Source organism: Pristiophorus japonicus, chromosome 6 (assembly GCF_044704955.1).
Source record: "Pristiophorus japonicus isolate sPriJap1 chromosome 6, sPriJap1.hap1, whole genome shotgun sequence".
Classification (NCBI taxonomy): Eukaryota; Metazoa; Chordata; class Chondrichthyes; family Pristiophoridae; genus Pristiophorus; species Pristiophorus japonicus.
The window spans coordinates 229,108,431-229,180,519 of NC_091982.1; positions in this window are offsets into that span (position 1 = coordinate 229,108,431).

Sequence of the window (72,089 nt, forward strand, 5' to 3'; positions counted from 1 at the left end):
TCGCCTGCTCCAGCACGTGCTGCTCCCTGGAGTGATATGCCGCCATGCTGCTCCTTCCACTCCCTGGCCTGCTCCGATGGTGCTCGCAGGCCGGGGCCGCTCAGCCTGCTGGGCCAGGCCTCCACGCCATTCCCTCCGCCTCCACACCTGCTCCGATGGTGCTCGCAGGCCAGGGGCCGCACGGACTGCTGGGCCAGGCCTCCACGCTGCTCCTTCCACTCTTTGTATACTGTCTTGTTCAAACATCGCATGTGGTTCTCCTAAAAATCCTTCCAAGCTGTGATGTTTTTCTCTTTCCGGCTTGTGAATGCTTTATTTGGGCATGTTTTCCATTCTAACAGTCGAAGAACTTGATTATCAGTTCTTCCAACCTTGTCTCTTAGAACATAAGAACATAAGAACATAAGAATTAGGAACAGGAGTATCTGTGTAACAGTCAGCATGTTTACCTGGTCCTGGCCTTACAGCCTGCTAATGGCTCCAATCAGTCTTGCTGACATTGCATTCTCTCCCAAGCATCCTGGACACTCAGAAAAGACCATCAGGCACTCTGATTTTTGGCCAAGCTGACAGTTCTGTGATCTTCCTTTTATTGTTCATACCATTAACTAAATCCATTCTTTCCTTCCTTAAAAGAAAATCCATATTGAAAAGTTCAAAATCTTTCGATCTAGTGACCAAGCTTTCAGTTACTGCTCCTTATCGCGCTCTTCCAGTTTATGCCTGTTCTTCTTACACTTATTTGTGAAGTATCTTGGGATATTTTCTTACATTATAGAATTACACATTGAATTAACAGCACAGAAACAGACCATTCGGCCCAACTGGTCAATGCCAGTGGTGTTTATTTTCTACACGAGCCTCCTCCTGCCCCTCTTCATTTAGCTCTTTCAGCATAACCCTTTATTCCTTTCTCTCTCATGTGTTTATCCAGCTTCCCCTTAAATGCATCGATACCATTCACCTCAACTATTCCATGTGGCAGCGAGTTCCACATTCTATCCACTCTCTGGGTAAAGGAGGTTTTCCTGAATTCCCGATCGGATTTATTAGTGACTATCTTCTATTTCTGAGCCTTAGTTTTGGACTACCCCGCAAGTGGAAACATCTTCTCTCTGTCATTAAGCATTTGTTATTATCACCAATGATAGCTATATAAATGAAAGTTGTTGTTAAGAATTCAGAATAGCTATCCTCCCTGGGTTAATGCCCTTTATGGTGCACTACTCAGCCTGGAAGGTGTAAGGTGCAATGTCTGATCTGTTGTGTGTTAGTTCTCAGTTGGGGTGGCATTGATGGTGCTGCAATTGATCTCAGTAGCCCTGGACTAGCAGCCAGGGTTCCTGCACCTGAGCACTAACTGTTGACCCTTGAGGGAAACTGCATGCTGGTGGACAAAAGGTCAGGACAAAGCTGGACTTCGCTGCGATGCCCCTCATGGTGAATTTGCCTGCCAATACACACTGTCTAGGCTCAAATATGAAGAATAATCTCCCAGGCAGGGTTGCTGGCACCCAGTGAGCTAAACTCTGGCTTGAGTCACCGCATTCGGGAAAGGAGGTTAAGACAAACGTGTAAGAGAATTTTTGTGATAATCAGACGAGAGGGTGTGGGGAACTTTAAAAAAATACATCATATTTAAATAAAAGTACCTCAGCCATTAAATCTATGTTGTACATCCATGGAATTGGGATCGACTGAAAGTGCTTAACAAGTCATAAACATTTTTTTTCATTAATTTGGAAAAATGTCAGTTTCACAGGAAAACTGGTTGAAAAAAAAATTAGGAGTGGAAAAATAGAAAAAATAAAAATATTTAAAGTAATAAAGGTGAAGTAATTTTAATTTTATCGAGCAAAATTCAGAAGACTGGATCCCTTCCAGATATTATTACGCAATGTCCAAAAAAACTCTTGTTTCTTGCATCACTGAAGCTCAAAATGAATTCCCCAGACGCACGCAGTGTTGAAAAATATATATTTTTTCAAGCAGCTTGCATTTCTAGCTGTGTAGCATCAGCCTCTTGTACCTAACTGCACAACATATTTCTTTTCCACAGGAGGTAGTTATGACAAATTAGAAGTCCAACATTTTTCCGATGGTGCAAAGCCTCCAGCTGTCACTAGGGAGATACCGATCAGATTTCCTAGCTCCATGGTCCCGAGGCACCACAATGAGTTCCATATGGTCATCCAAATGCTTCACCTGTATCTGGTCACACTTTCAGTAAGAAAGTTTGTGAGATTTATTTGATTAAATCCTCAACTTATTTCGGGGGTGGGAGGTTGGGAGGGGGCAATGGTTGCTCAATGAGTTATTTTTCTATGTAGTCTGATTAGTAATGTGAAGGACACCTCTCTCCATACTGAAACACTGAGGCTGCTTTCGATATTACAAAATGAAGGTGCTTCTAATATGATTTTTGTGAGCTTATTTTCTTCCCCCACCATTTTTAAGCTCTTTTACTCCACTGCTCAATTGTACAGTGCATCATTTGCCCAGGCAGAGAGGCTAACCCTGCTGCTAGGCCTCGGTCAAAGCTGTGGCTCAGTGGGTAGCACACTCGCCTCTGAGTCAGAAGGTTGTGGGTTCAAGTCCCACTCCAGGAACTTCATATAAATCTAGACTGACACTCCAGTGCTGCACTGTCAGAGGTGCCATCTTTCAGATGAGACATTAAACCGAGACCCCGTCTGCTCTCTCAGGTGAATGTAAAAGATCCCATGGTACTATTTCGAAGAAGAACAGGGGAGTTACCCCTGGTGTCCTGGCCAATATTTATCCCTCAATCAACATGACAAAAACAGATTATCTGGTCATAATCACATTGATGTTTGTGGGAGTTTGCTGTGCACAAGTTGGCTGCCGTGTTTCCCACATTATAACAGTGACTACACTCCAAAAGCACTTCAATGGTTGTAAAGTGCTTTGAGACGTCCGTGATCGTGAAAGGTGCTCTATAAATGCAAGTTGTTCTTTCTTTCTGTCAAAGCTGTTGCTAAACAGGTGGCTACAAATGCACAAAGTTTGGTCTTCAGCATGTCCGCTTCCTCTAGTGAAAGCACTATGTCTTTCACTCACTGACCTCCCTTAAAGGGGATCCTCAAGATTCAAGAGCTTATAATGTGCAGGGGAATCACTGACATGAACCTCGATCCTGCTGATCCATGGCCCAATGCATTGGAGCATCACCCTGCCACATTGCACCTGATCAGCATTGTTGTTTCCCTAATGTTCCCCTCTCCTCTTCCGACCTCTGCTGGGATATGGCTCTACAGATACCAACAGCCACCCGTACCTTGATCAAGTGGCCGCTCGTCATGTACAGGTGTAATCAGTGATCACGAGCAGGCTAGCCAACCCCGAGGGCCTTGGAACTGAGCCTGATCTCTGCTCGCAGCCGATGCTCCCCCACACACATACCCATGCATTTAAAATCAGATGTCGTTAGATATCTACCAGGAGCGGGAAGCCGAGGTGCTTTTTCACCTCCGTCGCCTGGGGGTGGGGCGGGGTTGAGGCCAACAGTAACATTTCAACATCTCTTCAGCCGCTATCAGCTCACTCAGCTCAAACTGAACTTGTTGCCCTCATGTTCTACACCAGGTAGTACACTTACCCAGTAGGCCTTAAGGAGAGTGCTAATCATCATTTAGAACAAATAAATGATTCCATGATCTCAAGTCAAGAATCTTATACCATGATGTATTATAATAATGATGGGTGAAAGCTTTGCAGTTATATTCTATTTTACTTACAAGCCTTTCAGATTATTATATTTGGCCGAGATAAATCCCGTTCAAGAAATCTATCAACAGTTCAATTCAATATTACTGAGGACATTGCCTTTTCCAAGAGATGGTGCTGGTGCTGTGCTGAATAAATCTTAATGTCAGATGCACATTTACTAGATGAAATGGCTGACACTGGTCTAAGACACAGTCCTTCAACTCTGGAGATCTATGTCTAAAGGTAGTTTAGGAATGAATGATGAAGGTTATTTCTCATTAATCGCTGTTAAGGTCACAAATGAATGTCTTCTAAAAGTCTTATTCTAAACCTTCCAAGGGTATGCATTGCAAAACTATTCTAATTTCTACGGTCTCGTAACCTCTTCTCCCTCACTGAGTGTTTAAAAAATCACAGAGAATGGGAAAAATACAAAGTTATACACGGCGAGGCTGCATATTTACTGCTTTATGATATATTTAGTGATGAAAAATCCAACATTCTTGAGGTTTCAGATGCTCTTTCTGCAACAAGTTATTTTAATAAAAGGCAGATACGGCTGTAAAGTGTTTGTTCTGCTTAGAATTTTTAAACCAAGCTTTCACCCTATTTCTATGAGAGTCTGACCCATTAAGAGGAAACAGCCAAGGACATTTGTCAGTAAGTGTGCAGTTTTGAATTCAGTTCCCCTCCCCCATTTTCAACACAGTGTTAATCCTTAGCTGTTCATAACTCTATTAAAGACCATGCTGAGTAGGTATCACACCCTAAACACTTTAAAGAGGAAGTCTATCAGGATAGATGTAAAAAATCATTATAGAATCATAGAATAATACAGCCCAGAAGGAGGGCATTTGGCCCATGGTTCCTGTGCTGGCTCTTTGAACGCGCTGTCCAATTAGTCCCACTCCTCACCCTTTCCCCATAGTGCTGCAATTTTTCCCCTTCACGTGTTTTATCCAATCCCCTTTTTAAAGTTATTATTGAATCTGATTCCACCGCCCTTTCAGGCAGCGCATTCCAGGTCATAACAACTCGTTGTGTAGAAAAAAACTTCCTCATCTTGTCACTGGTTCTTCTGCGATTATTGTAAATCTGAGTCCTCTGCTTAAAAACCCTTCTGCCACAGGAAACAGATCCACCTCAATTTTTCTATCAAAATCCTTCATGATTTTGAACACTTCTAATAAATCTCCCCTTAACCTTCTCTGCTCTGAGGAAAAAACCCTGTTCTCTAGTCTCTCCATGTAACTGAAGTTCCTCATCCCTGGTACCATTCTAGTAAATCTATGTGGCACCCTCTCCAAGGCCTTGACATCCTTTCTAAAGTGGTGCCCAGAATTGGACACAATACTCTAACTAGAGGCTAATCAGTGATTTATAAAGGTTTAGCACAACAGCCATGTGTTTGTTAAGCCAAGGATCCTATATGCTTTTTTAACTGGTCCTGCCACTTTCAGAGATTTGTGTACGTACATCCCCAGGTCACGTTGTTCCTGTACCTCCTTTAAAATTGTACCATTACATTGATAATTAATTTAGTTGATGAATTATTATTAACTTTAATACCAGCTTTAGAACTTTTTAATTTTTCTGCTAGTGGTTTGATGTGATTTAAGTAGTAAACATTGATGGCATGATTAGTAGAATTGACAATGAGACATTAGCTGCTAGTGACAGTGTGAGGGAGGTGGTCCTATCATTAATTGAGCTTTGCTTCATTTCAATTGTATACTTAAAAAAAATGTTCTGAGGATATGGGCAACATTGACATGGCTGCATTTATTTGCCAATCTAAATACCCTGAGAACGTGTGCCTCCTCCTTGAACTGCTGCAGTCCTTGTGATGACAGTACTCTGATGATAGTGCTAGGTATGGAATTATAGGATTTTGACCCAACAATCATATCATCATCATAGGCGGTCCCTCAAACGAGGATGACTTGCTTCCACATGAGTTCACAGATGTTTCAATGAAGGACCCGACATTCCAGTCCTGAACTCCAGTTGAAAGGGTGGAAGATGCCTGTACGTGGATTTTTTTTAACATGTGGTGACCGTTGCACACCAGCCAACACACGGGCTTGACAGAGCTAGGCCTTTATCCAGTGGCAAGGGTTAACCAGGTCAACTGGAGACCTGCTCTACTGCACGGACCTAGTGCGCACACATATTGCAGTGTGGGCTGGCCCATGCTGCCCCTGGGTCCTCGGCTCTTCTGGGCCCCTTACCCTCATTTGCCGTACCTCCACCACAAACTCTCGCTGCTCCTCTACCACAAACATTCACCGTACCTCCGCCACGATCTCTCAGCGCTCATCCACCACAAAACACTCGCTGCTCCTCCGCCACAAAATACTCGCCACTCCTCCGCCACGATCTCCCAACGCACCTCCGCACCAAACATTCACCGAACCTCCACCACAATCACCCCCAAATCTCAGCCACGATCCCTCAACGCTCCTCCGCCTCGATCACTCGCCGTACCTCCGCCACGACCTTCCCGCTCCTCTATTGTGTCCACCCAACAATGGTGAAGGAATGGCGATATATGTCCAAGTCAGGATAGTGTATGACTTGGTCGGCAACGTGTAGTGATGGTGTTCCTATCAGATTGATGCTCTTGTCCTTACCTTAGTGAGTTGCTGCAATGAAGATGGTACATACTGCAGCTAGAGTGTACTGGTGATGGCGTGAGTAGATATTGAGTTCAGTGGAAGGGTCACCAATAAAGAGAGCCGCTTTGTTCTGGGTGGTGTTGGGCATCTTAGTGTTGTTGAGGTTACATCCATCCAGACGACTGCTGAGTATTCCATCAGGCTCCTGACATTATGCAGATTGAAACAATAAAGAAAGCCAGACGCCTACTGTAAATGTAGAAAATGTTGCACATTAACCATATTCCACATGGTATTGAACCAATACTACAAAATACTCTATTGGGAATAAATGGAGGATTTGATTTGAGCATTTTTTTGAACTTTTTCTTATTATTTTAGATTTTGGGAGAGAATTTTGTGTTCTATATTTTCATCTCTGTGAACAGTGCTTAAATCCAGATTGATGGGAAGAACAGCTTCTTTCTAACATACGCAAGATGCTAAAAGCCCATATGAAATAAAATGTGGGCATTCTCAAATCAATTCCTGGAGAATGTAAATACAAACGATGGCCCCCATAATTGTAAACTAATTGGCAGTGTCTTTCAGAGATGCCATGAAGATGGCTGTGGTGGCAAATGGCAATGTCACTCTGATTGCAGTTCAGGATGTGTTTCAGGTGTTTTCACGGAAGATTTCTTCTGTCCTATGTATTGCAAAATCATGAATGCATTTATAAAGAACAAGTTTACAATTTAACCCCATTATTGAAGTAAAATAAAATAAATTTTTATCCTGCACATAACCCATAATATAGCTAACATGGTACCAAAGTGAAAAAGACGTTCCATTCTCCAGCACTGTCATCTCTCTATGTCGTGAGCATAAATGAGCCATATTTTCACATATATGCACGTAAGGCATATATAAATAACAAATAAAAAATATATAGAAATCCCGTGGTACCATTGCGTGGCTGGAAGTGCAGCAAGGTGGAAATTCAGCCTGCTGCTTTCACCTGTCAATGACCCCGTTCCAGAAATAAAAACTGGGAAAATACTGGGAAACACTCCCCAGGTCAGGCAGCATCTGTGGAGAGAGAAACAGAGTTAACGTTTCAGGTCGATGACCCTTCATCACCTCAGGGTCATTTAAATAATGGAAGCAGGCATCCACACTACTAGCGGCACAGCAGAGGCATCTGCCCCGTGGTCACATTAGAATCTTGGTGTGGTATCCTGCCACTTCACGAAGGGAAGCCAGAGGCTCAGATAATGCTGAAGAAACATGTTAATATGGGCCATGTAGTAATGACCATTGATTCCGCTGGGACTGATTACCATTGTATCGTGCACTGTTGGGGATTTCGCTAAGCCCAGAATGCCACCTATGCCTGCTCTTAGAATATATACGTCCCGCTGGCCTAGCAGAGGTGGGGCAGCCCAGAAATGCACCCAAGGTGTTGGCTCAACATAGGGGCAGCTGGGCAAAAGGACTGCCCATTTTACACAGATTCGAATTCGCTAGGGAGTTTAAATAGGACAGAAATTTGGAGGGAAGGGGTTTTAGGATCCCCCCCCACCACCCCGCAAAATCCCACTACAACTCTCGTCCGTCCTATCTAAGGTTTGGAATTTCTATTCTATAAAGTATTTTTTACCATGGATTTCCAAACCTGAAATCAGGAGACTTTGGTACTGTAAACAGATTTTTGTATTTTTTTCTTTTATTTAAAAAAAACATTGATAGGTTGAGGACCAATATCCAGCATATGTTTTTGTCATTATGTGAAATTAGCAATGATTTGGCAATATTCTACTTGCTAAGCATTGAAAATATGAACACTTGGGAGGATGTTAGGCTTGGATCAGAATTACGTGTTTGAGTGTTGTGCCTTGATCAAATGTTCCATCTAACAACAGTGACTTGGAATTGATGCTGTTCATTGGAGGCGCTGCTTGGATCAGAAGTATATTTATCACATCCAAACTATGTTATAAAATGGACGTGTAAAGATTCAGCAAGTGTAAATATTTAAACTGAATGCTGTAACAAACACCTAAGGATTTATAGCAAGTGGGAAGTGATTTTAGTTCTCAATGTCCAACAATGTACCACAATTAAAGAATTTCTGATTTAATACTGAACCCCGGCCAGAAAAATCCATGGGGGAAAACTGTGACTCATTCTTCCTGCCCAACTCACACCCCCTGCCAGGGATGAATCTTGGCCTTCTTGTCTATGATGGATTGTTTATGGGCAGTTTGGCAAACAGCAATGAGGACGGTAAAAGACATAGGGGCCTGAACTTGGTCAAAACCAAGGCCCGCCCAAATGCCGCCCAAAGGACCGCCGAGAGACCGGGCGTACTTTGCAAGGAAGATTCCTCTAAAAGATATGCCAGTACCACCCGGCAGCAACAAAACGACTTACGGCGTGAATCTGGGCGACAGCGGGTGGGGGCTCCCAATCTCGGCGGCAAATATAATCCTTGCCAAAGTGCCGCCGAGGATTGAGCCAGGCCCAGGGAGGGGGGAGCACATAGTAATAAACATTTTCACCAAAAAAAAACACTGGAAGACCTGCAGGGGACCCCTCATACATAAATCACTGAAAAAAATGAATAAAAGAAGTTCATTAACCGTTTTTTGCAGGTCTTCTTACTTACCGCTGGGGTTAGACCTATCTCCACGCAACGGTTCTTCCCCCTGCTGCCGCCGATTCCCACCCGCACCAAACTGGCAGCTCGGCGGGCGGGAGGACACTTACGCAACTTATGCGTCAGTGGCCGTCAGCGGGCGGTTCCCGTCGGTGGGAAGCCTCCACGAAAATGGCACCAAGGGTAAGGCCACCAAGTTCGGGCCCCGAGACAGGTTAGCAGAATTGGCAAACAGATGGAAGATGTAATTTAATATGGATAAGTGTAAGGTAATATATTTTGGGAGTAAAACAAGGTATGAGAGTGTACACAATGGAAAAATGATGAAAGGTATGGATGAACACATAGATCTAGAGGTTTGAATACATAATTCTTTTAAAGTATAACCAGGTAGAAAAATCTATATAAAAGGCCAACAGCATTGTGGATTTTATAAATAGGGGCATAAACTACAAGAATAACAAAGTCATGATACAAAATATTGGTTGGAGCACAGTTACAGTACTGTGCGCAGTTTTGGATGCCCTGTTAAAGAAAGGAAATTAAAACCACAGAAGGTTTTCACTGTAGATTCATCAGAATGAATGCCAGTGATGGAAATCTGCAGTTGCGAGGAGCAATTTGAAATACTAAGTGGTGCAGCAGGGAGGGATTCAAATTCCTGGGGCATTGGAACCGGTTCTGGGGGAGGTGGGACCAGTACAAACCGGACGGTCTGCACCTGGGCAGGACCGGAACCAATGTCCTCGGGGGAGTGTTTGCTAGTGCTGTTGGGGAGGATTTAAACTAATATGGCAGGGGGATGGGAACCAATGCAGGGAGACAGAGGGAAACAAAAAGGAGGCAAAAGCAAAAGACAGAAAGGAGATGAGGAAAAGTGGAGGGCAGAGAAACCCAAGGCAAAGAACAAAAAGGGCCACTGTACAGCAAAATTCTAAAAGGACAAAGGGTGTTAAAAAAACAAGCCTGAACGCTTTGTGTCTTAATGCAAGGAGTATCCGCAATAAGGTGGATGAATTAACTGTGCAAATAGATGTTAACAAATATGATGTGATTGGGATTATGGAGACGTGGCTCCAGGATGATCAGGGCTGGGAACTCAACATCCAGGGGTATTCAACATTCAGGAAAGATAGAATAAAAGGAAAAGGAGGTGGGGTAGCATTGCTGGTTAAGGAGCAAATTAAGGCAATAGTTCAGAAGGACATTAGCTTGGATGATGTGGAATCTATATGGGTAGAGCTGCAGAATACCAAAGGGCAAAAAACGTTAGTGGGAGTTGTGTACAGACCTCCAAACAGTAGTAGTGATGTTGGGGAGGGCATAAAACATGAAATTAGGAGTGCGTGCAATAAAGGTGCAGCAGTTATAATGGGTGACTTTAATATGCACATAGATTGGGTTAACCAAACTGGAAGCAATACGGTGGAGGAGGATTTCCTGGAGTGCATAAGGGATGGTTTTTTAGACCAATATGTCGAGGAATCAACTCGGGGGGAGGCCATCTTAGACTGGGTGTTGTGTAATGAGAGAGGATTAATTAGCAATCTCGTTGTGTGAGGCCCCTTGGGGAAGAGTGACCATAATATGGTGGAATTCTGCATTAGGATGGAGAATGAAACAGTTAATTCAGAGACCATGGTCCAGAACTTAAAGAAGGGTAACTTTGAAGGTATGAGGCGTGAATTGGCTAGGATAGATTGGCGAATGATACTAAAGGGGTTGACTGTGGATGGGCAATGGCAGACATTTAGAGACCGCATGGATCAACTACAACAATTGTACATTCCTGTCTGGCGTAAAAATAAAAAAGGGAAGGTGGCTCAATCGTGGCTATCAATGGAAATCAGGGATAGCATTAAAGCCAAGGAAGTAGCATACAAATTGGCCAGAAATAGCAGCGAACCCAGGGACTGGGAGAAATTTAGAACTCAGCAGAGGAGGACAAAGGGTTTGATTAGGGCAGGGAAAATGGAGTACGAGAAGAAGCTTGCAGGGAACATTAAGACGGATTGCAAAAGTTTCTATAGATATGTAAAGAGAAAAAGGTTAGTAAAGACAAACGTAGGTCCCCTGCAGTCAGAATCAGGGGAAGTCATAACGGGGAACAAAGAAATGGCGGACCAATTGAACAAGTACTTTGGTTCGGTATTCACTGAGGAGGACACAAACAACCTTCCGGATATAAAAGGGTTCGGAGGGTCTAGTAAGGAGGAGGAACTGAGGGAAATCCTTATTAGTCGGGAAATTGTGTTGGGGAAATTGATGGGATTGAAGGCCAATAAATCCCCAGGGCCTGATGGACTGCATCCCAGAGTACTTAAGGAGGTGGCCTTGGAAATAGTGGATGCATTGACAGTCATTTTCCAACATTCCATTGACTCTGGATCAGTTCCTATCGAGTGGAGGGTAGCCAATGTAACCCCACTTTTTAAAAAAGGAGGGAGAGAGAAAACAGGGAATTATAGACTGGTCAGCCTGACATCGGTAGTGGGTAAAATGATGGAATCAATTATTAAGGATGTCATAGCAGTGCATTTGGAAAGAGGTAATATGATAGGTCCAAGTCAGCATGGATTTGTGAAAGGGAAATCATGCTTGACAAATCTTCTGGAATTTTTTGAGGATGTTTCCAGTAGAGTGGACAAGGGAGAACCAGTTGATGTGGTATATTTGGACTTTCAGAAGGCTTTCGACAAGGTCCCACACAAGAGATTAATGTGCAAAGTTAAAGCACATGGGATTGGGGGTAGTGTGCTTACGTGGATTGAGAACTGGTTGTCAGACAGGAAGCAAAGAGTAGGAGTAAACGGGTACTTTTCAGAATGGCAGGCAGTGACTAGTGGGGAACCGCAAGATTCTGTGCTGGGGCCTCAGCTGTTTACACTGTACATTAATGATTTAGACGAGGGGATTAAATGTAGTATCTCCAAATTTGCGGATGACACTAAGTTGGGTGGCAGTGTGAGCTGCGAGGAGGATGCTATGAGGCTGCAGAGCGACTTGGATAGGTTAGGTGAGTGGGCAAATGCATGGCAGATGAAGTATAATGTGGATAAATGTGAGGTTATCCACTTTGGTGGTAAAAACAGAGAGACAGACTATTATCTGAATGGTGACAGATTAGGAAAAGGGGAGGTGCAAAGAGACCTGGGTGTCATGGTACATCAGTCATTGAAGGTTGGCATGCAGGTACAGCAGGCGGTTAAGAAAGCAAATGGCATGTTGGCCTTCATAGCAAGGGGATTTGAGTACAGGGGCAGGGAGGTGTTGCTACAATTGTACAGGGCCTTGGTGAGGCCACACCTGGAGTATTGTGTACAGTTTTGGTCTCCGAACCTGAGGAAGGACATTCTTGCTATTGAGGGAGTGCAGCGAAGGTTCACCAGACTGATTCCCGGGATGGCGGGACTGACCTATCAAGAAAGACTGGATCAACTGGGCTTGTATTCACTGGAGTTCAGAAGAATGAGAGGGGACCTCATAGAAACGTTTAAAATTCTGACGGGGTTAGACAGGTTAGATGCAGGAAGAATGTTCCCAATGTTGGGGAAGTCCAGAACCAGGGGACACAGTCTAAGGATAAGGGGGAAGCCATTTAGGACCGAGATGAGGAGGAATTTCTTCACCCAGAGAGTGGTGAACCTGTGAAATTCTCTACCACAGAAAGTTGTTGAGGTCAATTCACTAAATATATTCAAAAAGGAGTTAGATGAAGTCCTTACTACTAGGGGAATCAAGGGGTATGGTGAGAAAGCAGGAATGGGGTACTGAAGTTGCATGTTCAGCCATGAACTCATTGAATGGCGGTGCAGGCTAGAAGGGCCGAATGCCCTACTCCTGCACCTATTTTCTATGTTTCTATGTTTCTAAGGCCTAGAAATTGGATCTTGCCGAATCGAGGCATGATCCCGGTACAGAGTGGCTAATGAGGCCAGTGGCATGGACAAAAGCAAACTGGTTGCACAGCCTCGTTATTAAAGTACCGGGCAGTTGTGGGCACTCGACACACTCTTATTCACATAGAATGCAGCATCTATTTACAGGAGAGCCCAGTCGGTGATGTAGTACCTGAGGAAATATCTAGGGTAGACCCTAAAAATGCAATAGCCTGCCAATGAGTGATACAGAACTAAGATCTTTATGTATATGACCCAACAAACGTTGTACTACATTTGTAGAGTAGGATGACTTTGATAAAGTATGGAATCTATTTCTCTTGTTATCAAGCTTGCCATGAAACATATCCTATTGACTTTATCTCTGCCAGTCAGCTCAGTGGAGTTGGTAACCTCTGGGTCAGAAGGTTGTGGGCTCAAGCCCCAAACCAAGACTTTAGAATAGAATTTGAACTGATACTTCAATGCAGTACTGAAGGAATCCTGCACTGACAAAAATCTTGGGGAGAAATTTGGTCGCCCCTCATTTGGGGCATTGATCCAGACGGAGCGGTAATTTTAGCACTTTGAAAAAGTTTGCGCCTTCCACTGAAAAATTCATCAAAATCAGTCGAAATTCTGACAGGGGCGATAAATTAGCCATTGCAACCAGAGCTTGGGAACGATAATGAAAGTTTGGTTGGTAAATTTGATGAACCCATTGCACATGCGCGGAACTCCGAATCAGATCCCGGGAAAAGACGAGACTTAAGGGCACGGAATGCACCCATTAAAGTTTTCAAAATCACTTGTTTTCAACCTGTACTGTTGTGTCTATCTGCCGCTGCAACTCGGAGGCTCACGAACCGTGCTGTGTGTAAACGTTGCACTGACTGTGACGTCTCAGGGAAGCGCTTCCTCATCCCTTTAAGTAGCCACCAGTTAACGACTCTGCCAGCCTGGACTGACTGTTTTTCCAGGCATTGTTCTTGGTGGCTGCTAAATGAGGCGGCTACACCTAATTTACCGACCAGAGGCGCAAGCGTGGGCACTGACATCAGGACTGACATCAGGATCGCACTGATCATCAGCAGCTTGGCGTTACAGGTTTGTGCCCCCAGGTGAGCTTCTAATGAATATTCAGTTAGGGCGCTAAAAGCTGTACTCCCGGCCGGTCACCTCTTACACTCCCATTAATGCCCCCTCTGGCCGCTAACTGAGGTGTTGGACATCCGAAAAACCAGCCCATTGTCTTTCAAGTGAGATATTACGCTGAGAAACTGCTTGCCTGTTCAGGTAGTTGTATAACACTATTTGAAGAAGAGCGCCCTGACCAAAAGCAGACCAATTGGGATCTGCTGTTTGTGGGATTTTGCTATGTGCAAATTGGCTGTCATGTTTGTACTTTGGGCTGTCCTGAGGATGTGATAAGGTTCTATATAAATGCAAGCTCATTCCTCTTTTCTCTTCTCTTTATTTCTCTTTTTCCAGGCAATTAGATTATGGCAAACACACAACAGATCTGGCACTGCAATAGCCTCTAATACTCGATAGATAGCAGTTTAGAAAGTTGGTTGAAATTGGAAGAAAATGCTAAGGAAAGTATTCCAGCATTTTATTTATGTGAAAAAAGCCTTAATTAGGCCACTTAGTTCCTGTTACCTAAATGCATATTATGTTAAAATGTTATACTATCCCAGCTAACGGAACCAGCATCATTATTTATGGAAAGCTTACAAATATACTAAAATTTATGACATTCGGAGAAAGAATATAAGCATGTCTGTGGTTCACAAGAAGGCAGCATGTGTCCTATAATCAGAGGTAAACTAGACACATCTAGGTCATCCATCTGAGTGAACAGAATATTTTATGCAAGTTGATAAAATACAATGGCAATGAGGACATTGAGAAAGGGACACCATACTAACAAAGATGGACATGCGGATTGTCCACAACCAAGTAACAGTACAAGACAAATCATGAACTATGCGTCTTCTCCCCATCTGTATGTCTTAAACTTCAGTGAAAAGGAATTTCAAAAGCATTACTCATTTTCTTTTACAAAAACAATCCTTGTCCCTTTTGACATTGCTGAGTTCAGTCATAAGCAATTCCTCAAATCCCAGACTGGCAAAACTCGGTTCTGGAACATCATTGATCAAATAAAATGTCTTTATTAATAACTGAGTTAACACCAGTGATATTTGGCCACAGAACCACATGCCATGGTAACAGATTAGTTCTTCCAGTATTGAATTTTAAAATGTCATGAATAAGACAGCAATCACATTTGAATAATGAAAAAAAAAATCAGATGATTAAGATATGCAATTTAAAAAAAAATGTAAATACTCAAGTCATTCTACAGGTCAAAATAAGATTGTTTCTGTTTAATAATGCAGAAAAACCCGCACACTGAGCTTCCCACCAGAATGGACCCATCGGGACAGTAGGGCATATTGGGGGAACGTTTGGCTGGTGTGAAGTGATTACTTAGAGCAAAGGAGGTAGAACTGATTAGCGAGGGAGAGTTATCATGCTAAGGACATTGCCTTGTTCAATATGAGGGACATAGGAAGCGTGCTGGAAACGTATGTCTGCACAGTCTCTTAGCTCGGAAAGGTGCAATACATGAAGACAGAAGACAGAAAAAAATAGCTTGCTAAATGGAGCGGTAAGAGGTTTTTAAAAAAAATTAGAGAAGCATGAATTATAATCTGTTACACAGAACAGCAAAAAAATACAATTAGGAATTACAGTCTCCTTTAGTAAAATATAAACAGTATTTCTATGACGTTTGGAGTGGAATTATAATCTCTCTGCATGACAGGTATTACAGTGATCTACAGCTTTTGTAATCTGTGTACGTGAACTGCTCTGACCCTTTCTATTATTAATGGATTAGCACAGATACTTTATAATTAAACTCAGAAAGTATGAATTGATGTCATCTACTCAGTATGGCGGCTTGGCATTTTGTGCCAAAGCACCTGTTGTTCTAGTGAGAAGCAGCTGATATCATTATCCACTCAGCCGGACTGCACAGGTTCCCGCTGGTTCAAGATTGTCCAAGGGGTTACACACACACTGTAATCAAGAATAACATAAAGGGTATAAATGACGAAGGTAACCATTAATGCGATAACATTCAGATACATCCCTTTAATTAAATATCAATTTACCTCATTTCTATACCTAATTTCTAGGTAATGTCCTTATTTTACCATTTCACTATTTTGAATTTTCTGTTGACCTTCCTTTTTAAAACTCCTGTCTTGAAAGGTTTGATATAGGCAAATTAAAATCTTAAATCTTTATGAAGAAGTTTTTTGGGGGGAAGTAGGAGAGCTTTGTGTTATAGTCAACACATGCAAGTGACCCAGTGGCCATTTTGATGCAGGTTATGTCACAACGTTAAGTGTTTGCCAAAGCTTTTTCCGTTTGTTACAAACGCTGTGGTTACAGCAGAGTTTAACAAAAAATACAGGTTACCCGTGGAAAGAAAAATCACTTACTTAGTTTCGAGATTAGTTTTCAAGAATTTTCTTTTTAATAGTGGAGATTAAGAGGCATAGCAATACCAGGATACAAAATAGTTTCATGTTAGTAATATAGTAATTTAAAAAAAAATGCAAATTAGTCTGACTTGTCCTGCTTCAGGTGATCAACAACTTTATGGTAATTAGACAAGAGTTAACAGCACTACCCTTAGAAAGCCACTTCCACATTCCTGAATGATAGTTTATCACTAACATTTATAAAGCTAACTCATTTTGCAATAATTGGTTTAAATACCCTAACTAACCCGAGGTATGAAATCGCGGCCCCATTTAAGTTACCATGTAATTATGCAATGAGCTCATTGAGAAAAATTGGACCATTGCCTGCAAAACCCAGGAAGCTTAACATTTACAGTGGAGGAAATTGAATTGATTATGGAGAAGATGCTGAGGAGCATGCGTCCATCTTAGGAACTATCAAACATCAGAGGCCACAGAAGAACATGGTAAGAGATTGCTGAATAAAATTAAACTGCCTCTCATATTAACAAAACCTGGCAAAATATCAAACACTGCATCAAGGAAACTGCTATGAATTTGAGACCTTCAGTCTTTATAATATAAAGAGATGTTTTGAAACATTTAAAGCAAAGCAACCTTTTGTCATTGTGCAAGATACAAAGTTAAATTAATGCTCAACAATAGCAACACTAAGACCCATTAAAAGGTGTGCAGACATGTGTCAGATTTTACTTTAGACATCCTCAAGGTGAGAGTTTTTTTTAAACAGGATTTTTTTCATTAATAAGGAAGCCAACAATTATATTATCTCAATTAAAAGAGAGTGTATAACAATTCTTTTCTCGTTACGCTTTGAAAGGATAACACGGTTATGCGATTGGTAATAGTAGAATTGTTCCTGCTCACTCTTCCTCCAAGTACATATAGGCGTGCAAACAATTAACAACCCATAGCACTCAGCAGGTAGATGCCTTATTGGGGCAGAATTTCCGACATCGCGCGCGCGTACGAAGTGTCTGCGGACCCGGGAAGGCATCGGAAAAACGCATGCGCTTAAAACCGAATTTTCCGATCTATCAAGCTGGAGCTCGACAGATCGTAGACATCTCAGGAGCGAGGATATTTTTTGGGCAAGATTGCGAGATTTACACATATCTTACCCAGCAAATGTCCTCAAAAATCTTGCGCCTGATAAAAGCAGGCGCATATCCTACTGTTAGAGGTGCAACTGTTTAAAACACATAAAAATACAATAAAATTAAAGTATAAACACATATTTTATTGTTAAAAACCCTCCCCACTACGGTAAGTTTATTTTTAACTGTTTTAAAAATCGGGAAAATATTTTATTTTTATAAGACATAATAACTTTAATTTCAATTAACTTTAAATATGTGTGGTCTGTTTTTTATTTTTTTTTATTATTTTGTGTGTTTGGTTTTGTCCCCATTAATAGCACTGAGAACTGGTAGATACGCAAGTCTCAGTGCTATTAATGGGAACCTGTGGAGTACTGTACCCGATTGGCTGAGCAGTCACACGTGATTGCACCTTCTGCATGGGAACCCTCCGGACGGGAGCACGCTTCGCAGTTCGGGAGGCGAAGGCCTCCCCACCACAATTTCTGGGCCATTGTGTTCACCATAAGCTTACCTAATCGTTAACACTGCAGGTTGCTAATCTGTGTACATGTGTGACATACTCTATTGTTATATGAACATGCAAGTTCGTTATATAATTCATAGATACTTAATGTTCTTTCTCTTCATTCTGGGAACAGAGGGGCCAAGTTTCCACAGGAGTTGCTCCTATTATTTTGGAGCAACTAGTTTTTTTTTGGAGTATCTTAAAAATAGCAATTCTCCCCATTTAGTTTGCTACAGTTTCAGTGAGTTAGTTCAGTTTCTTTTTAGTTCAGTTTTTTTTTCAAAAGGGGGCGTTACCAGCCACTTACGCCTGTTTGGGCCATTTAAGCAAGTTTAGACAACCAAAAGTTACTCCAAACTAACTTAGGCCAGCATATGTATCCACTTTTGTATGCTCAGAAAAACCTTATGGACACTTTAGAAATCAGGCGCAGGTAGCCAGAGATAGAGGCGGGGCGAGGTGAAGGGAAGTTAGAGTATTTTCCAAAGCAGTAAACACCTTCACAACAACATTAAGGAAGCATAAGTACATTTAAAGCACCAATCACTAAATAAGGCACAAAAATAAGCATTCAATAACAAATAAAATATACAAGGAAAGCACAAGACTTACAAAGCACTAAACAAAGCACAGAAAGTAATAAGAAATTAATTAACAAATAAAATATAGAAGGAACCCTGCAGCTAAAGCATCAAGATCAAAGTAATAAGCAATCAATCAATAACAAATAAAAAATAGACGTCCTACCTTTTATGTGAAGGGAAGGCAGCAGGCCGCCAATGGATGAGAGGAGGGGGAGAGGAGGAAGAGGAGGGGGAGGGGGAGGGTGAGTGGGGGGAGAGGGGAAAGAGGAGTGGAGGAGATGGGAGGGAGGGGGAGAGAGGAGGAGGAGGAGGAAAGAGGAGGAGGAGGAGGGAAGAGGAGGAGGAGGAGGGGGAAGAGGAGGAGAAGGAAGGGGGAAGAGGAGGAGGAGGGGGCAGAGGAGTGGGGAAGAGGAGGGGGGAATAGGAGGAGGAGGGGGAAGAGGAGGAGGAGGAGGGAAGAGGAGGAGGAGGAGGGAAGAGGAGGAGGAGGAGGAGGAGTAGGAGGAGGAGGGGAGGAGGGAAGAAGAGGAGGAGGAGGAGAGGAGGAGGGAAGAAGAGGAGGAGGAGGAGGAGGAGGAGGAGGGGGAGGAGGAGGAGGGGAGGAGGAGGAGGGGAGGAGGAGGAGGGAAGAAGAGAAGGAGGAGGAGGGGAGGAGGAGGAGGGGAGGAGGAGGAGGGGGAAGAAGAGGAGGAGGAGGAGGGGAGGAAGAGGAGAGGAGGAGGAGGGGAGGAAGAGGAGAGGAGAAGGGGAAGAGGAGGAGGAGGAGGGGGGAAGAGGAGGAGGAGGAGGGGGGAAGAGGAGGAGGAGGAGGAGGGGGGAAGAGGAGGAGGGGGGAAGAGGAGGAGGGGGGAAGAGGAGGAGGAGGGGGGAAGAGGAGGAGGAGGGGAAGAGGAGGAGGAGGGGGAAGAGAGGGGGAGGAGGGGGAGAAGGAGGAGGAGGAGGGGGAAGAGGAGGAGGAGGAGGGGAGGAGGAAGAGGAGGAGGAGGGGTGAAGAGGAGGAGGGGGAAGAGGGGAGGAGGAGGGGGGAAGAGGAGGGAGTAGGAGGAGGAGGGGAGGAGGAGGGGGGAGGGGGGAGGAGGAGGAAGGGGGAGGTGGAGGAGGGGGAAGAGGAGGAGGAGGAGGGGAAGAGGAGGAGGAGGGGAAGAAGAGTGGGGAAGAGGGGGAGGGGGAAGAGGAGGAGGAGGGGGAGGAGGAGGAGGGGGAGGGAGGAGGAGGGGGAGGAGGAGGGGGGAAGAGGGAGGAGGAGGAGGGAAGAGGAGGAGGAGGAGGGGAAGAGGAGGAGGAGGAGGGGAAGAGGAGGAGGAGGAGGAGAAGAGGAGGAGGAGGAGGAGGAGAAGAGGAGGAGGAGGAGGAGAAGAGGAGGAGGAGGAGGGGAAGAAGAGGAGGAGGGAAGAGGAGTAGGAGTGGGGAGAGAGGAGGAGGGGGAAGAGGAGGAGGAGGAGGGAGGAGGAGGAGGGGGGAGGAGGAGGGGAAGAGGAGGAGGAGGAGGGGAGGAGGAGGGGAGAAGGAGGAGGGAGGAGGAGGGAGGAGGAGGGGGAGGAGGAGGAGGGAGGAGGAGGAGAGGGGAGGGAGGAGGGAGGGGGAGGAGGAGGGGGGAAGAGGAGGAGGAGGGAGGGGAAGAGGAGGAGGAGGAGGGGAAGAGGAGGAGGAGGAGGGAAGAGGAGGAGGAGGAGGAGAAGAGGAGGAGGAGGAGGAGGAGAAGAGAGGAGGAGGAGGAGAAGAGGAGGAGGAGGAGGGAAGAAGAGGGAGGAGGGAAGAGAGTAGGAGTGGGGAAGAGGAGAGGAGGGGAAGAGGAGGAAGGAGGAGGGAGGGAGAGAGGAGGGGGAAGAGGAGGAGGAGGAGGGAGGAGGAGGGGAGAAGGAGGAGGGAGGGGAGGAGGAGGGGGAGGAGGAGGAGGAGGGGGAGGAGGAGGAGGAGGAGGGGGGTAGGAGGAGGAGGAGGAGGGGAGGAGAGAAGAAGAGGAGGAGGAGGAGGAGGGGAGGAGGAGGGGGGAGGAGGGGGGAAGAAGAGGAAGAGGAGGAGGAGAGGAGGAGGAGGGGGAAGAAGAGGAGGAGGAGGAGGGGGGGAGGAGGAGGGAAGAGGAGGAGGGGAGTAGGAGGAGGAGGAGGAGGAGGGGGTAGAGGAGTAGGGGTGAAGAGGAGGAGGAGGAGGGGAAGAAGAGGAGGAGGAAGGAAGAGGAAGAGGAGTGGGGAAGAGTAGGAGTGGGGAAGAGGAGGAGGGAAGAGGAGGAGGAGTGGGGAAGAGGAGGAGTGGGGAAGAGGAGGAGGAAAGGGAGGAGGAGGAGGGGGAGAAGGGTGAGGGGGGGAACGTTAAACAGATGAGCCTGCCCAGGTCCCATCCTACTCACGTCTTGCCCCCAATCTCTTTGCTTTCCTGCTACCCCCGCCCACTCAAACATCTCAGAGACAGTCCCAAGGAATACTCGATGGCCTCAGTCATTTTCCTTCTTGATCGTCACTTTTGCCAGCTCCTTCTCTCTTTCTTGTTTGGCTTTCTGTTCCCGGGATCTCCTGTCTCCGATGACGGACATTGCCGTCTGTTCCCTCGCAGGTCGCGGCAGAGAGCCCATTTGGCCAGGGCTAGGGGCGGCGTGCTACGGGCCCCTCCCATACAGCCTGCAGCACATGCACACAGAATCTGGGGGCGAGGAACTACTGCACATGCGCGCACGTGCAGAGGTCCCGGCACTGTTTTCAGCGGCGGGACCTGGCTCCGCCCCCCCATGCGTTCTGCTGCGCTACGCCAGGGCCTTACATTGGTGGAGAATACGAAGATAAATAATAGGCGAGGGAACAGAACTTTCTGTTCTAAAAAGTCAGCGCACCTCATGGAGGTGCGCCATTCTAACCGTGGGTGCAAACTTGGGCCCATTGGTTCCAAGGGCACCAACTGCCATTGCTAATCCCCAAGTAACTGCCAACATGACTTTGACTTGTGCTGGAACCAATACAGAACCATAACGCCATTCAAATCATCTCCACCTGATTCAGATTGCTTACCAGTATCTGAGTGTGTGGTTCACCTATTGGAGGATGTAGCTGCAGATAACTTTTAGAAACTGAACATTTGTGAGAGTCACATGTAAAGGGAGATGATGCAACAGAGGTGTATTTGCCTTCAGAGAAAATACTCTGTTAGATCATCATTGCTAGATGTGGCATTCAAGATTTATGGATTTTGATACAGGAAAGCCTGCATGAGCTGCACTGTGCCATGGTAACCATGCACAGTGAGTGATTTGTTCCAGAGAGCCAATGTCAAAATGCTAGGGAAGTAAAAAGCTGCCATCGCTTGAACCTTACTTCCTGGCCTTTTGAGAGTGAGTTTTCTTAAAGGTTTCTGGGCTTGTTTTGAAAGTGACAGAGATGGTTTTGTTTTGGGCTTTAGATATTGCTTCTTGTTGCAGTTAGTTCGTTCCATTCATAGAATCATAGAGATTTACGGCACAGAAGGAGGCCATTCTACCCATCATGTCCATGCCTGCCGACAAAGAGCTATCCAGCTCTAGGTCCGTAGCCCTGTAGGTTACAGCACTTCAAGTGCATATCCAAGTACTTTTTAAATGCGATGAGGAATTCTGCCTCTACCATCCTTTCAGGCAGTGAGTTCCAGATCCCCAGCAACCTCTGGGTGAAGAAATTTCCCCTCAAATCCCCTCTAATCCTTCAACCAATTACTTTAGATCTATGCCCCTTAGTTATTGACCTCTGTGCTAAGGGAAATGGGTCTTTTCTATCCACACTATCTAGGCTCCTCATTACCTCAATTAAGTCTCCGCTCAGCCTCCTCTGTTCCAAAGAAAACAACCCCAGCCTATCCAATCTCTCCTCATAGCTAAAATTCTCCAGTCCTGGCAACTTCCTTGTAAATCTCCTCTGTACCCTCTCTTGTTTTGCTTTTCAGTTTTTCTCTTTTTCTTTAAGTTGATTTTTGCTTTTTGTCCTTTTCATCTTCCACCTGAGAGTTTAATTCTATTAAAGCGCCATAAACTGGAAGGATGCACATTCCTCTAGGAATTCCAGATAGGGGATTATGAGAGATCTTGTGGGATATAATGGCCAAGAAATTCCACTTTCTCCTTCCCGTGGCCGTTCGACTAGATTTTAGAGAAAAAATACGCACCTATCTGAAGGTGCTGCCTCCTCTTGACTTTCCAATGTACCGGCCTCCTCTTGCTGTGCATTGCAGCCCGTGCACGTCGGGACATGCGCAGGCCTGGAGCTGGAATCACATGGCTCTGGGCAGCCAATCAGGTATAGTATATTCTCATTCATAGTAATAGGAGTTTCGTAAGTCCAAAACTCCTATTACTATGAATGAGAAAACACCCCCCCAAACACTAATAAAAAATAGAAAATATACACTACATATTTAAGATTCATTTAAATTAAAGTTATTAATGTCTTATAACAAAAAATATTTTCCCGATTTAAAATAAAATGTTTTTTAAATTATGCCTTAAAATAAACTTACCATAGTGTGGAGGGCTTTTAACAATAAAATGTGTTTCTTTAACTTTATTTTAAAATGTTTTTGTGTATTTTTGCGCCTGTAAAAGTAGGCTATATGCCTGCTTTTTCAGGCGCAATATTTTTGAGTACATTTGCTGGGCAAGATATGTGTAAATATGGAAATCTTGCCCTGCAAGTGTCCTTGCTCCCGATATGGGCGAAATCTGTCAAGCCAGAAACTTGACAGATCGGAAAAGCCGGTTTTCAGCACATGCGCATTGTACGCTGAAAACCAGCTTTTCCGATGTCTTCCCGGGTCAGTAGAAATTTGTACGGGCCCGGGACATCGGAATTTCAGGGTCGATATTTATGAGACCAGTGATAATTACAGAGGTTCAACCTGCATGGACACATTGATGCCGAAGTATACAAGTCTGTAAATCCTGCCACAGCAACTTGGGTACATCACAGGAAATGTGCCTTTGCTCCTCATTTCATGCCTCTCTCTTTTGACCTATAAGGGCCTGTCAATCTGTAAACTTCCCTCAAAAATAACAATTTCCTCTAATTGAACTCAAAGAGAGAGAAATTCAACTTAAGGCCGTCTGTTTTGTGTCTGAGGAATGAGTGGCAAGGAGTTGAAAATCGGGTGGGTGGGATGGGTACCTTGGAGGCCCATTGACGCTGATGCTGTAGTCAGGTGAGCCTGTAAATAGACTAGCAGCCCACCCACCTTTAAACAGGTGCAAGGCTGCTTTATCACGCAAATTTTGGTTGCAGAAGCCCGATGCAAAATTCAGGTACAAATGGGCAGTTTGTGTCTAGTTGTAGCAGGCCTTGAGTGACCTAACTAACGGTCCTTAAAGGAACTGTTGGATGGCCATCCAAAAATACGTCCACAAAACCTTTTCAAGGTTATATTCACGTGGAAGAGTAGGAGTGCTTTTCCTTGCTCCACAAAAATACTGCGGGCTGCTGCCGGCCCAGGCTCGCCGCGTTCCATCTTCCAGGAACTACCTGCAGATTGACTCAGTGTCTGAGGTGGCCGGAATTCGTCCGGCCCATTAGAGTGAGCTGCATCACAATGCTCGTTCCGTGCCTGCAGCTCGCCCCTTCTCTTCAAATGCGGCCTGATGCCGAATTGGCTTGGGCCTTAGGCCGGCATGGAACAATCGCTCTGCCGATCATTTTGGGTGCAAGTCAAGTGTCTCCTCCAGAACGTTTTGCAGCAGTTACACTTTCTGGCCTTAAAGGGATGGGTCATGTTAAGTGCGGTACTCTACATTTACAATGTTCCTGTTATTATTAAACAGCATATAATTACTGCGAGCAAACGCATGAAGGATCTACTAGGTTAATGTCATGTGTCCAAGTTATGTTTTAAGAATTAATTATTGTACTCCAGTCTAATTTTTATGGCCAAAAAAATGAAAGCACTGAGTCATGTTATCAAAGTCACATTGGTTAAATTGCATGTTGAATGTTTCCACTGGCTTTGAAAATTAAAGGTGAGGGAAGGGGTTCAGTTTTTCTCCAAGAGCGGTTTCCATGAAAGAAGATAACAGCTGCTGTGATGCTCTTCTCTGTATGCTTTTGGCAAAGTGTCTCTGGATAAGGCTTGCCTTATTTCCATGGCCACATCAAGGGCACCATCAGGCTGTTTCAGCTCTGCACCTACCATTGCCAAGGTGCACATCTGTTCTTTGGACAGACCAGACTACTGCAATGTTGAGTGAGCGAATTACACATGAAGCAGTATTTAACAAATATTCAAAGTTTACAGGAACTCCAATCTAAGCTTAAAACTTATTGGCAAGCTAGTTAGCATGCATCGATGCTATAGCTTTAATTATATTTCTCTCACTTTTACAGAATGTGGTAGATTTACTGATCAGATGCTCCCAGCACATTGCAGAATCAGTGCTGTAGCTTTCTTTCTGATATATGCTCCTTTCAAGACCACGCCACACTGAGTAGGGATTCGTGAATTTCGCCGCGTTTCTAGAGATTGGCTGCTGTATTCAGATGGAACACACTATCCTTTCACCTCTGGAAACCGGGTTTTAATCCAGCCCAGATTTATGGGATGAAAGTGGACATTCTACCAGCTGAAAGAGTTCTAAATTGAACAAGTCAGAGCAGTCTACTCTAGGTTCTTGAGGCCATAACTCACACCACAAAACCTGACCATAATTAAAGCTTAGCTGATACCCTTGCTCTGAGTGACTGCAAGAAAGTCTTGTGCAAGAAATGGAAATATTACTTAAGAACATAAAGCATAGAATAACCAAAGGCAATTTTTCCCATCGTCCACTACTCAAGGTTGTCTATAATCCTCCTTGCCATGCACTACTGAATTCACCCTCTTGAAGGGAAGCGTTGTATGAATATTCTTTCATTTCCAAAATTAGTCAAACTAAACGCCAGAATATTCATTCTTCTTCCCATCTCCACTCTCCAACCCTGACTTGCTGCCCTACATACCCAATTTCAGCCTTCTTCCTCCCAACCCCAATAGCTGTGCAATATTTGCTCACCACAGTTTATTTGAGGGGAAATGTTTTCACCCAGAGAGTGGTGGGGGTCTGGAACTCACTGCCTGAAAGAGTGGTAGAGGCAGAAGCCCTCACCACATTTAAAAAGTGCTTGGATATAAGAACAAAATAATTAGGAACAGGAGTAGGCCATTTGGCCCCTCGAGCCTGCTCCGCCATTCAATGAGATCATGGCTGATCTTCGACCTCAACTCCACTTTCCTGCACTGTCCCCATATCCCTCAATTCCCTTGATATCCAAAAATCTATCTATCTCCGTCTTGAATATACTCAATGAAAGAGCATCCACAGCCCTCTGGGGTAGACAATTCCAAAGATTCACCATGCTCTGAATGAAAATGTTTCTCCTCATCTCAATTCTAAATGGTCAACCACTTATTCTGAGACTGTTACTCCTGGTTCTAGACTCCCCAGTAAGAGGAAACATCCCTCCTGCATCTAATCTGTCAAGCCCTGTAAGAATTTTGTATGTTTCAATGAGACCACCTCTCATTCTTCTAAACTCTAGAGAATATAGGCCTAGTCTACTCAATCGCTCCTCATAGGATAATCCCCCATCCCAGGAATCAGTCTGGTGAACCTTCGTTGGACTCTCTCAATGGCAAGTATATCCTTCCTTTGATAAGGAGACCAAAACTGTACACAATACTCCAGGTGCGGTCTCACCAGGGTCCTATATAATTGCAGTAAGATGTCTGGACTCTTATACTCAAATCCTCTTGTAATAAAGGCCAACATTCCATTTGCTTTCTTAATATGCACTTGAAGTGCTGTAACCTAACAGGCTACGGACCACGAGCTGGAAAGTGGGATTAGGCTGGATAGCTCTCATCGTCCAGCACAGACATGGTGGGCTGAAATGGCCTCCTTCCGTGCTGTCAATTTCTATGATTCTATGATAACTTAACCTCCCATCCCATTTACAACTATTTATCCAGCTTCTCTTTGAAGGTCTGTGATATGGCCTGAACTTTTCATATAACCATTACTTTCAGGGAGGGGAAAGTTTCTTCTAATCTGTAGTTGCACTTAAACTTATTCAGTTTAAACATGCATCCTCTCTAGGTCAATAGCTTGTTTATGTTGACATCATCTGTGCCTCTCAACATTTGGGAGGTGCTCTTCTGAAGCTGGTGTTCAGGCACATTAATAGACCAGCTATAAATGATACTGAAGTTAGATGCAAAAATGGAAAAGTGTTGCTTGCCTTCCCACTGTGATGATGACATGTTTAAAATTAATAAGCCTTAAGTGCGACTAGAGATTCGAAGAAATTTTTTTTTAGAGCACTGTACATATGGAATAGACTCTCAGCCAGCAGGACTGTAGGAATGGGAGGCATTGTCTCACAAAACTATTAAATTCCCATCTTCTGCATTCCCAGAATAGAACTGCATACACCTGCGACCAAATCAGGGATCTTGTGTCTTCCACGAATTTTGTCCATTAAAATGACTGGAGCACTGATTATAAAATGTTTTTGTTGTTGCAAGAGACACGGTATTTAGCAGATAAGGATTAAAAGAAAGTGGATGTTATTCATCTAGATTTTAAAAGATGTTTGACATTGTCCCACATAAAGAACTAAAATGCATAAAGTTTGGGCAGATGGGATTGCAGATAATGTATTGAATCGGTAGATGACAGCAAGTAATGGGTAATAGTAAACAGAAGCACCTGGATGGCAGCTGGTTATTAGTGCGATAATACAAGGATTATTGGGCTACTGCTGATTTATCATTTTTATAAATGCCAGAGACTCGAGCTGGTTCGAAAGTGTGTGGCAAATTCAGATGTAGGTGGTGCCTTGCACGACTTTCCAGTTTTCAATGAGGTGGGCTTTGTGCTGGTCCGACTGTTGCTGCTGATCTCAGGAAATGTTCTCAGGTCAGCCTTGGTGCGTGGTTGTAGCAGGATGAGACATTAAAACGAGGCCCCGTCTGCTCTCTCGGGTGGATGTAAAAGATCCCATGTCAGGGGAGTTATCCCAATGTCCTGGCCAATATTTATTCCTCAATCAACATCACTCAAAAGCAGATTATCTGATCATTATCACATTGCTGTTTGTGGGAGCTTGCTGTGCGCAAATTGGCTGCCGTGTTTCCTACATTACAACAGTGACTACACTCCAAAAGTACTTCAGTGGTTGTAAAGTGCTTCGGGGCATCCTGAGGTTGTGATATGTGCTATGTAAATGCAAGTCTTTCTTTCGGAACCCAATTGGATTCAGTTGAAAGCAGAAGGGTATGAAAGAAAGAACTTACATTTATATAGCACCTTTCATGACCTCTGGACGTCTCAAATCATTTTAAAGCCAACTTTGGAGTGCAGTCACTGTTGTAATGTTGTAATGAAAGCTTCTTGGAGGCCAGGTTTAGTGAGGCTGAGTGGGACAAGGGAGGATGCGGGAAGCTGGGTCTGACCCTCGCAGTGTGAGAGTGATGAGTTGTGTGGCCACATACTGGGAGTGGAGCGTTGGAGCAAGAAGGACAGTTTGTTAAAGAAGTTGGGCAAATTGAAGGACAGAAGCCACTCAGTGAACCTATAAAAGGAATCATTAAGCAGTAGAAACAGAACAGACAGGGTAATCACACCTACGTTGATTGTTCAAAGAAAGGTTGGCAAGAGAATTTTTCTTTTAATATCTAGTTACTGAGTAAGGAAGGGGAGAAAGAATATAATCATTGGTGGTTTGAACTGCAGGTGGAGAGGGCACTGGCATTTGATTTATTTATTAATTGATGGAATGGCACAAAGATGAAAAAGAACTGATTATTTTTAGCATTAGTTGGATTTAACCTAGCAGCTGGAAGATAGCAGGTCAAAAAGCAGTTATTTCAAGTATTTGTTCATGATGGTGGGGTGGTGTGGTGAGGGGAGGGTTGTGGGGAAATTAATTATTCATATATCCATTTACTGTAGAGATAAAGTCCCTCACAGTATTGTGTGTCTTTCAAAAATCTGTATGATAATCTATTGACATACTAACTTTTGGAAGGCCCACTATAGTGCGAGGAACTTCATTTTTTCACAATTATAGTGAAAACGCTAAACTATTTATTACTTTACTGAATGTTAAGTGATGTGAGGAGAATGGGGAACACAGAAATAATTTATGTTATGGTTTATAGTCAGGAGCATGCTAGCTTTGGGGGGGACATTTGTTTAGTTATTTATTTTAGGCCATTAGAGAAATAATGTATTTATTATAAAATAATACACCAAACACAATAGTATGAGGGAAATTAATATATTTATTAATTGATTGAAGCAATAGGGCTATAGAGTACAAGCATATAAAGAAGTAATGATTACATTGTATAAGACATTGGTCAGGCTGCAGGCAGTGTATTGGAGAACTGTGTGCAGTTTTGGGTATCCCATTATGGACATGATATTAAAGCCACAGAGAGCGTCCTGTGCAGATTCACCACAATGATGCCAGGGGTGGAAGCAAACAGTTACAAGGAAAGAGTTGTGTCACTAGGATTATTTTCACTGGAGCAGAGAAGGTTGAGAGAAGGTCAAAGAGATTTTATAAAATGATGGAGGGTTTTAACAGACTGAATCGGGAAATTGGGGAGTCAGTAACAATGGTTCATCAATTTAAGACCGTCACAGAGAGAGGCGAGGAGAATTTACTTACAGGGGGTTGTTGGAGCATTGAATGCTTTTCCACAGCTAGTAGTGGAGGCACAGACTACCATATTTTTAAGGGAAAATTGGATAAATATTTGAAGTGGAGGAGGATACAGGACGATGAAAAGAAGAAAGACTTGGACCTATATAGCGCCTTTCACGACCACCGGACATCTCAAAGCGCTTTACAGCCAATGAAGTACTTTTGAAGTGTAGTTACTGTTGTAATATGAGATATGCGGCAGCCAATTTGCGCAGATAATCTGTTTTTGTTATGTTGATTGAGCGATAAATATTGGCTAGGACACCGGGGATAACTCCCCTGCTCTGCTTTGAAATAGTACCATGGGATCTTGTACGTCCACCTGAGAGGGCAGACGGGAAAAAGAGTAGGACAGTAATATTAGTTTTAGATTCCTCCAACATAGTGCTGACACATATATGATGGGTTAAATAGCCTCCTTTTGTGCTGTAAGCTTTTAAAGATTCTATTCAATCACATACTGATTGGTGGCTTGGGTAATTCATGTATTGATCATCTTCTCACTGTGACCCAAGATAGGAGCCACATGAGGGAAGTCGAACTGCTAAGTGATCATGAGTTTAAGTGTTAAATGAACCAGATAGGATATGATGTAAGCACCAAGTAGAGTCTCAAGCAATAACGATGAAAGTACAAGGAGAGCACTGAGTATTGCTTAGGCTAGCATAGACACAGATCAGGAGCCAATGAGCACCAACCGGAGCTGGGCCAATTGCCAGGTAAAATGGTAGATGGGGAAAGTGCCTGGTGAGCACCACGATGAATATCGGACAAGCACCAGGAAGGCGATGAGTGCCTTCTTGGTAATGGGCAGGTGGGCATGGATTTTCCAGGTGGTCTTTCTAAGCTGGAAAAAATTCCAAACCAACACAAATTACTACAGCCACCCTTCAGTTAGATTTTACACCTTGCAGGAGAAATTCAAGTCGCATATGTCTGCTTTGCACCGGCAGCTGGAAATTTGGGGGGGGGGGGTGGGCAGTGACACCTCGGTTGCCCCATTAATGCCCAATACCCATCTGATGCAATATTCAGACGGGCAAGCAGCCCATCCAGCTGAAGCAGGCGTGAGGCTGCTTCAATATGCAAAGTGGGATCCTGAGCCGGTTGTAGGACCCTAATTGCAAAATTCAGGCGCATATTGGCTCCACCTACTCGCACCAGGCAGTGAAGAGGAAGAGGCCTCTGAAAGGAAAACAAAACATTATTTCTGTTGGGCCAGGAGGATGCAGTAGTGCTCCTGCCAGCTCCACAAGAATAAGGTCGCCCCAGATTCCCCACCTCCCGATGCACCTTGCTGCATGTTTGGTGCTTGCAGCTCACTGGCAGCACAGTAACGAGGCCCAAACCCAAGTTCAGTCTGGGCCTCACGTTGGCATCAACAGGCTGGCAGAGCAGCCACACCACTGTCTTCACCCCTGTTTTGGCAGAAGTCAAACTTCTCTTACCCTACCCCCCAGTGTGTCAGCATGACAGGAAACGTGACTTCACATTGACATAAAATGCACTTTATACCTGTAACATCAAACAGTAAAATATAATACTTAAAGCACTTTATCACCCAATCTGTGCACTGGCTTGTGTACGTCACAACGTATGCACTAAATACAATATAAAAGACGATAAATCACTCATGTTTGGCACTATATATATGACTTGCGTATGTCCTGTTAGTTCCTATGCGCACAACACATACTACATTAAAAACTCGCAGTTTTCTCCCACCTGGACTTTGTCATGCTTATACTGCTTGAACAGCACCTCCTGCTGGCTGTTGATGGAACAGTGCAATTAGCGCAATCTTCGGCTCAGGCAGACTCCACTTTATACCCGCAGGAGTGATGTGTTATCTGCAAGAGGGCAAAAATATTTTAACTAAGAGGAAGTACCATTTTTTTTAAAGTAAGATTAATGAAAGATTGTGCAGAAGCACCAACATTGCAGACAATGGCCTGAAGTGCCTGTTATGTGGGATCTCGATTCAATTTATACATCAAACTGCTGCCATACAGTCTTCTCTATCAGTCACTCCTGTTAAGACTGATTATATACACATAAATATATTTATATATATATACATATAGAAACACACACACACAGAGTCCTCATTATTGTATATTTCAGGCCAATTACCTTTCCGCATTTTACTGTTTTTATTTCTGATTTCCAGCATCCGCACTATTTTGCTTTGGGTCCTCATTATTGTGCTTTCTTTGTGTGACCAGGTCAGCGACTGGTTTACTATTAAAGCTTGCAGAGGCAAAAGTGTCAGTATTGTACAAGACTAGAGCTCTTTAGTTCAGTGCGGGAAAAAGCTATATTACAGATATATTATTATGTATGCCTATTTACCTTCTAATAGTGTGTGCTTGCACTCGTGTGAAATTGATGTAAACACTATACAGCGCGGCTTCATCCATGACTACGTGTCCCTTTCATTGTATTTACAGATGATATGTTTCAGAGAACCATTCTATATGAGAAAATATTCAACAGGTGACCCAGCCATGAAAGCTTTGAACCATGTTATTTTGCACGGGCTGTGCTGGCATGTTAAACTCAAGTGTTGAACATTTGTTGAACAAGTGTCAGCCGTGGCTATGTTAGTAGCACTCTTTTTTCCAAGTTAGACATTTCATGTCCCACTCCAGAGACCTGAACACAAAAATCTAGGCTGACATTCCAGTGCAGTGCCAAGGGAGCGCTGTACTTGCGGAGGTGCTGTCTTTTGGCTGAGACGTTTAACTGAGGCCCTGTCTGCTCTCTCAGATGGATGTCAAAGATCCCACGGCACTATTTCAAAGAAGAGCAGGGGTGGTGTCCCTCAATCAATATCATTTTAAAAACAGATTATCTGGCATCACGGAGACATGGCTCCAGGGTGACCAAGGCTGGGAACTCAACATCCAAGGGTATTCAGCCTTTAGGAAGGATAGACAGAAAGGAAAAGGAGGCGGGATGGCGTTGCTGGTTAAAGAGGAAATCAATGCAATTGTAAGGAAGGACATTAGCTTGGATGATGTGGAATTGGTATGGGTGGAGTTGTGTATAGACCATCAATTAATAGTAGTGAGGTTGGGGACAGCATCAAACAAGAAATAAGGGATGTGTGCAATAAAGGTACAGCAATAATCATGGGCGACTTTAATCTACATATAGATTGGACTAACTTAATTGGTAGCAATGTGAAGAGGAGGATTTCCTGGAGTGTATTAGGGATGGTTTTCTAGACCAGTATGTCGAGGAACCAACCAGGGAGCTGGCCATCCTAGACTGGGTGATGTGTAATGAGAAGGGACTAATTTGCAATCTTGTTGTGCGAGGCCCTTTGGGGAAAAGTGACCATAATATGGTAGAATTCCTTATTAAGATGGAGAGTGACAAAGTTAATTAGGAAACTAGGGTCCAGAACTTAAGGAAAGGTAACTTTGACGGTATGAGGTGTGAATTGGCTAGAATAGACTGGCAGAGGATACTTAAAGGGTTGACGGTGGATAAGCAATGGCAAACATTTACAGATCACATAGATGAACTTCAGCAATTGTACATCCCTGTCTGGAGTAAAAATTAAACGGGGAAGGTGGCTGAACCATGGCTAACAAGGGAAATTAAGGATAGTGTTAAAACCAAGGAAGAGGCATATAAATTGGCTAGAAAAAGCAACAAACCTGAGGACTGGGAGAAATTTAGAATTCAACAGAGGAGGACTAAGGGTTTAATTAAGAAGGGGAAAATAGAGTACGAGAGTAAGCATACAGGGAACATAAAAACTGACTGCAAAAGCTTCTATAAATATGTGAAGAGAAAAAGATTAGTAAAGACAAACGTAGGTCACTTGCAGTCAGATTCAGGTGAATTTATAATGGGGAACAAAGAAATGGCAGACCAACTGAACCAATACTTCGGTTCTGTCTTCACAAAGGAAGATACAAATAACCTTCCGAATGTACCAGGGGACAATGGGTCCAGTGAGAATGAGGAACTGAAAGATATCCTTATTAGGTGGCAAATTGTGTTAGGGAAATTGATGGGATTGAAAGGCCGATAAATCCCCGGGTCCTGATAGTCTGCATCCCAGAGTACTTAAGGAAGTGGCCCTAGAAATAATGGATGCATTGATGATCATTTTCCAACAATCTATTGACTTTGGATCAGTTCCTATGGACTGGAGGGTAGCTAATGTAACGCCACTTTTTAAAAAAGGAGGGAGAGAGAAAGCGGGTAATTATAGATCGGTTAGCCTGACATCAGTAGTGGGGAAAATGTTGGAATCAATTATTAAGGATGAAATAGCAGCCCATTTGGAAAGCAGTGACAGGATGGGACCAAGTCAGCATGGATTTATGAAAGGGAAATCATGCTTGACGAAGCTTCTGGAATTTCTTGAGGATGTAACCAGCAGAGTGGACAAGGGAGAACCAGTGGATATGGTGTATTTGGACTTTCAAAAGGCTTTTGACAAGGTCCCGCACAAGAGATTGGTGTACAAAATCAAAGCGCATGGTATTGGGGGTAATGTACTGACATGGATAGAGAACTGGTTGGCAGACAGGAAGCAGAAAGTTGGGATAAACGGGTCATTTTCTAGTGGGGTGCCGCAGGGCTCAGTGCTGGGACCCAGCTCTTTACAATATACATTAACGATTTGGATGAAGGAATAGAGTGTAATATCTCCAAGTTTGCAGATGACACTAAACTGGGTGGTGGTGTGAGCTGTGAGGAGGATGCTAAGAGGTTGCAGGGTGACTTGGACAGATTAGGTGAGTGGGCAAATACATGGCAGATGCAGTATAATGTGGATAAATGTGAGGTTATCCATTTTGGGGGCAAAAACACGAAGGAAGAATATTATCTGAATGGCGGCAGACTAGAAAAAGGGGAGGTGCAACGAGACCTGGGTGTCATGGTTCATCAGTCACTGAAAGTGGGCACAGCAGGCGGTGAAGAAGGCAAATGGTATGTTGGCCTTCATAGCTAGGGGATTTGAATATAGGAGCAGGGAGGTCTTACTGCAGTTGTACAGGGCCTTGGTGAGGCCTCACCTGGAATATTGTGTTCAGTTTTGGTCTCCTAATCTGAGGAAGTTCTTGCTATTGAGGGAGTGCAGCAAAGGTTCACCAGACTGATTCCAGGGATGGCTGGGCTGTCATATAAGGAGACATTGGATCAACTGGGCCTTTATTCACTAGCATTTAGAAGGATGAGAAGTGATCTCATAGAAACATATAAGATTCTGACAGGACTGGACAGGTTAGATGCGGGAAGAATGTTCTCGATGTTGGGGAAGTCCAGGACCAGGGGACATAGTCTTAGGATTAGGGGTAGGCCATTTAGGACTGAGATGAGGAGAAACTTCTTCACTCAGAGAGTTGTTGACCTGTGGAATTCGCTGCCGCAGAGAGTTGTTGATGCCAGTTCATTGGATATATTCAAGAGGGAGTTAGATATGGCCCTTATGGTTAAGGGGATCAAGGGGTATGGAGAGAAAGCAGGAAAGGGGTATTGAAGGAATGATCAGCCATGATCTTATTGAATGGCGGTGCAGGCTCGAAGAGCCGAATGGCGTACTCCTGCACCTATTTTCTATTTTTCTATATTTCTATGTTTATCACATTGCTGTTTGCTTGCAAATTGGCTGCTGTGTTTCCTACATTACAAAAGTGACTACACTTCAAAAAGCACTTCATTGGCTGTACAGAGCTTTGGGACGTCTGGTGGTCATGAAAGACGCTATATAAATGCAAATCTTTCTTTTTCCTTTAATTTCCAGTGTTTCAGAACTAATCTTGAGTGGTTCTACATGTCAAAAGTATTGGCAAAGACTTTCAACCCTTCCTGACCATCCATAAACCTGGTAGTGGGTTTCATCCTCTCCAAGGGATTCAACAATTCAGTCATGATGCGAGCTCAGTGAAGGGAAGATAGGGGCATTTCCATTTTATTTAGAAAAAAGCTGTAACCAACAATGCACAGGGTACAACCGCGTCACATCTGAGGAGGAACATGACATTATTGTCACATAAAATCAGGTAACAGCCCATAAACTACGCCACGGTTGGAAAGCTTTCGCTGCATCGACCTGACAGGCTTCTTAGTCTATAAACCGTGGCTGGTAATATATTCCTGTTCCTGATATATTTATGTATTTGTTTAAGAATCATTAAATAAATGTCATTTCCTTTGCTCCGGCATCAGTTATTACACACTGGTTTTACTTACTGCACTCTGTATGACTCCCTCGAGTCTGTTTCACTGCACAAGAATGAACACATTCTTCACTTATGGTCAGTGGGATGTGGTTAATTTGAAATCACTTAAACTATTATATCTGTCAAGCACAGTTATTTTATTTTCAATTCACATCAATGTTTCAAGAGGCGCACTTGGTTACTGGGTCAAACTGGCAGTTTAATTTCACCCCGCTTTCAGCAGCGAGGCATTTCATCTTTGTCTGTTATTTAAGAGGCTGCTGAGAAAAGTTAGCCGTTTCCTATGCAAGCTTTCATTTCAGCTTAAGTACAACCTTAATTGCAGTCACGCAACAATCTCACAAATTCAGGAAGTCTTTATTTTATCAAAACGGCTCAAGATAATGCAGTTTCACAATTAGTGATTTTGTGGCAGTTATATGAATCAATCGTCTTTACAAACACGCCTTCAAATGTAGATATTCATTTCTATTTTTCCCTTCCATCGCCCCCCACCCCCATTCAAAAAGGAATCCCTTCCTCCTAAGCACCAATTCTCCACCTGAGAGGGTGGTCCTGCTGCAGGCCTCTGGCAATGCTGCTGTGTTGTCAGCTGCGGGAAGGTGTCTACTGACATCTCCCCCCACCCGCCCCGCCCCCCCCACCCCCCCGCAACCCTCACATCACCCCCCTCCTCTGTGAAGCAGCGAGTGCCTCAGATCTGCTCAGCGCCTCTCCATGACAGGCTAGCTGAGAACAGAAGGGCACTGCAGGGAGAGTCATGGTGCAAATCAGTGTCCTAGCAGCTTGTGATGTGCTGCTTTGCACGTGGGTGCACCAGTTGTGACATCAAATCACTGCATGGAGAAGCCCATGTTTTGCTTTCTGTTTAAGTTTCTAGTTTGGCCTGCACAATATCCAAACAAGATGGCTTTACAATGGGTTATTCTCTGAGTAAGCGGATATAACTACAGACCACGCTCTGTAGTTATATCACTATAACACTCCTTATTGTATCATTCTCACACATCATGCAATTCACTGCAACACTATGGTACACCGCACATGAACATCCTTATATATCCCACAGCAACACTGTAACACTGATATGTCGTACCTCACAGTATAACAGTGTGATATATCACGTTGCAGTGTAACATACCCCATACTATAGCATCACACACCCCATACTATAGCATAACCCAGTTCCTCCACTGCTGTCTGTCCAAAGCAAGATATCTGACTTCAATTATACTATAACACATGTATTGATGTCACATCCCTTAATATAACACCCTTTGAGACAATACATCCCTCGCTATACCAGAGACAGGTCAGTCAACCCATTTGTTTCAAGCTGGTGTTTATGCTTCATATGTGTCTCCTCCCACCCCTCTTCATCTAATCCTATCAGCATATCCTTCTATTCTTTTCATCCCATGTTCTTATCCAGCTTCCCCTTAAATGTATCTGTGCTATTCGCCTCAACCCCGCCCTGTGGTGGCGCGTTCCACATTCTCACCACTCTCTAAGAATGTCATATGCCACAATTCATAGAGCGCTTTTTAAAATATTTTAATAATCAATAGAGAAACCAAATACAGCATCCTGTCTAAAGCATGCTTCTTACTAGAATAATCTTTTTTATCATGTCAAATACTGCTTAAGATGAGGAGTTGGCTCTGCTTTCTTATGACTGCTATATGGCGAACCTGGAAGGAATTGGCAGTAGAGAATAAAGAGCAGGGCCCAAGGACAGCACGGACCTGGGTGGAATCGGCATCAGTACAAATCCGTCGAGTTCCAAATGAACAGCAAAAAAAAGGAGTGATGTCACAGGACAGCAGATAGGTGATTGGTGGGTGAGTATTCGTGTTTTTTCTCTAATGTAACTAAATAAACTATTTAATATAATTATAAATAATCATTTTAATTAAGACATTAACTATGAGAGCAAGAGAAGCGGCCAGAGATAAAGGTAGACCCAACTTTTATGACTTTTATCTTAAGTTTATTTCTGTAAGTTATTTAATAGTCGAATAAATAGAGGAATGGCAGGGAAGCTCAGTCCCGCAGAATGCACATCCTGTGTCATATGGGAACTCGTGCTCGGGAGGTGTCGTCCGCTGGAGGAGCTCGAGCTCTGGGTTTCGGAGCTTGAGCGGCAGCTGACACCACTGCGGTGCATCCGCGAGGGTGAGAGCTTCTAGGACAGCACGTTTCAGGAGGTGCCCCACAGCGCAAGAGTGTGCAGGCAGAGAGGGAATGGGTGACCGCCAGACAGACAAGGAGGACCAGGGAGGTCGTGCAGGAGTCCCCCGAGTCAATCTCACTCTCTACCAGTATTTCGTACTGAATGCTGGTGAGGGCGATGGTTCCTCTGGGGAGTACAGCCAGAGCCAAGTCCACGGCACCACGGCTGGCTCAGTTGTAGAGGGGTTGGGGAGGAAGATCGGGAAAGCAATAGTGGTAGGGGATTCAATAGTTAGGGAAATAGATAGGCATTTCTGTGGCCACAGACGTGATTCTAGAATTTTATGTTGCCTCCCTGGTGCCAGGGTCAAGGATGTCACTGAGCGGCTGCAGAACATTGTAAGGGGGGAGGGTGAACAGCCAGAGGTCGTGATCCATATCAGTATCAACAACTTAGGTAGAAAGAGAGATGAGGTCCTGCAGCAGATTTTAGGGAGCAAGGAAAGAGATTAAAAAGCAGGACCTCAAAGGTAATAATCTCCAGATTACTCCTGGTGCCATGAGCTAAATAGGAGGATAGAACAGATGAATACATGGCTGGAGAGATGGTGCAGGAGGGCTTTAGATTCCTGGGACAGGTTCTGGGGGAGATGGGACCTGAACAAGCTGGACAGGTTGCACACAACAGAACCGGGACCAATGTCCTCGCCGGGGGTGGAGGCGGGGGTGGCATTGCTAGCGCTGTTGGGGAGGGTTTAAACTAGCTAGGCGGGGGATGGGAACCAGGATGTAGCATTAGAAAGGGGGAAACAAAGGGAACAAAGGATTAGGATAGACAGATAGCACTAGAATAAGAAATAGTAATGTATTAGGTGGTGTCAGAATAAGACAATTTACCCTAGGTGCAATTCCGTGCGGGGGTCAGAAAGGGGGCCGCCGCCAGTCGCTAACGGGTCGGCTCATACATCTGCCTTCGGTTGGTATGGCCTCTCCGCTCCATTGCCCCCTCTTAGAGGTGGTAATGCGGCTTATAGAGAGGGGCAATTTTGGCCCATATGGGAATATGATGTTGTGGCCCCATAGTGTTCAGAAGGAGAAGGGTACAGTGCTGGAGAGACAGGATCTCCTGGAGGGGTCAAGGACAGAATCTATTTGGTTAGAGCTAAGAAATAATAGATGTGCCATTACACTACGAGGTCTATTCTACAGGCTGCCAAATAGTGGGATGGATATAGAGGAGCAAATTTGGAGAGAAATTACAGAGAGGTGCAGGAACGATAGAGAAATGATAATGGGGGCCTTCAACTATCCTAATAGACTGGGATAGTAAAGGGCAGAGAGGGGGAAGAATTTTTGGAATGTGTTCAGGAGAACTTTCTTGATCATATGTTTCTGGCCCAACGAGGAAGGAGGCATTGCTGGATCTGGTTCTGGGGAATGAGGTGGGTCAAGCGGAGGCAAGTGTCAGTCGGGGAACATTTAGGGAACAGTGAACATTGTACCATAAAATTTAGATAAGCTTTGTAAAAGGACGTGGAGCAATCTAGGGTAAAAATACTTAACTGGATGAAGGCAAATTTCAGTGGGTTGAGGACAGATCTGGCCCGGGTAAATTGGAATCAAAGATTGGCGGCAAAACTGCAATCGACCAATGGGCTGCCTTTAAAGAGGAGATGGTTCAGGTACAGTCGATGCACATTCCCATGAGGTAGAAAGGTAGGGCAACCAAAGTCAGAGGTCCTTGGAGGACGAAAGAGATAGAGAGTAAAATGAAACAGAAAAAGAACGCCTATGACAGATGTCAGGTTGAGAATACATCTGAGAATCAGGCTAAATATAGAAAGCCGAAATTCAGGTCTGCCCAAAACGGGGCGCACCTGCCGCTTTTTGGACGGCATTACCGCCGCAATGGTTTCTTTATGAAAGTGTGCAAGTTTCAGCCTACATGCATCAATTCCCTACCTCCCCCTCATGGCAGCCCTTGTGCCATTTATGCTTGCAGATGAGAGGCCGAGTGTAAGCCACGGCGAGGGTTCTAGCACTGGTGCAAGTGTGAGGGCAATGCAGGAGGAGGACAGCCTTGAGGGCAGCAGCAGCCGATGCCAGGGAGAGGATGATGAGGACATTGTGAGGCCAAGCCTGGAGGACAGCCAAGAGGGCACTGACAGCCATGGCCATCCTGACACCCTGGAGGCCAGTCCATCTGTTGGCGCAATGTCGAATGAGGCGGAGGAAGAGGGGGACATTGCTGGCAGCACTGCATCACTGCTTCTTACAGTCACACACACCGGCTCAGATACTGGGAGTACGCGGTCAGATCTATTAGACACAGCAGAGGGGTCTGCACTGGGTGTTGCACCGGGGCCTAGTGGGCTGCAGCATGATGAGGGGCAGAGGGAATCTCGGGTGCCGTCTCTCCGGGGGGTGGGGGGAGGGTGCGAGTGCACATGGGTGACCTGCTGAAGACTCCGATGAGCCCATCGATGTTGGGGCTGATGAAAGAAGAATGGAGGCCATGCATTCCCAGATGTTGGGAGTGTTGTGTATTGCTCGGGTACATTATATGTATGATAAGTACAATGGTGCACCACAGAGGACGCTGTAGTGGGAGACCTGAAATTATTTGCACGAGGCAGTATAAAAGGCTGCCCACCACACCGGTGGAGCACTCTGGAGCTGTTCAATAAAGGACTAAGATCACAGCAGTTAGATCAACACCAGACCGTGTGGAGTCAATGATTTGTGTGCTACATACACCACATTGGCGACGAGGAAGCGGACGAACTTCACGCAACCATAGCTACTCTGGGCTCGCTAAAGGATTTTATGGTGGACAATGATTGGGAGGCTTTTACGGAAAGGCTCAAGTACTACTTCACAGCAAACGGACACACTGAGAGAGAAGCATAAGGCGATATTGCTTTCCAGTTGTGGCGATGAGGTTTACTGTTTCGTCAGGGATTTGCTGACACCCGGGAACGCCAGGGACAAGTCATATGAGGAGCTGGTCGCACTCACTCGTGACCAGTTGAAACCGAAGGAGAGCATCCTCACGGCCAGATACAAATTTTACCATCACTGCAGACCCGAGGGCCAGGATGTCACCAAATATGCTGCGAACCTCAGGAGACTCGCGGCGCCGTGTGATTTTGGGGCACACCTTGACGAGGCGCTGCGGGATGTTTTCGTCATGGGGATTGGCCATGAGGGCCTCCTTCACAAGCTGCTAGCCACGGAACCCACAGTCACCCCGACAAAGGCCATCACCATCAGCCGGGCATATATGACCTTGACGTGCAGCACCAAGCAGATGATCCACACAGTCTCGAACCCGGCAGGCACTGTCCACAGGATAGCGGCCACCATGGACAAAACTGCAGAACGTGGCTCTGCCCGGAGCAGAGAGCATGGACCTCGGGGTCCTGGAACTCCGAGTCCGCTAAGGGGGGCCAATCAAGCAGCACCATGCTGGCGCTGCGGAGGAAGCCATGGGGCTCAACGGTGCAGGTTTGTGGAGTATACGTGCAATACCTGCCGCGTTAAAGGCCACCTTCAGCGTATGTGTAAAAGAAATCGGACTCACCATGTGGCTGAGGAGATGGGGGATGATCCACTGTTCAGTGAGGAGCAGGCAGAAGAAGATGAGGTGTTGGGACTGTATACGTGCACCGACGATTTGCCCCCAGTGATAATGGAAGTAAAAATTGACGGGGTCCCAGTGAGTGTGGCAGTGGATACGGGATCGAGTCCGTCGTTGATGAGTCAGAGAACTTTTGATAAACTGTGGGATAACCCGGCCGCACGACCCAAGCTGGTCCCGGTCACGGCAAAGCTGCGTACCTACACCAAGGAACTGATACCTGTTCTCGGCAGAACGGATGTACAGGTATCTCACGGGGGCGAGACGCACGCTTTACCTTTATGGGTCATTGCAGGTGATGGGCCGACGCTCCTCGGCAGAAGATGGATGGGAAAGGTTCGAGGGAGCTGGGAAGACCTCTTCACTCCCCCACAGACTGCTGCTCCCCGGGTTTCCAAAGAGCAGCGCCAACCGAGCTGGAGCTGCAGCAGCAGCCCAGAGCTCCTGTCCCCAAGCAATCCTGCCGCCTTAGCCTCCACTCAAAGTCACAGGTGCGGGCCCATTGCTGGGGCGCAGGCCGGCGGGGCGCTGCGGGCGAGAATCGGGAGGCCCATCGATGACCGGCGGACCCACGCAGCGTAACAGTCGGGCGGCGGCCGCAGGAGGGGCGGCCACAGCGGGAGCGGAGGCTGTGGCCACGGCGACGGGTGCGGCAGCAAGCAAACTGGCGCAGCCGCTGATGTTTTTGTTCCTCTTTCTGTTAATTAAACACCGCGCCGAGTTTGAGAGCGCCAGCATCGAGAGGCGGAATGACGCGCAGAGGAGGCTGAGAATGAGGCAGTATTTCCAGCAGCGCCAGAGGAAGATCATCTTGGACAAATGGAGAGAACTTTGTGCCACAGTTGGCTGTACAACATGTGACCTGGAATTAATTGATTCTGGCATCGGGTGCCTGAAACCTTTCCTAAAAACACTGCAAAATTCCCTTTCCCTCCTTCCTTGTTTCTTCTTCTTCTTTCTAGGCCAGCAGAACACCAAAGATGGTGGCGCCCAACGAAAGCCTCGTGGGAGCCACAAGATGGCGTCTTAAAAGGGAAATGTTCCTGGGAGTCTTAAAAGGGCCTCACACCACTGCGATCCCCACATAAAGGCTTTTTGACATTTGTAAGGCTAAAGTGAGTCTAAGTGTGCTAGATGAATGTAGGATGATGGATTTATGACAAGAAATAATATTTTAATGCTGGGTGATGACTGTGTTTAAAATAATGGACATAAATTGCGAATTACGACAAGAGTTAACATTTCAATGCTGAATGGTCACTGTGTTTAAATTCAGGGACGTGGATCTGTGACCAACATTATCAATGGGCTCATGCGTTTTTCGATTTAGGGGATTCAAGCAATGGCTTTTTGAACTGGGGGAGGCAGTGATGTTGTGTATTGCTCTGGTACATTAAATGTATGATAAGTACAATGGTGCACCACAGAGGGCGCTGTGGTAGGAGACCTGAAAGTACCTGCACGAGGCAGTATAAAAGGTTGCCCACCACACCTGTGAAGCACTCTGGAACTGTTCAATAAAGGACTAAGGTCACAGCAGTTAGATCAACACCAGACCGTGTGGAGTCAGTGATTTGTGTGCTACATACACCACAGGGAGCAGTGGCAAAGGTGCCAGACAGGCTGTCGGAAGTGCTGTGGATGGTGGACTGCTCTGTGCGCACCATGGAGCCCATCATTGCCAGTGTGCAGGCGATGGGACTCCCAGATTAACCGTGCGGATCCAGCTGATGCTGCGACTCGTTGGGGATGTGGCAGCTGCCATTACAGCACAGGCGCGAGGGAGCAAGCCACGGCCCTGGAAGCTCAGAATGCTCTTATACACCCTGGGCAACAGGCCACGGAGCGTCTTACTGCTGTCATTTCTGGTGGCTTTGAGACTGTGGCTGTTCTCATGCAGTCTCAGTTGGATGCTATGCAAGACCTCAGTGTTGCCTTCGCAGCTGGGTCCACCACGGGCCTTCGAGGACCTTCTGTGTGGTGCCACAGCCCCGACTCGAGCTCCCTCAGATTGGTGCCAGTGGTGGTGTGCTGCCCCTGGGGTGTGGCACAGGCTCCTCGGACCAGGACGATGATGATATTCTCTCTCAGGATCACATCAGCCCTGACCCCAGGCCTGTCACTCTGCCATTACCTCCACGCATGGAGTCGCCAGAGCTAATCCCGACTGAACCCTCCCAGGAGGGTGCTGACCAGTCTGCAGCCGGCCCTTGCAGGGCCAGAGCTGGTCGAGGCCATCCTAGAAGGACATCTGTAGCTTCTACACAGGAAACACAGCAGCCTTCCCAGACCCATGAGGCAGGCACAGGAGAGACACTGCGGCGTAGTAGCAGAATACATTTGCGTAAGAGGGGTTATAAGGAGACGCGGGCACACTGGTCTGGTGCAGGATGAAGGCATCGTGGCTGTTGCCAGGATACCGGGCATCCACTGCCATGATCCTGCGCTGGTGGTCACACACAGCTGCACGTTGAGGGAGTGGAATCCCTTTCGGTTCATGAACATCTCTGCCTGGGTTTTGATGCCCTCAATGCGATGTGGGTGCAGTTCATGGCGCCCTGTACCCTGAGGGAGCCCGCAATCCACACATATCCCATCTGCCGCTCCATTTGCTTCTTCCTGCTCATTGGGAAAGAAATGTTTTGCAGTGATCTCCTGTAGAGAGCATCTGTAACTCGACGGATGGAGCGATGGGCGGAGAACTGAGCGATGTTCGATATATCTGCAGTTGCAGACTGGAAAGAGCTAGTTGCATATTAGCATGGGTAGAGGATTGGCTAACGAACAGAAAACAGAAAACAGAAAATGGGTCATTTTCCGGTTGACAAACAGTAACTAGTGGGGTGCTGCAGGGATTGATGCTGGGTCCTCAACTATTTACATTCTATATTAATGGCTTGGATGAAGGGACCGAGTGTAATGTAGTCAAGTTTGCTGATGATGCAAAGGTGGGTGGGAAAGCAAATTGTGAGGACGACACAAAAAATCTGCAACGGGATATAGGGTTAGATTTTACACTTTTGTGCTTATCGCCCAAAAATGGGCTTTATTTCCGGCGTGGCCGGTAAAAATGGGTTTTCAGATCGCCGGCTTGTCGCCCATTCTCAAAGCACCTAGTCTCCATTTTTTAAAATGGGCGTTACCGCACACGATATGAAATGGGCAGTACCGTTAAATCTCTGACCTTCTGCCGTAAAGTGTCGCGGTCCTTAGCAACGGCATGGCAACACTCAATTCCCGCGATTCAGGGGGTCAAGGGTCATAATGACATACGCAGAAGAGGAGACAGAGAGAGAGGGAGCTCAGAGGGACTGAAGGTGTGGGGGGTGTGGTGTGGCTGCTTTGGGAGGAAGGAGGGAGACTTTAGAGCTTCACAACAAGTAGGCAAACAAAAAATTAGCTGTTACCAGCCACATATTTGCCCGAATTTGGCCTATAATGGAGGGAGAGGAGGAAGCATCACAGCAAGCTGTGGAGACTGATGCTGGCGAGAGCAGTGAGCTGGGAGAGGAGCACATTGGAGGGCGCAAAAGAGCCAGGAGGTTCTTGGAAGAGGCAAATGCCTTCCTCCTGCTAGAGGTTGAGTTACGCCGGGGTGATTTGACCCAGGGAGGGCGTGGGAAGCCCACCCCAAAGACCTACCAGAAGATATGGGCTGAGATTGCAGAGGTGGTCTCGTCGTCGACCAATGAGGTGCGTGAGGGCAACCAATGACGCAAACGATGAACGATCTTGTGGGATCCACAAGAGTAAGTATTACATTTATTTACATGTACTTATGTATTTATATAATTTGATTTATTAACAGTCATGAGTGACTATCAGCAGACGTGAGGTTTTTCACTTTGACCGGGAATGTTGTAGTCAAAGCCTGCGATCACGGTGCACGTCCTTAGGTAAAGAATGATAATTATCAAAATAATCATGATTACATCTGTCGGTTATGTGTTGTATCAGTCTCTGTGACAGTACCTAGCAATAATATCATGCAATGATCTCATGTCATGTCGTCCTGTCACCTTTTACAGAAGAAGCTATCGACGATAAGGTCTGTGCAGAGGCGAACGGGTGGGGGGGGGGGAACCAGTTGTCAGCGACATCATTGACATGGAGGAGCGAGTGCTTGCACCCGGACAGCCACGGACGAATCTGCAGACCCTGAAGTGAAGCGATATGAGTAAAGCTTACACCATTGTGTGCTGTAAAGTCAATAGATGCCACACTCACTCATATCCAAACAATCATATATGATAGATGATTTCTAAAATTGTCCTAGAAATAATGCTGGCCTAATGAAAATCATTGGAATGCACAATGTGTTGATGGTCATGAAATGTGATGTCTGTGATGATCTTGATAGCGGTGGTGCTTTTGTTATCCTTAATTTCCCTTGTTAGCTATGGTTGAGCCACCTTCCCCATTTTATTTTTACTCCAGACAGGGATGTACAATTGTTGAAGTTCATTCATGTGATCTTTAAATGTTTGCCATTGCCTATCCACCGTCAACCCTTTAAATGTCATTCGACAGATTATTCTAGCCAATTCACCTCTCATACCATCGAAGTTACCTTTCCTTCAGTTCAGGACCCTAGTCTCTGAATTAACTCTCCATCTTAATAAAGAATTCTACCATATTATGGTCACTCTTCCCCAAGAGGCCTCGCACAACAAGATTGCTAATTAGTCCTTTCTCATTACACATCGCCCAGTCTAGCCTATGAAGGCCTTAAAAAGGGGCAGAAAATATTTTTGAGAATGTTTCTAGGAATGAGGAACATCAGTTATGTGGACAGACTAGAGAAGCTAGGGTTGTTCTCCATGGAGCAGAGAAGGTGGTGGTGAGATTTGATCGAGCTGGTCAAAATCATGAGGGATCTAGACAGAGTAAACAGAGAGAAACGGTTCCCATTGGTGGAAGGGTCGCGAATCAGAGGACACAGATTTAAGGTGATTGACAGAAGAACCAAAGGCGACATGAGGAAAAACTTTTTTACGCAGCGAGTGGTTAGGATCTGGAATGCACTGCCTGAAAGGGTGGTGGAGGCAGACTCAATCGTGGCTTTCAAAAGGAAATTGGATCAGTAGCTGAAAGAACAAAAATTGCAGTGCTACAGGGAAAGGGCGGGGAGTGGGACTAGCTTAAATGCTCTTGCAAGAGAGCCGGCACGGGCTCAACGGGCCGAATAGCTTCCTTCTGTTCTGTGACCATTCTGTGATTCAATTGTGATCAGACTTTAGAAGTTCTTCTTATTATCACGAGTTTGTAACATACAAATCAGAAAATCCAGCCAGCATACATAAAATATTCTCATGGCGATTACATTCTAACACTGTTGACTCCAGTCTATGAAAGTAGTCCCTTGTGTAGATGGGTCCGCGAGCCTTTTGGAGTTTTTTCACACATTGCCTCTCCTCGTCCTTCCTACCAAAATGTATCACTTCACACTTTTTCTGCATTAAATTTCATCTGGCACGTGTCCGCCCATTTCACCAGCTGTCTCTGTCCTCTTGAAGTCTATCACTATCCTCCTCACTGTTTTTCTTCTACAATAACACGGGTTTTGAACAGTTTCCAAAAATCAGGAATTCTCACATCAAAGTTTTTAAGACCCGAGTGGCTTAGTTATTAATTGGCTATAATTGGTCAAAACTCTGTGGAAAGTAAAATTATGCCAGAGGACTGAAGTGATTGCTCTCTTCATAAAAGGAACAAGAAACAAGCCAAGAAATTATAGGTAAATTAATATTACTTTTGTTGATACAGGATCAAATTATTAAGCATGGAGGGACATGAATTAAATTCCTACAGCTGCTTAAAGGACCAGTCAGTAAGGTGCAGAACACACTAGGTCAAGAATGCTCCTGGCAACAAGGGCACAGTCTGGGTGGCACTTGGCCAATTTTAATAATGGGGAGTTTCGGTGCCGGCCTTGGGATGATCGTGGGGCGGTGAGGGGGAGGGGGTATCCAGGAAGGTGATTGGAGGCCTTGTGAGAGGGTCTCCGATTGTGGGGGTGGGCTAGGCAGAGATCCAGGAGATAGGTATAAAGACACTTACATACTGAGTGCAGCAGTTCTCGCCTTGCTGTAACTGCCAGGTTTTAGAAAATGTGTAAAATCTGTCCAAAATGAGTTTAAAAACAAAATAATGGTTAAAAATGATGCTTCCACCCTCATAATATTTAAATTGATGTCCCACCTCCTGGGAGCAGGTAGGCTGCCCGTAACCTCCCACAGCCCCCCTCCCCTCCCACCCCTTGCCCCCCGCAAACACCATCCCCGTCCCACCTCTGTTAAAACTGCAACTGTGCGGCTTGGAGACAGGTTCCAGTCAGGAATCTGATTTTAACAATTTAAATACTGCCACGTTCAAAACCCACCCATTTTTTGGGGGTTAAAATTCCCCCCCTTGTATTTATATAGCGCCTTTAACGTAATAAAATGGAGCATTATCAAACAAATGTAATACCGAGCCATTTAAGGAGATCTTAGGGCAGATGACCACAAGGTAGGTTTTAAGAAATGGCTTAAAGGATGAAAGAGAGTAGAGAGGCTGAGAGGTTTAGGGAGGGAATTCCAGAGCTTAGGGCCTTGGCACGGTCATCAATGGTGGAGCAATTAAAATGAGTCCAGAGATAAGGACCCCGGGCCTTATAATGTTTGCATGAGAAAATAGCTCTGGATGATACACCAAGCATGGGTTGGCAGGGTGAAAGAAACACTTGCATTTATATAGGGCCTTTCACAACCATTGGACGTCGTAACACGCTTTACAGCCAATTAAGTACTTTTTCAAGTGTAGTCACTGTTGTAATGTAGGAAACGGGATGAGGTTGGAAGATGTGGAGGTTGATTTTCCTGATTGAAGGGGCAGGAGACATCTACCCTTGGCTGAACAATCCAATCTCACAGCATTTAAAAGAATCGCACCTATGAAGTAGACCCTGCCAACAGTCTCCTGCCATGTGCTGGAGGAGTCCTGTATTTAAATGGCGATTCTGAATAATGCACCAATATAATCCAATACACAGATTAATTGTACAGAAACTTAACATATGACTGCATAACATCTCCATATGCACCGTTCATTCTGTATTTCAAATCCTGCCAGATATTAAAGGAAATACTTGAAATATATTGACCTAAGTATTTCACAACAGAAAAGTCTGGTGCAAATGCAAGGATGGTATGGAAGGCATGCTCATTTAAAAAATTCGGTTCATATAGTGTTACTTAAATTCATTGGAACCTAATAACTGGCTGAATTGATGTTCTCAGCTCACTGGTGGTAACGTGTTAAACTTACTTTGGAATATGTGAACTGCTGTTAATCTTGTCTAAAATAGCCTCAGTGCCTAGACTTCCATTTTCCTCAGGGCAGTAAGTCAGCATAAAAATTACCGATACTCAGGATATAAACTCCTTGATGTTTTGTTTGAATCAGACGAACACTTCAGAACCTTTAACGAGGTCGATATGATGTGCAGAATACTGGATAAAAGGAATAATTCTATAAACAAAATCAGATAAAGAGAAAGAGTTCAGTGTGTGCCGAAACACCGTGTTACAAAAACTGAAATTCAAATGCTCTGAAGTCCTTGAGTTGCCTTTGATTTTCTTTGTCTGAAGGGTTCTTTTTTATTCAGTAATCAATAAAAAAAATATGTAGAGCAAAAATCAGGGCAACCAGTAAAGAGGAGGGGAAAAAAATTCAGATTCATAGCAATCCCTACAATTCAGTGCAATTTTCAAAAAGAAGTCCATTCACTTAAAAACTAATCGCTGGAATTAAGCAACTGAAGAAACCATTCCTTATTTAGTTTCCCGAAAGGCATAAGGCAAAGCTGAGCATTTTTTTTCTGTAACTACCTTTCAGCTGACATTGAAAGCTTAATTTTGTTGCAGTGATCCTTAGCCTGTCACCCAGCGCCCCCCCCCCCCCCCCCCCCCCACACACACACACACACACGCCACACTTCTGGTCGAGCTGCTTTTTGTCAAGAAGGTCACGCCATTTCCTCATCATTTAACCTTGATTTGAAGAGCCCTCCATCACTGGCTGCAGTCGGCTGAGTCCAGTGCCAAATATCTGGGCCTAGAGCTACGTTAGGTTGTGAGTTTAATAAGAGTAATTTATTATTTGTGTCACCTGTAATGACCTATTTACACTTTACAAAGAAAAAAAAATGACAAACGGGAAATATTGTCAGTTTCCCTTTTTTTATTAAAGAAACAATAGCCACAGCTACTAGTCTGTTATTTAAGGGGGATAAGAGTTATAACTGACAGTGACCTTCTTTTGAGATGTGAATCAGTTGAAGAGGCCCACAATTATGCTGAAAGCAAACAGCCTTGTAGAAAAGATTGATTGCAACTTGTTTTCAACAGCAACAGTAGCTGTCACTCATTATTGGAAATAAATGCTCCGCTTCCTCCTCTGAAATACTCACTTTCTGAAGAAATGTAATGATTACTCAAGAACTGTTGGGCTGGAGGAACATACATCATAATCACCGTCTGAACAGTGGTCATCCCTCACAGCAAAGTGTTTTGCTACTATTCTATTTCTTCTTGAGAGCGAGACTTTCTGGTCTGGCCATCATGAGGTGTGGGGCAGGCTTGATGTACTGGCTGATCTTTTCCTGCCCCTCAATTTTGTATGTTCATAAGTACTTATATGGGGGGGGGGGTGGATTTTAACCTAACCATCCCCCTCCCCGAAGCGGTAAATTGATGGGATGGGATGGGCCACACTGGCTGCTGATCCAGCTCCTACTGGTGGGGAAGTTGAGGAACTGCAATGTGGAGATCCCAATTCCGTCCCCTCTAAAGCCACTGGCCTTGTATGGAGCAGACGGAGGCTTCTCCACTTACAACACCGAGCAGGAATATTCTGCACAGCGTGCCCAGGTCCTGGCCTAGATTCCAGCCCTTTCCCACCAAAGTTACAGCAGGCTTATATTCCAGTTCTGTTGAAGAGCTGGCCCCACTCCAGGACCCGAACATGTAATCGAGGTTGACAGGCTAATGCAGTACTGAGAGAGTGCTGCATTGTTGGAGGAGCTGACGATGAGAGGCACCACTTACCTATTCTGATGATTCCAATACACTGTACACATCTCATAGCATCACTCAAAGAACAGTGAAGAGTTCTCCAGATATTCTGGTCAATATTCCTCCCTTAATTAATACCACCATTAGTGAGATCTTGCTGTGTGAAAGGTGGCAGCTGTGTTTGCCTGCATATCAATAGCCATTTCACTTCAAAGTAAATCATTGTATGTGGGAGATGAGACAAGGCATTAAAATATTCAAAGTCTTGCTTTCATTTTCTATCCTACGGTGAGCTAAATATTTAACAATAATAATAGGAATAATGATGCAGTGGTACAGGATCAGAAGCCAGTGCACCTGGTAAAACCAGGCCTGCCAGGCCACTGAACTACAGAAGTGGGGCACACCTGGGGGTCCAGGCCGAGATCTTGGCCTCGACCCCCAAAAGGGACATCAACATTTTTACTTGCAGCCTCCTTACAAAGAAACAGCTTCTGACTTCAATGGGGGAAAGAAATTGGACAGTGCAAAATGGGCTGCCGACTTTCTCTTTTGCGCTAGCGCCCAAAATGAATTTCTACCACAGGAGGTTGTATTTAATCCTGGTACTGGTACTGAAGGCCAAGTCTCCTCAAAAATCAATACAAGTGGAATGAATAGCTTTTCTCCCCCTCTTATGACAGCTCCAATGCAGGCTTTATGAGAAAAGTATTGTGGGAGGCGGGGAGACCCAGCACCTCCCTGGCAGGCATCCTTCTGCTTTGCAGGACAATGCTAGGCACCCCGGATGTGCCACTACTGCTGCGGGCACCCACCATTGCTCTCCAAAAGCAGCGATCTCACTTGAACCGACCAACTTTGGCAGGGCCAGCAGCGGAAGTCCTGGGTGGGTGGATCTCAGTACTTCAGCTGTGATTTTTGGGACGATTTTCTGTCCTGATAATGAATAATTAGGAGTGTGCTACAGCGTGCCAACACATCTGGTGATGATGTGAGCTCCAAGAGTAAAGTTGGAGTCATTCCTCAATATTACCTGAAAACTCCTCTCCCTGAGATGTTTTACTCCTCGCACCAAGAGGTTGAGAGATCAACCTGTAATTGTAATGTTATATATGTTATATACACATGCAAGTATAAGGAATAAATGCTGTGTTAGAACATATTATGAAGTTACAACGTAATTGAGGGATATAGCATCATAAACCATGAGAATGTAACTCTATGCTATTTATCGATACACTATGTAACCTTCAGAGACTGGTTTTCCTGCACTTACTTATTATTATCAGCATCAACTGGTGAGGAATAACGGTAGTAATATTAAAGAACAAAAAACAGAAATTCTGTTCCTTCTTGAGGCAGAATTCTGGTGTGGGGATAGCGAATGGACCATTCCTGGTATGTGTGTCTGTCTCTGATATGATAATAACCCCGTTCCTTGGAATTTGAGAGGAGGCTATGAGATCAAAGCAACAGGTGGAGCTTCCGCCCCAGGGCACTTGTGGTCGCCCAACATTTCTATCCTCAAGACTCTATTGATAGGTATTCTGTAAGTGGGTTCTTCGTCCATGTTTCTTCTAAGAGTTGAGCTCTTGGCATGCAAGTGTACAATTTACTTCACAGAATGTCATACGCCATTACACTATTTTATAGTTCAGTACCTTCTATTATCTTAGTGACCGGTCTCAACTAACTCACACAGTACCTGCCAGATCTCAAATACGCAGATTGTCTCTATCATTCAGTGTTGCAATGATCAAGTTCAGTTGTCAGAATCCATTGAATTTGGAAATGTGTAGCTTTCTAGGTCTTACTTTAGATCTAGATTCCTCTTCCTGCTATAGTTCTCTCCCTTTCCAGCTGCTCTCTCTCTCTCTCTCTCTCTCTCTCTCTGGCTGAGTCCAGGATTCTCTCACTCTCTGGCTGCTCTGAAAGCTCTTTCCTTCTCTGCTTATTCTCAGTTGTTTTTGTTCAACTCTCCCCCCCCCCCCACCCCCCACTCCCCACTCCCACAAGTGACTTTTTTGATATTCAACCAGGCTCTAGCCCATTTTCCATATCTATCATGTGTAGAGTATGGTTTCCTTGACCTGAAGTAACATCCTTGGCTGTTTGCAATAGAGTTGCTCTCAGACACTCCCTATAATTGATATCCCTGGAGAGGCCTCGCAGGGAGGAAGCCCTACTCCAGGATCAGGGGCTCCACAGTGGTGCTAAAATTGATGTTATTTTTAATGTTGAAAAATTATGAGGCGACTATATTATTTTCTTCCATCAAAGGGGAGAGTACTTTGAATGAAAAGTACTACCCCACATATTGATTCCCCGTCAACTCGTTTGACAGCTTTGGGGAAGTAAAATAGCAATCCGTAGCAGTGTCCACAGCTGATTGCATCATGTGACAGGAAGGATCAGTAGTTCTGTCTACCTTGCCCATGCAATATTGTGATATTTGATAAATTGTTCTTTTGGACTACTTTTATGATTTTGCTAGACACAGCAATCATGGGACATCTCCCCACTATGTTTACAATGTCACTCACCTATAGTGACCAGAGAAAATCATCTCTCTATATATAGAAAATAAACAAAAACCTTTTTATTTGGGGGTCCTGGCCTGAACTCTTAAGTGGTCCGCACGATTGTCAGCATTTCATGGACTTCATGTTGCTGTGTGATCTAAATAAATTGTTTCTTTCTTTCACGGAACTAAAAATCTAGTTATGAGCAACTAAAATCACTCAGAAATTCATTACAGCTCTACACTCCTAGGGCTCAATTTTCCCCAGTATTTGCGCCATTTTTTTTTTGGAGCAGGTTGCTTTTTCTGGCCTAACTTAAAAATTCCCAGTTTCCTCAATCATTTTTCTCCAGCGTAACTCAGTTAGTTACGAAGTTTTTAGGTCAGTTTTTTTTTTCAGCCACAGGGGGCGTAACCAGCCATCTGCACCACTTCTGGACATTTAGGGAAGTTTGGACAGCTGAGAGTTACTCCAGTTGTGATTAGGCCAACGTATGTGGCCTGTCCTGAAAAACCTTCCCTAGAGTTAAGGAAATCGGCACAGCAGATGCCCAGACACACTGAAAGAATTGAAAAACACATAGCAGCAACTTACCTCCAACCCTGCCCGAAGGCTGTCCCATCTCATTCTCGGTCCCTGGTTCATACACAAAGGAAGGCTGTCCGGCCCCATTCTCAGTCCCCGGTTCACACACACAGTCCGGTCCCATTCTCAGTCCCCAGTTCACACACACAATCCGGTCCCATTCTAAGTCCCCGGTTCACACACACAGTCCGGCCCCATTCTCAGTCCCCGGTTCACACACACAGTCCGGTCCCATTCTCAGTCCCCGGTTCACACACACAGTCCGGTCCCATTCTCAGTCCCCGGTTCACACACACAATCCGGTCCCATTCTCAGTCCCCGGTTCACACACACAGTCTGGTCCCATTCTCGGTCCCCGGTTCACACACACAGTCTGGTCCCATTCTCAGTCCCCGGTTCACACACACAGTCCGGTCCCATTCTCAGTCCCCGGTTCACACACACAGTCTGGTCCCATTCTCGGGAGAGAGGGAGAGAGGGAGAGTGAGTGAGACAAACAGACAGACCCGGCGACGAGACAGCCTTCGGGCAGGGTTGGAGGTAAGTTGCTGCTATGTGTTTTTCAATTCTTTTAATGTGTTGGGAGCTGACTGTATGCTTCACTTTGCAGCCTCAGCTCGCATTGTGTCCCTGGTTACCATGGCAGACCCATCTTTTTGACGCAGATCAAGGCTCTACCCCCAAAACTAAAGGTCGGGTTAGGCCATGCCAAAATGAAGAGATCCAACGAGGAAACTCACAACACCTTTTTTGGTGTACTTGGGCTCAAAAGAAATCAGGTATAACTCTTCAAGTACGCCAAAAAAACGCTTTGGGGAAAATTGAGCCCCTAGTAACTTAACTATCTGTCTGTGATCTTGTAGCCTAGCAGCTCTTGTGGTAGAACTAAACTTTCCAAACCCAGCCTGTTTTAATCATTTCAATTATTTCTCGAACTAAATGAAGCTCATATTTTTACTATTCTAAAAAAAAATTATTTGCAACATTGTTAAATTAAATTGTTGTTTTCTCAACATAAAGCTGTTCATGTTCACCAACAACATCTTAATTCAGACCACGTGTTTGTTAAACAATCTGTGATTTATTTCTGATTTCAGCCAGTTTTATTTGGCAACCCCTCATGAAACAGCATAGATTTCTCCCCCGCCCCCTTGCAATATGAAAAATATTAGAAGATTGCATCAAACAGAATCAAATGGTTGCACATGTGGGATTGAAATCAATTGATGGGAATCTGCATTCAATCTATATTTTAATTCAGTTGCCTTTGTTCTCATGACTAATGTACAGAAAGAATTTTCATTCATATAAAGAGAATGAAAGAAAGAACTTGCATTTATATAGCTCCTTTAATGACCTCAAGATGTCCCAAAGCGCTTCATAGCAAATTAATTGCTTTTGAAGTAAAGTCACTGCTGTAATGTAGGGAAACATGGCAGCCATATAGTGCACAGCAAGATCTATTAAAAGCAATGAGTTAAATGAGCAATTAAACTGATTTATTGGTGTAGGTTGAGAGATAAATTTTAGTCAGGACACTGGGAGAACTCCCCTGCTCCTCTTCAGTGCTAAGACATCATTTATGTCCACCTGAGAGGGCAGATGGGACCTTGGTTTAACGTCTCACCCAAAAGACGACACCTCTGACAGTGTAAAACTCCCTCAGTACTGCACTGGCATCTCAGCTGAGAATATGTGGTGAAGTCTTGGATTGATGCTTTAACCTTCTGACTCAACGAGGTGTGAGTACTAGCACTGAACCAAGGCTAACACCCAAGCAATTTCACATCCTCAGGATCTTCCAAAGCATTTTACAGGCAATAAATTACTTTAGTCACTGTTGTGTTGTAGTCAAACATGGCAGCCAATTTGTACACAGCAAGATCCCACAAAAAAACAATGAACAGAATGAGCAGTTAAACTATTTGGACATGTTAACTGAGAGAGAAATATTGGCCAGGAAATCGCCATTGCTTTTCTTCAAATAGTGCCACGTGTTCACTTACGGTAACCTTGAGAGGGCAGACAGAGCTTCAGCTTACTGTCTGCTCTGGAAGACAACACCTCCGCCAGTGCTGCACTGAAGTATCAGACTAGATTACGTACAACTGGAGCTCTAGAACCCATGACCTTCTTGATTCAATGCTGGAAGGCTAAGCTAAGCACAGTAGTCCCATCATCCAAAGAGCACAATGTTTACTAATGGTGTTTTTTCAATGAAATAGGGCTCTTTATTTATTATTTGTTGCGAAAATTGCATACTTTTCGTGTAACACGTTGGGGCCGAAATTTCCCTGTTGTGTGCCTCTCATTAGCGCTAATGGGATGCAATCTTATTTTTGCCCAGTGGGGGAGAGGCGCACTACCGGCTCCCATGAATTGCGCAGGAGTTGGCAGAGGCGCTGACACGGTGATGCCGCGCCACGCTAGTAGCTCCCTGGGCCGCCGCACAACGACGATGACCCCTTAGTGCCCTGCGGCGACCCCTTTCCACCTCGCGGTGGAAATTGTTCATGCCCCGTGAGCCTGCTGCGAGCGGTGTCAGCGCCAGCCTCGAGGGTTATGAATCGAGCCGACATCCGCTTACGGGCAATTTAAAGGGAGGTGCGCTGCGCCACCGTTGCCATTTTCTCGTTTTGGTCAACTCACCGATCGGCCTGTCTTCAGCCTCCATGGTGTAACCTAGACCCCGATGTGCAGCCTGATACTCTGCTTTGGGTGCTGGGCTGTGGCCTTGCCACCACACCGCCCTGGTGGCCCAGTGGAGGCCATCAGAGGCCCTGCAGAGTGTGTAGTGGCCCTACCCTTTAATGGAAGGGGAGGGGCATTGAAACGCATCAGCGCTATGTGGAGAAGCCATGTAGCGCTGCCGATCACGCCTGAGTAGTGCCCCGGATACTGTCCCAACAGAAAGTGGAGCACGTGACATTGCACTCCACTTCCTGTGAGGGGCGCTAAACCCAATTTGGCAGCCGGGGCGGGACTTCCACACCAGACACAGGAAGTCCCTCCCCGACTGGGTTACTGCCCCCAAACGAGTGCTGGGGAATTTGGCCCCAATCTGTCTAGAAATGAAAGCAGGTGCACAATTAACACAATATATATTGTAGAACAATAATGCAATAAGGGGCTGAAATTCTACTGCAGCGGATCTCAGAACAGGTAGTAACAGGAACAGGCAGTAACAAATCAGCTGATCGCCATAAGTTTTCTGTCCGAATACTTACCTATTTGGTGATGGTAACATTAATTATTATTAGCTGTGTGACACTGCAGACAGAACAGAAATGGAAGATCACCACTACCGGTGAATGCAATGCAGCACTCTGTTTAACACATGTACAGAGTGGCCATATCTTTGAACAAGTTGTCACTGTTTTGCGTTTTCCATTTGACAACTGCTGTGCGATGATGTGGTTCGCTTCTATGAAGTTCAACCCATGCAGGATGCAAACAGACAGTGTTTGAAGGAAAGTGTTTGGGTAGGGAGTCTGATTTGCTGCACGCTCTTTCCGCTGCCTGTGCTTGTTTTCTGCATGCTCTCGGCGACGAGACTCAAGGTGCTCAGCCTCCTCCCGGATGCTCTTCCTCCGCTTAGGGCGGTCTTTGGCCAGGGATTCCCAGGTACCGGTGGGGATGTTGCACTTTATCAAGGAGGCTTTGAGGGCATCCTTAAAACGTTTCCTCTGCCCACCTGGGGCTCGCTTGCCGTGTAGAAGTTCTGAGTAGAGTGCTTGCTTTGAGAGTCTCGTTATATAGAGATCTCGACTACCAGTTCAGGACAGTGTGGGTTTCAATGTTTGATTTCTTTATGCAAGGCCTGTCACAAACCATTAGGCATTAATCTAATCCTGAATAGAAATACTCATAGCAGTTGAGATTTCACTGTGCAATGCTAGTATCAAATGCACTTGCATGAAAGTCCTTTGACCGCCATTTCAATACAGGTGTTGGACTATTTAATTTAAATTAGGTAGTTCTTTGTTTGCCACGTATCCCTAGTTACTTACTATTAATTCCAAATGAGAAGCTATATTAGATTTTAATGTATCCATACTTGAGGGCCAATTTATAGTCTGCAGTTGGTTTTCATTAATAAAAATATTTCAGTCAGCTTTTTAGGAATAATTACATATTCCCAAAGCATAGCTCATTTACTAAACCGAGCGATTTCAGGCTAAATTTTATGCTTCAGAGTAACTGGTTCAAAGCCTCAAGGGACAGGGGCACATATCGGGAATATCATTGACTACAGAGGTAAACAGCCCGATTGGCAGCTCAAGTGGTTTATCATCCATTCCAATGAAAGGATGCACAATCATGTCAACAGTGAAAACTGCACAAGTTACACTTTGTTTTTAAAACAACGGCCTCGATATTCCTCAGTGTTTCTGCCAGTGTCCCGCTCTAACTCTGATATTTTCCTGGTTGCTTTGTGAGGGCTGGAACCTCCGTCTGCCACCTTACAAGGCAATGAGGGCAGGGTGCACAGCCAGGGGTGGACTGGAATTTGGCGATTCAGGAAGGGCCGGTACGCTGACTGAGTTGGGGCCTAATGGAGTCCACAAGGGCGGATGTAGACCCTACTGGGGAGAAGGAGAAAACTTGCCAGTGATTGGAGAGTAAGAGTACAGCAGCAGCCCTCCCCACCATCGCTAAGCTCTCGATAGTGTGTGGTATGGCAGACAGAAAATCTAGCCCTCCATGTCTAGATTCACATATGAATAATGGGCAAGGTATAGGAAGATCATGACTTGTGGAACAGTATAACAGTGACAGTTGCTGACTTCACATCTGCCTTACACCATAAGGTTTAGGGGTCGAAATTTGGTCGGAGGCTAATTAGGGTGCTAATGTTGGCAGGGCTGTAAATTTTGCACTGGGAAATGGTTTGCGTCTGCAGCCACAAAGTTCATCAGCTGGGCCCCGAGTGTGGAGCGGGGTGCCAAGGGAGGCATTCCACACCTCTCCTTGGGCGCTTGGCCGGCTGAGCAACAGAAAATCCCCAGCTAAAGAGCCGGCCTTGAAGAGCCCGAAGAGAGGTTTTCCTGTGGAAAACAAAAATCGGGAAAAAAAAACCCAAAACATTCCCAATACCTAGCTCATCCCACATAAATACAAATAGAAAGAGAAAAAAAACAATCACATTTACCTCAGGTATTCATTCCTTCCCTTATCACCGGGGGTGTTGCACACCGGCCTGCCTCTCCCGGGCGGTAATGCTTCGTGCTCCCGCAAAACCGGCACGAAATGTCCCGGTGGGGTGCTGGAAGCTGGCCGCCTGCCCGCCCAGAAATCAATTCTGCCACATCTACCGCCCCACCGGGGCGCGAACAAAGACGGCAACAGACCAAATTTCTACTGCTTAGTGTTGGTGCAAAGCTCAAACCACTTTACACCAACACTGAACTTGTATAAATTCAGTTGAAGTGAACACAGTAGGTCGGATTTCACATCTCGATGCTTCTGATAGGGAGCAGTGCTTGGATGGAGTCCATGGTGGTAAAGTGATGGCATGTAGCCTGTAATTTTTAATCAGTAGCGTTGATGGATAGAAGATCCAGCAATTTCCCATCATGTGCTTCATGCAAGTGCCACTGGAACGTACAAACATATGGAAATGTCGGGCCGGAAAAGCCTTCCCCACAATCACGATGCCTGGAGCATCATGACTAGACACTTCCTATACCCCCTTGCAGCCATGTAATATCATGGGAAAGGAAAAAAAAACAGGAAAAAAACCCACAGGGCCAATAACGGAAAAATAAACTCTGGAAAATTCCTCTCTGACCCCCTCAGGTGATTGAAACCAGCCCAGAAGATCACATTGGCTTGGAAACATTGAATCAGCCGAATATGAAATCCTTTGCATGATGGAGTCCTTCCATTACAATTAAGAATATGTAATGGAATACGTAACTAAGAACACCCTTGCTGAATGTCGTGGGGACAGAATTGGGCTTGGCTGTGGTGCGTTCTTGACCGAGGACTCAGCCATTCCCTTCCTCTCTTTAGACGCTGGCTCATGTCGTGGGTCAGCGACAAAGGTGCCAGTTGCTCTCTAGTATTTCACTTAAGCGGCCATTCCTCTTATGTAAAAACAGACTGTAAATGTTGGCAGGCTATTGAACTACGGGAGGATCATAGCACAATTCAATTCTGTTCTTATTAGCAGAGATATTCCAAATCACAGATTCTTAGCAAGAAAGGGTGGAGAGGAGGTAAATGGTGCAAAAAGGAAAGAGGGGAAAGAGAATATAAATTTTATTTACAGATCAGTGAGCAGGATGCAGAATCTAATAGCAGTAATAAATTAGATGTGGGTGTATGAGCTTTTTACATTAACATCACAAAGGTTTGTCTTTATGATGTTGCCCCTTGGCGACATCATCTGGAAACATAGCACCAGTTTCTAGATGTACGCTGAAGACACCCAGCTCTACCTCACTATCACTTCTCTCGACCCCTCAACAGTCTCTAAATTGTCAGGCTGCTTGTTCGACATTCAGTTCTGGATGAGCAGGAATTTTCTTCAATTAAATATTGGGAAGACCGAAACCATTGTTTTTTCGGTCCACACCACAAACTCTGTTCCCTAGCCACTGACTCCTTAGCATAACTAAGACCGTCTATTCCTACCTCAGCAATATTGCTCGTCTCCACCCTTGCCTCATCTGCTGCTGAAGCCTTCAGCCATGCCTTTGTTACCTCTAGACTTGTCTATTCCAATGCACTCCTGGCTGGCCTCCCACATTCTACCCTACGTAAACTTGAGGTGATCCAAAACTCAGCTGCCCCGTCCTAACTCACCAAGTCCCGCTCACACATCACCCCTCTGCTTGCTGACCTACATTGGCTCCCGGTTAAGCAATGCCTCGATTTCAAAATTCTCATCCTTATTTTCGAATCCCTCCATGGCCTCGCCCCTCCCTATCTCTGTAATCTCTTCCAGCCCCACAACCCCCCCTCCCGCCCCAAGATGTCTGTGCTCCTCTAATTTTGCACCCCTGAGCATCCCTGATTATAATCGCTCAACCATTGGTGGCCGCGCCTTCTGTTGCCTGGGCCCCAAGTTCTGGAACTCCCTGCCTAAACCTCTCCGCCTCTTTACCTCTCTTTCCTCCTTCAAGACGCTCCTAAAAACCTACCTCTTTGACCAAGCCCCTGTGTTAATTTCTGCTTATGCGGCACGGTGTCAAATGTTTATTGCATAATACTCTTGTGAAGCACCTTGGAACGTTTCACTACATTAAAGGTGCTATATAAAATAAATTGTTGTTGTTGTCTTGTGGCCAAAAAAAAATCAATGGTATGGTTTAAGTCCCAGCAACCTAATTTCCAAAACTAGCCATCAAAAACTGTGATGTTCTGAGTAGCACACTGAATCTCCCATTATGTGGGTTTTAACTCTGTTTTTGAAGCCCGCTGCTGTTGACTCCAGATTGCAGTACAAGGTGGAGATGGTAAGTATCCTTTAAAACAATGTAGCACACTAGTGTTGAGGCCGCGCACTGGTCTGCACCATAGGAAAGCGAAAGATGCTTCGTTCTATTATATGACACAACGATACTCTGCATTAATGAAGCCACCTATACTTGCATATAAATGGTTAATTAACTCGGGCAGCAGCACAAACAAGTCATTTCTGTTATTTCCCTATCAAAGCTTTCATTTTAGTAATTGGAAGGCAGTGTGCGAGAGGCAAAACTGATTGTGAAATGGATGGGTATTTTTTCTCTCTCTAGTTCTGAACAGAGGGGGTTGCTGAACTACTGCACCAAGTATTCCAAGCCGACATCAAAGGAGAGAATCAGCTGAAATGACAGCAGCAGCTGCAGCATCTGCCTTTAAATTAGGCTGTGACTCAAAGACTGGACTCAGCTGCTAAGCAGCATAAAGACCCAGGAGGAAGGCAGTGCAAGAAAAGAGCTTGCTTTCCACCGCAGCACATCAAAGTAAATGCCGAGAAAATGGAGAGTAAATACGCGCACAGCAAGCGCCCACGTGCTGTCTAATTGCATAAGAGGCGTGAAACTTATAAAATCTTTGCATTATGTCTAATTTTGAGAGCTGCTTGTGTGCGGGCAAGTGACAAAAATGTATAGGGCTGATTAGAGCTTTGCTTTGTAAGGGAACTGAGTGCAGCTTCAAAAGATGTTCTGTTTTGAAGTCATCAAAGATCTCTAAACCTACCAATCCTTCAAGACTGATACGAAGGGCAAAGCTCCACAACTATAGTTAAACAAAACATGCAAAATATAAATTCTCAGTGACATTGAGAATCAGAGATTTAAAAAAAAAACAGAAATCCACGTGGTTAAAATGAAAAACAGATTTTATTACAAATCTGGGGTAATATTTCACATCAGTCTTACTCAATGAAAGATGTACAGCTGTGCCATCTGAATCTTTCAATAATTGAATATTCTATTAATAATTGAAATATTTGGATATTAAACCACGGCAAAAATGATACCATTTCATGGCTAAAGGGTTCTATTCATTCGGAGAAACTCAGCTAATCCAACCTCGTGGTGATCACTGAATCCATTGCCAGTTTTGGAATAATGATGTATTTGGATGTGTTCTTAGATGCCATGTTGGATATTCTCCCCAACCCCCTCCCCTCCCCACACCCCCAATTTTATCTATTGTGTATTTTATAAGAAAGGCCCATATTTTTTTTTTAAAGATGTTTGAAAAATCAGTTCGAAAGATAGAACTTGCATTTATATAGCACTGCATCCCATGTCCCAAAATTCTTCACATCAACTGAATTACTTTTGACCTGTCGTCACAGTTGTTGTATTGGTAAACAGTGTTTGATTAGGCAGTATTTCATGAGCTTCACCATGCCCTTGTTTTGTCTTTGTCCATTTCTGTTGATCTTTTCTCCTCCAGGATATCTTTGTTTAAACAGTGAATGCTGATGATGTCATCACATTGAATTGCCTTCAGGGGAGTGACTGAGACCAACAGTGCTGATGGACCTGGATTAACACACACAGCTGAAATGACACAACCGCCAATGCACTCTGGGTTAATTGGTCCTTTTCTACGAATGATAATTCAGCCTCCCTTACACAATGGAACTTCTCGCATGCTGGTTCTCCCAATGGCGTCATCACTACTTGCTGTTTAAAACAGAAACAGTCAGTCAAACAACATCGTGGTTTACCTGGCTGTGCCGGAATGCACCGACAGCTTCAGGTATTCGCTGTGTCAGCTGTGGCTCAGTAGTTAGCACACTTGCCTCCAAATCAGAAGGTTGTGGGTTCAAGTCCAGAGAAAGAGTTGAAAAGGTGGTGGCAGTTTGGAGGATCTATCTACAGCAACGACAAGAGTAAGGGACAAAAAGTAAAAAGAATCAAAATTGAAGTGTGATGTCACAGCCAAGCAGGTAAGTGATTGGTGAGCATTTTTTTTAAAAACCTTAGGCATTGGTGTAAGTTAGGAGCTGCAATTAAATAGATAAGTGATATTTATTATTTAATTAAATCAGCTGTTTGCTGAGTAGCGGCTGGGTGTGTTTTGCTAAGGTTTAGAGTTTATTTTTGCTTGATAGTTCCAAGTCTAACTAGAGGGATGGCAGGGCAGCTCAGTCCCGTGGATTGCACATCCTGTGGCATGTGGAAAGTCCTGGATGCTTCGCGCAGCTGGGACGACCATGTGTGCAGGTGTCTCGAGCTGCACCAACTTGAGCTCCACGTTTTGGTGCATCAGCGAGACTGAGAGCTACGTGGATAGCACTCCGCAGCTTAAGAGTGTGCAGGTAGAGATGGGGTGCATGTCCATCGGACAGAAAGGAGAACTAGGCAGGTAGTGCAGGAGTCCACTGAGTCCATCTCGCTCTCCAACCAGTACTCTGTTCTGAGTACTGGTGAGGGTGACGGTGTCTCTGGGGAGTGCAGCCAGAGCCAAATCCATGGCACCACAGTTGGCTCAGCTGCACGGGGGGGGGGGCGGGGGCGGGTGGGAGAAGAGCTACAATGGTAGGGGATTCAATAGTCAGGGGAGGGGAACAGACAGGCGTTTCTGCGGCCGCAGATGTGACTGCAGGATGGTATGTTGCCTCCTTGGTGCCAGGGTCAAGGATGTCACTGAGCGGCTGCAGGGCATTCTGGGGGGAGAGGGTGAACAGCCAGAGGTCGTGATCCATATTGGGACCAATGATATAGGTAGAAAGACAGATGAGGTCCTGCAGGAAGAGTTTAGGGAGCTAGGAGAGAGATTAAAAAGTAGGACCACCAAGGTAGTAATCTCCGGATTACTCCCAGTGCCACGTGCTAGTGAGTGCAGAAATAGGAAGATAGAGCAGCTGAATGTGTGGTTGGAGAGATGGTGCAGGCGGGAGGGTTTTAGTTTCCTGAGGCATTGGGACCGCTTCTGGGAGAGATGGGACCTGTACAAGCCGGACGGGTTGCACCTCAACATAGCTGGGACCAATATCCTCGCGTGGCGGGGAGCGGGGGGGCTGCTGTTGGGGAGGGTTTAAACTAGCTTGGCAGGGGTATGGGAACCTGAGAATAGATTCAGTAGGGAGGGGAGTAAAGCTGGAATTAGAAAGCAAAAATGTAGAAAGTGAGTTTGAAGGACAGAGGAAACAAGCAGGAAAAAAGGGTAAAAAATCAAATTTAAAAGCTCTTTATCTAAATGCATGTAGCATTTGTAACAAAAGAAATCAGTTGACGGCACAAATAGATACAAATGGGTATGATCTGATAGCCATAACAGAGAGGTGGTTGTAAGGTGCCCGGGACTGGGAACTAAATATTCAGGGGTATTTGACAATTAGGAAGGACAGGCAGAAAGGAAAAGGAGATGGGGTAGCACTGTTAATAAAGGATGGGATCAGTGCGTTACTGAGATACGATATTGGCTTAGAGGATCAAGAGGTTGAATTAGTTTGGGTGGAGAACAGTGACAGGATCGATCCAAGTCAGCATGGATTTATGAAAGGGAAATCATGCTTGACAAATCTTCTAGAATTTTTTGAGGATGTAACTAGTAGAGTGGATAAGGGAGAACCAGTGGATATGGTGTATTTGGACTTTCAAAAGGCTTTTGACAAGGTCCCACACAAGAGATTAGTGTGCAAAATTAAGGCACATGGGATTGGGGTAATGTATTGATGTGGATAGAGAACTGGTTGGCAGACAGGAAGCAAACAATGGGAATAAACGGGTCCTTTTCAGAATGGCAGGCAGTGATTAGTGAGGTACCACAAGGTTCAGTGCTGGGACCCCAGCTATTTACAATATATATTAATGATTTAGACGAAGGAATTGAATGTAATATCTCCAAGTTTGCAGATGACACTAAGTGGATGGCAGTGTGAACTGTGAGGAGGCTGCTAAGAGGCTGCAGGGTGACTTGGACAGGTTAGGTGAGTGGGCAAATGCATGGCAGATGTAGTATAATATGGATGTGTGAGTTATCCACTTTGGTGGCAAAAACAGGAAAGCAGCTTATTATCTGAATGGTGACAGATTAGGAAAAGGGGAGGTGCAACGAGACCTGGGTGTGATGGTACATCAGTCATTGAAAGTACGCATGCAGGTACAGCAGGCAGTTAAGAAAACAAATGGCACGTTGGCCTTCATAGCGAGGGGATTTGAGTATGGGAGCAGGGAGGTTTTTCTGCAGTTGTACAGGGCCTTGATGAGACCACACCTTGAGTACTGTGTGCAGCTTTGGTCATAATCTGAGGAAGGACATTCTTGCTATTGAGGGAGTGCAGGGAAGGTTCATCAGACTGATTCCCGGGATGACAGGACTGACATATGAAGAAAGACTGGATCGACTAGGCTGATATTCACTGGAATTTAGAAGAATGAGAGGGGATCTCATAGAAGCATATACAATTCTAAGGGATTGGACAGGTTAGATGCAGGAAGAATGTTCCCGACGTTGGGGAAGTCCAGAACCAGGGGTCACAGTCTAAGGATAAGGGGTAAGCCATATAGGGCTGAGATGAGGAGAAACTTTTTCACCCAGAGAATTGTGAACTTATGGATTCTCTATCACAGAAAGTTGTTGAGTCCAGTCGTTGGATATATTCAAAAAAGAGTTAGGTATGGCCCTTACGGCTAAATGGATCAGGGGCTATGGAGAGGAGGCAGGAGTGGGGTACTGAAGTTACATGATCAGCCATGATCATATTGAATGTTGGTGCAGGCTTGAAGGGCAGAATGGCCTGCTCCTGCACCTACTTTCTATGTTTCTATGTATCCAAGATAGTTTCTTAGAACAGTACATTGTGGAACCAACCAGGGAGCAGGCTATCTTAGATTTAGTACTGTGTAATGAGGCAGGATTAATAAATGATCTCGCAGTAAAAGATCCTCTAGGAATGAGTAACCATAACATGGGTGAATTTCAAATTCAGTTGTAGGGAGAGAAAGTTGGTTCTCATACCAAAGGTATCAAGGCAGAGTTGGCTAAAGTAGACTGGGAAAATAGACTAAAGTATGGGACAGTTGATGAGCAGTGGCAGACATTTAAGGCGATATTTCATAACTCGCTCAAAAATATATCCCAATGAGAAGGAAAGATTGTAAGAGAAGGGATAACCATCCGTGGCTAACTGAGGAAATAAGGGATGGTATCAAATTGAAACCAAAGGCATACAATGTGGCCAAGACTACTGGGAGGCCAGGATTGGGAAACTTTTAAAAGCCAGCAGAGAATGACTAAAATATGATTAAAAGAAGGAAGATAGATTATAAAAGTAAACTAGCATGAAATATAAAAACAGATAGTAAGAATTTCTGCAGGTACATAAAAAGGAAAAGAGTGGCTAAAGTAAATGTTGGTCCCCCGGAGGATGAGACTGGGGAATTAATAATGGAGAACAGGGAAATGGCAGAGACGTTCAACAAATATTTTGCATCGGTCTTCATGGCAGAAGACACTAAAAGCATCCCAATATTGAATAATCAAGGGGCTATAGGGAGTGTAGGGGGTGGTGGGTCTGTCACCTTGCCTTCCTGACCAGAGCGGTTGCGAATCGTTCCCACTCCCTGGTTCTTGAGCTTGGATTTACTAATCAGGGTGTGATAAAGTACAGCAGACAACTGTTTTGTACAAAGAAGGTATGGATTTTATTCAAGAAAGCAAATCACACTAATACACTCCAATAACTGTGAAATCTTACAAAAATGTTCTAAACAATGGGGAATACTTTATTACAGGTAATAAACACCACAGAAAATCCTCCCACCTCCCACTTACTCTCTAACTAGGTCAAACTTTAGGGCTCCAGGGATTCATGCTCACCAAATCCTTCCTTTGACAGCTAGGGCTGTTTCGCGGTTTTGGGGTTCCTTGGTTATAGCCGGTTTGCCTTGCCGTACCCCGGAAGTGGTAGAAGACCACTGCTGTGTATTGAAGCCAGTTGGCTTGAGTCCACTGATGCGGTTAGACGCGTTTTGGATTTATCTCTGGTGAATACCCAATTTCCTTTGTTAGCAATAGGGTTTTAAGTTCTTTAGGCGATTTTTACCCGCTGCATAGTCTAGGTCTACCAAGTTAGTTGGTATTGATGTTCCACTGATTGGTTTTTGAAGTTCTTTTCTCCGATTTCGCGATGTTTCTTCCTGTGTTTTCGCCGTGTGCCCTCGATCTTGTTGTTCCGAAGTGCTTGGTTAGGAAAGTTTTCCTGTGATGGTCAGAACTAGTTCTTCCTGTGATGGTCAGAATACAAGTAGTTCTCTTGGTATGATAGGCCCTCAATTATACTCTGAGAGGCTGCTTAATCTTCGCATCAAATCTAATGTTTCTTTTGTTTAAGTTTTGCTGCCCATTGATTTTAAGTAGTCTTCTTTGTATAAGTTTTGGCAGGCTAGCTAACTGAAACTTGATTAAATGTTTTAATCTGGCATTGATAGACCTTGGGATTGCGATACCCCTTATTTATGAGCTGATGAACTCTTGTCCATTGTGATAGCACTGCTTTGGCTTCGGGAAGTCTAGGCTGAGCCAGATATTTCTATGCATGTTGAAAAAGGTGTTGGAATATGTATGTCATATTTGGGTCCTGTGGGTGAGGTGGATAATGTTTCTTCCGTGGTCAATTGTTTAAATGCTAATGTTTTCTGGGAGCCTGACTATGGTTAAACAGCTCCCCCAGACAAACTGATTAGCTACAATATCCAAATTCTAAAGGTAAAGGTTGATCCCGGCCCTCTGTCTCTGCAGCTTTCCCCACAGGGCTAAACATGCCTTTTAAAATCCCAAACTTGGTTAAAACTCGTAGATTCCTTCCATATGCATTTTAGCATCCCAAACTTTCTGTTTAATATGCCCAAATTGAATTTCCTTTTCAGAGTATCCAAACACTGGGAGGGGGTTTCCACGAATTTTGGAATCTTACAGGAGGGAGGAACTTAATACTATCACGATCATTAATGAAGTAGTACTAAGTAAAATAATGGGACTAAAGGCGGACAAGTCCCCTGGACCTGTTGGCTTACATCCTAGGGTCTTAAGAGAAGTGGCAGCAGAGATAAAGGATGCATTGGTTGTAATGGGGAACAAAGAAATGGCAGACCAATTGAACAAATACTTTGGTTCTGTCTTCACGAAGGATCTAGTGAGAAGAAGGAACTGAAGGGAATCCTTATTAGTCAGGAAATTGTGTTAGGGAAATTGGTGGGAGTGAAGGCTGATAAATCCCCAGGGCCTGATAGTCTGCATCCCACAGTACTTAAGGAAGTGGCCCTAGAAATAGTGGATGCATTGGTGATCATTATTCAACATTCTATTGACTCTGGATCAGTTCCTATGGATTGGAGGGTAGCTAATGTAACACCACTTTTTAAAAAAGGAGGGAGAAAGAAAATGGGGAATTATAGACCGGTTAGCCTGACATCAGTAGTGGGGAAAATGTTGGAATCAATTATTAAGGATGAAATAGCAGCGCATTTGGAAAGCAGTGACAGGATCGGTCCAAGTCAGCATGGATTTATGAAAGGGAAATCATGCTTGACAAATCTTCTAGAATTTTTTTTAAGGATGTAACTAGTAGAGTGGACAAGGGAGAACCAGTGGATGTGGTGCATTTGGACTTTAAAAAGGCTTTTGACAAGGTCCCACACAACAGGTTAGTGTTCAAAATTAAAGCACATGGTATTGGGGGTAATGTATTGACGTGGATAGAGAACTGGTTGGCAGACAGGAAGCAGAGAGTAGGGATAAACGGGTCCTTCTCAGAATGGCAGGCAGTGACTAATGGGCTGCCGCAGGGCTCAGTGCTGGGACCCCAGCTATTTACAATATACATTAATGATTTGAATGAAGGAATTGAGTGTAATATCTCCAAGTTTGCAGATGACACTAAGCTGGGTGGCGGTGTGAGCTGTGAGGAGGATGCTAAGAGGCTGCAGGATGACTTTGACAGGTGAGGTGAGTGGACAAATGCATGACAGATGCAGTATAATATGGATAAATGTGAGGTTAAAACATGAAGGCAGAATATTATCTAAATGGCGGTAGATTAGGAAAAGGGGAGGTGCAACGAGACCATGGTGTCATGGTACATCAGTCATTGAAAGTTGGCATGCAGGTACAGCAGGCGGTGAAGAAGGCAAATGGCATGTTGGCCTTCATAGCGAGAGGATTTGAGTATAGGAGCAGGGAGGTTTTAATGCAATTGTACAGGGCCTTGGTGAGGCCTCACCTGGAATATTGTGTTCAGTTTTGGTCTCCTAATCTGAGGAAGGATGTTCTTGCTATTGAGGGAGTGCAGCGAAGGTTCACCAGACTGATTCCTGGGATGGCAGGACTGACATATGAGGAGAGACTGGATCGACTGGGCCTGTATTCACTGGAGTTTAGACGGATGAGAGGGGATCTCATAGAAACATATAAAATTCTGACGGGACTGGACAGGTTAGATGCAGGAAGAATGTTCCCGATGTTGGGGAAGTCCAGAATCAGGGGTCATAGTCTATGGATAAGGGGTAAGCCATTTTAGGACCAAGATGAGGAGAAACTTCTTCACTCAGAGTTGTTAACGTGTGGAATTCTCTACCGCAGAGAGCTGTTGAAGCCAGTTTGTTAGATATATTCAAGAGGGAGTTAGATATGGCCCAGGGATGGCTAAAGGGATCAAGGGGTATGGAGAGAAAACAGGAAAAGGGTACTGAGGTGAATGATTAGCCATGATCTTATTGAATGGTGGTGTCAAATGGCCTACTCCTGCACCTATTTTCTACATTTCTCATCTACCAAAAATCCATGGATTCTGGGGAGGTCCCAGTGGATTGGAAAACCGCAAATGTAACGCCCCTATTTAAAAAAGGACGCAGACAAAAAGCAGAAAATTATAGACCAGTTAGCCTAACATCTGTCGTTGGGAAAATGCTGGAGTCCATTATTAAGGAAGCAGTAGCGGGACATTTGGAAAAGCAAGATTCAATCAAGCAGAGTCAACATAGTTTTTTGAAAGGGACATCATGTTTGACAAATTTGCTGGAGTTCTTTGAGGATGTAACGAGCAGGGTGGATAAGGGGGAACCAGTGGATGTGGTGTATTTGAATTTCCAGAAGGCATTCGATAAGGGGCCACATAAAAGGTTACCGCACAAGATAAAAGTTGACGGAGTTGGGAGTAATATATTAGCATGGATAGAGGATTGGCTAACTAACAGAAAAGAGGGGCCAAGTTTCGGCCTAAGTTGCTCCTGTTTTTTTGGAGCAACTGGTTTAGAATGGAGTATCTTAGAAATTTGAATTCTCGGCATTTAGTTTGCTCCAGTTCTAGTCAGTTAGAACAGTTTCACTTTGGAACAGGATTTTTTTTTCAAAAGGGGACGTGTCCAGCCACTTACGCCTGTTTTCAAAGTTTAGGCAGTGAAAGCTTACTCCAAACTAACTTAGAATGGAGTAAGTGAAGATTTTTGTACGTTCGAAAAAACCTTGTCTACACTTTAGAAAATCAGGCGTAGGTTACAAATTAGGCATAGGGGGGGGGTTTAAAGGGAAGTTTACAAACATTAAACACTTCAGTTTTACAAATAAAGAGCCATCATCAATAATAAATGATAAATACATCAATAAATCAACCAATAAATCAATCAAAAAAAATTAATAAAAAATAAAAAAACATTTCAAAAATCAATAAATAAAACATTTTCTACTTACCGACTGCAGCACTAGGAGTCCTCCAACAGTGTGCTGGGACAACCCCCCTAGTGTGTCTCTGTCAGTGTCTCTATCTCTCTGTCTGTCTGTGTGTGTGTCTCTCACTCTCTGTCTGTCAGTGTCTGTGTTTCTGACGGGGAGGGGGAGGGGGAGAAGGGGAGGAGGAGGGGAAAGGGGGAGGGGGAGAAGGGGGGTGGGGGGAAGGGGGGAGGGGGTAGAGGGGGGTGGGGTGGGGGGAGGGGAGGGGGGTGGGGTGGGGGACGAGGAGGGGTGGGGGGGAAGGAGGAGGGGGGGAGAAGGGAGAGAGGAGTGAGGGAGGGAAGGAGGGAAGGAGAGAGGAGGGAGGGAGGGAATGAGGGGGGAAGGGAGGGAATGAGGGGGGAGGGAGGGAAGGAGAGGGGGGAGGGAGGGAAGGAGAGGGGGAGGGAGGGAAGGAGAGGGGGGGGAAGGGAGGGAAGGAGAGAGAGAGGGGGGGGATGGGAAAGAAGGAGGCTGAACGGCTGGGCCCATGACCTTGGGCTGGATTTACAGGTAGGTGGCGTCGGGTCTCGGGGGGGGGGGGGGTTCGCGGAGGTCCGGGGGGGGGAGAGTCGCGGAGGTCTGGGGGGGGAGCGAGAGTCACGGAGGTCCGAGGGGGGGCGGGGTGGGTGGGGAGAGAGTCACGGAGGTCCGGGGGGGGTGAGAGAGAGAGTCGCGGAGGTCCGGGGGGGGGGGGGAGAGTGGGGGTCGGGTCGGGTCCGGTTGGGTGGGAGGAGCCTTAATCATGCAGCCCCAGTGAGGCCATTCGGCCAGGGCTAGGAGCTGCGTGCTTCGGGCCCCTCCCATAGTTTGGGCGCATGGAGCTACTGCACTGTTTTCAGCGCAGAGACCTGGCTCCGCCCCCTACAGCTCGTGCTGCGCCGCGCCGAGGGTCAGAGGACCTGCAGGGAGCCGGAGAATAGGTAAATTTCTTTTAGGCGCACTTTCTGCCGCGAAAAACGGGCGTCCAGGTCCGGGCTGCGCTGTTTTAGGCACGGCCCGAAACTTGGGCCCAGAGAGTCGGGATAAATGGGTCATTTTCTGGTTGGCAAACAGTGACTAGTAGGGTGCAGCAGCGATCGGTGCTGGGTCCTCAGCTATTTACAATCTATATTAATCACTTGGATGAAGGGAGTGAGTGCAATGTAGCCAAGTTTGCTGATGATACAAAGATGGATGGGAAAGCAAATTGTGAAGAGGACATCGGAAATCTGCAAAGGGATATAGACAGGCTAAGTAAGTGGGCAAAATGTGGCAGATGGAATATAATGTGGGAAAATGTAAGGTTGTCCAGTTTGGCAGAAAAAATAAAAAAGCAAATTATAATTTAAATGGAGAAAAATTGCAAAGTGCTGCACTACAGAGGGACCTGGGGATCTTTGTGCATGAAACACAAAAAGTTACTATGCAGGCACTGCAAGTATTCAGGAAGG